General features: G+C 49.0%; 1 protein-coding gene across 1 annotated transcript; it reads right to left on the bottom strand.

Moving 5' to 3' along the window:
* Positions 1-26,387: 26,387 nt before the first annotated feature.
* On the bottom strand, positions 26,388-58,980 carry rem1 (RAS (RAD and GEM)-like GTP-binding 1). Its single transcript, XM_038803710.1, has 5 exons — positions 58,853-58,980; positions 48,154-48,533; positions 37,223-37,299; positions 34,869-35,073; positions 26,388-27,524 (listed from the first exon to the last, which is right to left on the bottom strand). The coding sequence occupies exons 2-5, from the start codon at positions 48,521-48,523 to the stop codon at positions 27,247-27,249; spliced, it is 930 nt and encodes a 309-aa protein (XP_038659638.1). The 5' UTR covers positions 48,524-48,533; positions 58,853-58,980; the 3' UTR covers positions 26,388-27,246.
* Positions 58,981-71,927: the final 12,947 nt, after the last annotated feature.

Below are 71,927 nucleotides of genomic sequence, written 5' to 3'. Positions count from 1 at the left end.
TGCACTGTCAGAGGGTCAGTACTGAGGGAGTGCTGCACTGTCAGAGGGTCAGTACTGAGGGAGTGCTGCACTGTCAGAGGGTCAGTGCTGAGGGAGTGCTGCACTGTCAGAGGGTCAGTACTGAGGGAGTGCTGCACTGTCAGAGGGTCAGTACTGAGGGAGTGCTGTACTGTCAGAGTGTCAGTACTGAGGGAGTTCTGCACTGTCAGAGGGTCAGTACTGAGGGAGCGCCGCACTGTCAGAGGGTCAGTACTGAGGGAGCGCTGCACTGTCAGAGGGTCAGTACTGAGGGAGTGCAGCACTATCAGAGATGCAGACAGTCTCTTCAAACGAGAAGTTCAACCGAGGGCTCCGTCATCCCTCTCATGCGGTCAGAAAAGATCCCTTGACAGCATCTCAAGATCAGCAGGGAAGTTCAACCTCGGGCCCAATATTTATTCCTCATCTGATCACATTAATACCCCAGGACTAGGGGTAGGGGAAGTGGGACCAGCTAAACAATTGGATGGCTGGTAGCTCTACGGTTCCAGCAGCGCCACTGTGAACAGTGGCCACTGCTGGGACTGCATCCATTCCAGGAAATGAAATGAAATGAAAGAGCCAGGAGCTAGATGTGAGTTGAACCCTCGGGGGATCGTGGGGCTGATGTATCGCCTGGGCAAGGCTGACAGGCTCTGGCAAGGGGGGGGGGGTGGGGGGGGTGAGGGTGGTGAGATGTGTAGGGGGTTGGGTATGACAATCACCTGACAGGGAGGTAAGAGTGTTACCAACTAAGCCACATTGGGAGTATGGATGGTATTATGCGGGCTCAGCTCCCTGCCTCGGCCCAGGCCTGAGGGAAGGTGGTGGTGAGAGCTAACCAACAGCTGCCAATGTCTGCAAAATCCATCCCTAGTGACCATCTCAGAGGGGACCAAAAATGAGGGGTCCCATCAAAATAAAGCGGGGTTGGTTTAGCTCAGTTGGCCGGACAGCTGGTTTGTGATGCAGAGTGAGGCCAGCAGCACGGGTTCAATTCCCGGACCGGCTGAGGTCATTCATGAGGGCCCCGCCTTCTCAACCTTGCCCCTCACCTGAGGTGTGCTGACCCTCAGGTTAAATCACCACCGGTCAGCTCTCCCCCTCAAAGGGGAAAGCAGCCTCTGGTCATCTGGGACTCTGGCGACTTTACATTTGGGGGAGGCGATGGTGTAGTGGTATTGTCACTGGACTGGTAAACCAGAGACCCAGAGTAATGCTTTGGGGACCAGGGCAGCATGGTAGCACAGTGGTTAGCATTGTGGCTTCACAGCTCCAGGGTCGCAGGTTCGATTCCCGGCTTGGGTCACTGTCTGTGCGGAGTCTGCACGTTCTCCCCGTGTCTGCGTGGGTTTCCTCCGGGTGCTCCGGTTTCCTCCCACAATCCAAAGACGTGCAGGTTCAGTGGTTTGGCCACGCTAACTTACCCCTTAGTGTCCAAATGCATTCAGGAGGGGTTATGGGGATAGGGTGGAGGTGGGGGCTTAAGTGGGTCGGTGCAGACTTGATGGGCTGAATGGCTTCCTTCTGCACTGCATGTTCTATGCAATCAAATCCCACCACTGCAGATAGTGAAATTTAAATTCAATGAAAATCTGGAAGTACAAATGTAATGATCACCATGAAACCATTGTTGAGTGTCGTAAAAGCTCATCCGGTTCACTAATGTCCTTTAGGGAAGCAAACCTGCCGCCCTTACCTGGTCTGGCCTACATGTGACTCCAGACCCACAGCAATGTGGTTGACTCTTAACTGCCCCTCAACGGCAATTAGGGATGGGCAATAAATGCTGGCCCAGCCAGCGACACCCACGTCCCATGAACAAATAAATATAATAGTAAATTCACTGGAAATTTCAAAAGAAACTTTGCCCAGAGAGTGATTAGCATGTGGGGCTCACTACTAGGAGATGAGATGTGCATTTCCGGGCGAGCTAAACCTGAAGGACGAAGGCATTGTAATTGGTGGTAGTCCCTCGATTGGAGGGCAACTGCAACTCAGGGTTTCTGCCATGGGTCTTCATGTGACTGAACAGGGCGATTCCACATCCAGAGACCTTCAGACACACTGGCCAGAACTTCCCACGAGGTGGCAGGATCTTTCCTGCTATGATTCTACAATACCCTGCTGCCTCTCTACTTCATCATGAAGATGTTGGGACTCAAAGTCATGATGGATAAGCTGTTGCCATTTTGAAGTATTGCTATCAGGCTCCACCCAGTCATTAATGTCAATGCTGCCGTTCTTCAAGGAGAGGCTCAGAGTCTGTTCGAACCATTTCCTTTGTCCTAACTGGCACTTTGCCCGTTTGTGAGCTGAGAAAAAAAAAAGACCTAGTTGAGGAGATGCTGTTCAGTGGCACAGGGTACCCTCCATCAAAGTTGATTTTGCAAGGGCAGCACGGTGGCGCAGTGGGTTAGCACCGCTGCCTCACGGTGTCGAGGTCCCAGGTTCGATCCCGGCTCTGGGTCACTGTCCGTGTGGAGTTTGCACATTCTCCCCGTGTCTGCGTGGGTTTCACCCCCACTACCCAAAGATGTGCAAGGTAGGTGGATTGGCCAGGCTAAATTGCCCCGTAATTGGCAAAAAATGAATTGGGTACTCTAAATTTATAAAAGAAATTTGGGGCAGCAGGGTAGCATGGTGGTTAGCATAAATGCTTCACAGCTCCAGGGTCCCAGGTTCGATTCCCGGCTGGGTCACTGTCTGTGTGGAGTCTGCACGTCCTCCCCCTGTGTGCGTGGGTTTCCTCCGGGTGCTCCGGTTTCCTCCCACAGTCCAAAGATGTGTGGGTTAGGTGGATTGGCCATGCTAAATTGCCCGTAGTGTGCTAATAAAAGTAAGGTTAAGGGGGGGTTGTTGGGTTACGGGTATAGGGTGGATACGTGGGTTTGAGTAGGGTGATCATGGCTCGGCACAACATTGAGGGCCGAAGGGCCTGTGGTGTGCTGTACTGTTCTATGTTCTAAAAGTTGATTTGACAGCTTTGGCTGAATGCTAGTGAAGTTAACTTCAGGAAGGGTGCTAGTGTTTGTTTGACGGTCCTCCCATCGAATTTTGTGGATGTGGTGGAGATGTGGATGTGAATTCGCTGATGGAATTTCTCTCATGTTTATATATGTTGCTGATACACAGTCCAGGTCTCACTGCGGTACAGGAGCACGATGGGCCGAATGGTCTCGTTCTGGCCTTAAACAATTCTCTGATTCTGTGAAGTAGGGGTGGAGGATGATCTTGAGGAGCCGAAGCACCAGCAGCTGCTCTGCACAATAGGGTGTGTGTTGGCTTGCGGTGGTCTTTATGGTCAAACACTTGTTGCCATAGTTTGTAGAAGGATGAGCTGACTCAGCCAATCTGGTTTTGGATCTCCTTATCAATGGTGGCCCAAGGCTGCCAAGATATGGGAAGTGCTGAACATACTCCCTATTGGAGGTGGAATATTTGACTGATCAGGTCTGGGATAATATATAAGTTTTGATTTAGCAAATTTCAAGGACAGGCCAAGTTTCTTGCATTCAGAGTTAAAGAGAATGAGAGTGGCTTACAAATCTGGTGCAGAGTGGGCAATGACATTAAGGTCACCTGCAAACTGTAGATGATGTATACATACGGTGGCTAGTTTAGTATTGGTGCGGAGGCAACTGAGGTTAAAGGGTTTTCCATCTAGATGGTATATAGTACTGACCAGATGGAATTGACCTTTGATAAGATGAATGGCCACTGTTAGGTATATTGTAAACACTATGGGAGCTACCATATAGCCTTACCTGACCCGATCCAGATTTTGAAAATGTCTGTTTCAGATCTCCCACTCAAGACAGTTCAAGTCATTTCATCAAGAAGCAGTTCAGGGTAGTGGGGTCAATTTCTAACGGGCATAGGTTTAAGGTGCGAGGGGCAGGGTTTAGAGGAGATGTACAAGGCAAGTTTTTTACACAGAGGGTAGTGGGTGCCTGGAACTCGCTGCCGGAGGAGGTGCTGGAAGCAGGGACGATAGTGATGTTTAAGGGGCATCTTGTCAAATACATGAATAGGATGGGAATAGGACCCCGGAAGTGTAGAAGATTTTAGTTTAGACGGGCAGCATGGTCGGCGCAGGCTTGGAGGGTCTGTGCTGTACTTTTCTTTGTTCTTTGTTCTAGTTGAAGAATTGTCATGAAGTATCTTGGACATTCAGATCTTTGGATTCGCAGTACCTTGCTATTTACTCAAACGCTTTGGTCAGGTTGATGAATGCAGTGAAGAGTTTCTTGTGTTTTATTCTTGGATGTGTCCAAATAGCATTGGAAGAATGGTAACGGAGAGAAGGCGGGAGAATGACACTCAGTGAATTGCTCGTTTGGAGAGTTGGCGCCGGCACGATGGGCCGACTGGCCTCCTTCTGTGAAGTCGGGGTGGAGGAAGATCTTTTTTTTTGAAATATTTTTATTCTCCTCCTTTTTCACAATTTTTCTCCCGAATCTACACCCACCAACAACAAACAATAATCAACAACAAATATATCAAACCCCATAACAATAACAACGATCCCATCCTCCCACCAACCCCCAAACATCAGCCTGCATAAACAAATGACAAAAAAGGAATCAGGGATTACCCATAGCCATCTTTAACATTCATAGCCCCCCTCCCCCCCCAACCCACCCACCCATCCCTCTCCCAACTAATGTTCGATGTTATCCAGTTCTTGAAAATGCATAACGAATAATGCCCATGACTTGTAGAACCCCTCCGAGCTTCCCCTCAGTTCGAACTTAACCTTCTCAAGGGTCAAGTATTCCAACAGGTCCCCTCGCCACGCCAGGGCACAGGGTGGAGAGGCCACTCTCCATCTCAGCAGGATCCGCCTTCAGCCGATCAATGGGGCAAACGCTATAATATCTGCCTAGGGGTGGAGGAAGATCTTGAGGAGCCTAAGCACCAGCAGAGACCAGTTGGACTGAATGGCCTGATTCAATACTGTGAATGTTTTGTTATCATCTGCAATGAGGAAAACAACAGGAAGATATTGAACCAAGAAAACTTTAAAAAGGGAATACACAGAGAAATACTGAGAATTTGTGATGTAGAGGGAAGCCATTTTTTCTGCGCTGGCTATCCTGCCTGGCCCAGATGAGACAGCAGGTTGACCTTAAAATCTGGTTTCCATTGTAGCACCCCTTCTTTGGGGGTTGGCTGCAGTCCCTGCTGTGGCCACCGCTCCCTGTGGTGCTGCTGGGACCGGGGAACTGATTCCATTTGATTGGCTGGCAGCTCTCAGAGGCGGGACCTCTGCCTCAAGTGGACCAATGGGTTATATGGCTTTGAGGTGAACCCACCAGCGACGGGGGGGGGGGGGGGGGGGGGGGCAGGTTCACCCTCAACTTTCACACCAGGGGACAGGGACCCCACCTCCCCTCGAGTTAATCTTTCAGATCTGAAAGGTTATTGATCGGAAACTTTCACTCAGTTTCGCTCACCACAGATGCTGCCAGAACTGCTGAGTATGTTAGCAGAAGTTTCCCTTTCGTTTTCAGACGTGGGGCAGCACGGTAGCACAATGGTTAGCACTATGGCTTCACAGAGCCAGGATCCCAGGTTCGATTCCTGGCTTGGGTCACTGTCTGTGCGGAGTCTGCACGCTCTCCCCGTGTCTGCGTGGGTTTCCTCCGGGTGCTCCGGTTTCCTCCCACAAGTCTCGAAAAACGTGCTATTAGGTCATTTGGACATTCTGAATTCTCCCTTAGTGGGTTGGTCATAGGGGCTGTTCTAGCACATTGGGCTAAATCGTTGGCTTTGAAAGCAGACCAAGGCAGGCCAGCAGTACGGTTCAGTTCCCGTACCGACCGCCCCAAACAGGCGCCAGAATGTGGCGACTAGGGGCTTTTCACAGTAACTTCAGTTGAAGCCTACTCGTGACAATAAGCGATTTTCATTTTTTTCATTTTCTCTGTGTACCCGAACAGGCGCCGGAGTGTGGCGACAAGGGGCATTTCACAATATCTTCACTGCAGTGTTAATGTAAGCCTACTTGTGACAATAAAGATCATTATTATTAGATTTACAGCAGGACTTCTGCAGTTTTTGCTTTTATACTGTCGCAGTGGATCCAATCTTTCCTGACAGCTTAAATAGTCCATTCCGGGGAACATCCGAATGAATTACCTCCAGTGCAATCACATCCTTCCTGTGGTGCAGGGACCAGAATTGTACACAGTATTCTAGTTAAGATCTAACTAGTGTTTTTTACTCCCCTAGCGTGACATCCCAGCACTTATACTCTGCCTTGCAAATAAAGGAAAAAGATTTAATTGCCAACATCAGTACTCGAGAGATTTCCTATTAACAGTGTTGTAGATATATTCATGTAATCCATCAAATGGCTGGACAGTTGTCTTGACACTTCTGGGGGGGGGGGGGGGTGGAGAAAGGTCTGGATTTGCTTGGAAACACAGGAGAGGGTCAGCGGTCTGATAATGACCGGATAATTTTACGTTGTTTGAGGAATAAATATGAAAAATGAAACAAAATGAAAAATGAAATGAAAATCACTTATTGTCACGAGTAGGCTTCAATGAAGTTACTGTGAAAAGCCCCTAGTCGCCACATTCCGGCGCCTGTCCGGGGAGGCTGGTACGGGAATCGAACCGTGCTGCTGGCCTGCTTGGTCTGCTTTAAAAGTTAGCGATTTAGCTCAGTGAGCTAAACCAGCCCCTCTTCATAAATATTGGCCATGCCATCACAGAAAACGCTCAGGCTCTTATTCAACATTGCGTTGTGCAGTCTTCTACTTCGACATCAGAATTTGGTGTGGGTCCGGCGTCAGGTTGATGGTCACAGGGGCTCAAAGTTGTTCTGTCGAGCCCAGTTAAGGTGACCCAGCCCTTTAAGAGTGACGTCTGATACAGTCTTTCAAGGGGAAAAATACTGATAGTGTGTGGCATCACGAGAAGCTGGTCACATGCATTACGGCAAGATATTTTCAGTAACATGGCCCCGCATTCTCTTTTCAGATTCTCTTCATGTGTTCAGTGTACTCATTGCTAAAAATAAACACAGATAACATGTGAAACACTTTTAAGACAACCACGGGGAATTCATAAAAACGCTGTGTTATTGACAATAATGGGCTTCATTTAGTTAGTCTTTTATTGAAGAGATTGTTTAACAAGTGTTCATATGAACAGAAGCATGTTCACAGTAACGTTAGCACAGTGGCTGTGTCACTGATAATGATAATCCAGAAGGTTTGCACTAATGGTGTCCCTTGCCGATGACGGGCGATGCCCATTGTCCTTCATGGCCTACAGCTGATTACCAGTTACCAGGATTATTGCTGACCATAGAACTACTGGATTGTCATAAATACCTGTCTGGTTCACTAATGTCCTTTAGGGAAGGAAATTTGCCCTCCTTACTTGGTCTGACCTACCTGTGACTCGAGACACAAAGTGAAGTGCTCATTCGGAGAGTTTTTAATATAATATACTAATAATATAATCTTTATTATTGTCACATGTAGGCTTACATTAACAATGCAATGAAGTTACTGTGAAATCCCCTCGTCGCCACACTCTGGCGTCTGTTCGGGTACACTGAGGGCGAATTCAGAATGTCCAATTTACCTAATGATGTACCATCAATTGGACGCGAGACATGATGAAGGCCCAAACTTAGGCTTTAATCAGCTAGATGTTAGCCCGGTGGTCGACTACAGTGTAAGGCCGACCGCCGGGAACTCTGGGTACTTATACCCCGCCTCGGAGGCGGGGTCTACTAGCCTCTCGACCAATTGGTGAGCAGTCACATGACTAGTCCCAGCCAATCAGCCGAGAGGCACATGACCAGCCAGAGCCAATGGGAAACCAGTGCTCTGCACCAATGGCAGTGCTCCCATTCATACCACCACACCTAACAGCACGTCTTTCGGGACTTGTGAAGGAAACAGGAGCGCCCGGAGGAAACCCACGCAGACATGGGGAGGTCTAAGTGCTGACACCGGGACTGAAAGGTGGGGTGTTCCACAGTCCCGATGGGGGCGTCAGTCCCGGGAACCATCCAGGACATGTTAGTGGGCCAGCACTCGCACCACATGGAACTAGTGCAATTCCCACTCTCAGCGGTGTCGGATTCACCGGGGTCGGGTTTTGGCGCTGGAGAGCCGGACAAGCTGAGACTGTATATAAGCTCCCCGCTCCCCACACGCCCTCATTCCAGCCAAGAAGATGGCAGCACGGAGAACGGCACCAAGCGTTCGCCAACACACAGCTAGAGATACTGCTGCATGCCCTGGAAGAGAAGCGGGACAGCTTGTTCCCCAGGGAAGGCGGCTGCCACCCGCCAACGTCAATTGGACCTGGGCGCAGGGGGCAGAGGCCGTGAGCGCGATGGGCCTCACTGCGAGGACAGGCCAGCAATGCAGCAAGAAGCTGCACCACCTCCTCAAGGCAGCCGGGGTGAATCACCACCTCTGCCACTGGCACCACTGCCTTCCCAACCCCCCCCCCCCCCCCCAGAGTGTGGCCCAGTCACAGCGGGCCATGGCTGCAGGCGCTGAGAGCATTAGACTGGCGCTGGCTGACCTGAACCAGTCCCAGAGCGACATGGAACAGTCACTGAGTGACGTGGCCCAGTCGCTGAGTGACGTGGCCCAGTCCCAGAACGACATGGCACAGTTACTGGGCGAGGTGGCATGCTGACTGAGTGATGTGGCCCAGTCGCTGAGTGACGTGGCCCAGTCCCAGAGCGACATGGAACAGTCACTGAGTGATGTGGCCCAGTCCCAGAGCGACATGGCACAGTTACTGGGCGAGGTGGCATGCTGACTGAGTGATGTGGCCCAGTCGCTGAGTGACGTGGCCCAGTCCCAGAGCGACATGGAACAGTCACTGAGTGATGTGGCCCAGTCCCAGAGCGACATGGCACAGTTACTGGGCGAGGTGGCATGGTGACTGAGTGATGTGGCCCAGTCGCTGAGTGACGTGGCCCAGTCACTGAGTGATGTGGCCCAGTCCCAGAGCGACATGGCACAGTTACTGGGCGAGGCGGCCCAGTCCCAGAGCGACATGGCACAGTTACTGGGCGAGGCGGCATGTTGACTGAGTGATGTGGCCCAGTCGCTGAGTGACGTGACACAGTGTTCCCTGGCTGCAAGCATGGAGACTCTTGTTGAGACGAGAGCGGGACTCCAGGACTGGGGCAGTGCCAGGTGATGGCACAGACCCCACCCCAAGGAGTAGCCTGGGGGTCATCAGACACCTTGAGGGAGGAGGAGGTGACGAGGCCCGGGTCGGTGGCACCTCGGGGGGTGGGGTGACCGGAACACTGTAGCGCCTCTGAATCCCTCCCACCTGTCTCTGGCACATCGGATAGGCAGCGGGTAGAACTGGACATCCCAGAAGTCTGCTAGGCCTGTCCAGCGCCAGGCTAATGCTCTCAGCGCCTGCAGCCATGGCCCACTGTGACTGGGCCACACTCTTGGGGGGATGGGGAGTAGGGACGGCAGTGGTGCCAGTGGGCCGGTCCATGGATGGTGAGACGCTGCAGCCTGCCTCCACGGCTGATGTACTGCCGGGGGGATGGGTGACGTAGAAGGAACTTTAGGGCATGTAAAATTAGAACGGTAAACACAACTAACGTTGGCACGGGTGCAGCACATAGTATAGTGTTAGGGGCTGGGGCACAGTTATTGTACCAGCACTGTCACCAATAAACACAAGTTCCAAACTGCCGAACTCTGTCTGAAGGTTCTGAGGGACGGGCTGGGTGTGCTAGATGGAGTGGGGATTGTATTGTAGGGGGTGTGGGAAGCGGGGTGTTAGACGTATTCGATGCTGTGGTATGAAGAGGCAAAAGTTCTGCTCCTTTTTCATCAAACCACTTTTATTTATTCCAACTGACTCTGCACAGAACTCTGCACATCACCTGATCCAGAGGCCACCTGAAGCCCCTTTACATATCAGTGTCAATCATTGAACACTTAACATAAATGAGACAATCATTGAACACTTAACATAAATGAGACAACTAATTGCAATATCTCTTAACCCATTACTTAACAGTCTCCCCTTCCTTGGAGAAAAAAAACCAATTAGGTGAAAACAAAATTTCAAGAAACTATAATTTCAAGAAGTTAAAACACACACGTGATTCCTCCCCTTTTTTTTTGAGTAGAAGAAAAACAACATTCACAGAAACAGGCGCCCTTCATTCACAATATCCAAAAGTTTCTGTGAACTAGCCCCTCTTTTCATAAAACAGTCTGATAGTTGATAGCTACTGTCAACCCATTTAATTTTTGTTATTTCCCCTCTGTCCAACATCTGCTTCAAACTGGCGATGTCTATCCGTAACCTCTTTTCATTGACACTTTTTGTAGAGTGCACATTTTCCCACAAGGATTTATTGTCAATATGACAGTCAATAGGTATATTACCCAAATCCCCAAATTTCTGTCAATATCTGACTTATATAAAAGGCCACATCCACCGCTTCCACTAAGCTTAACGTCTCAGCAGCCAAAGTGCTTTTGACCACTCTCCTTATTTTCTTTGTTTCCCACACAAGAGGGCAACATTTACCATTGTTCCCCAAAAGGAAAATTATAAAACCTCCTGCGCTTGAAACTCCATCACCTATATTTGCATAGGACGCATCACTATAAACTATGAGTTTCAAATGCCTAAGATAACTTAAAACCGGGAACTTCAAAACACACTCCTGCATTTTTAGTTTGGCCAACACTTAATTTGCTCTTATTAGGTCTTCCACTTTAGGATCATTCATTTTTGTACTCAACTCTAAGACATCAAAACTCACGTCCGGTCTAGTCTGCCTACCTAACCAGTTCAGTTGCCCAATTAAACTTCTCAGTTGCTCTTTTTCTATCTTCGAAACCATTGCGTCTTTTTGGGAAACCCGGCCACGACTAATTGCTATTGGGCTGAAGCTTTCCAAATAAGATTGCTGACATAAAGTTACCCCTAACTTAGTCTGTCCGATTTCCAGTCCAATATATTTAAATGCACCGGAAGCCTGACTTCCAACCCTGAATTCTTTTCTCAAACCAGAGATTACAATAGCTTCAAAATCACTAGTCCCACCCCACAAAAAATCATCGGCATGCACCATAAAGATGCCAGCAAGATTTCCTTTATAGTGCCAGTAAAACATTGCAGGATCTGCTTTCAACTGGAAACAGCCTAACTTTAACAAGACTGACCTTCCGAAAAGTACCACACTCTAGATGCATCATTTAATCCATATACACATTTGTTCAACTTCCACAGTACCCCTTCTGTGTTAGCTGCTTCTTTAGGAGGACGGAGAAAAATGTCTCTCTGGAGCTGATGTCCCTGCAAAAAGGCAGCTTTTATATCTATAGATTTGCAGTCCCATGCCTTTGTGGCTAATAGAGCCAAGAAGATCTTTAAAATAACCTTTCCTGCTGTAGGTGAATCTATCCTTAAGTCCTGATCTAAGTTTTCTTCAAATCTCCTTGCCACAAGCCTGGCCTTTGCCTTACAAGTTCCATCTGGAAGAACCCTTTCTGTACAAATCCATCTGTGGGATAGAGCTTTTTGTCCCCTATCCGGTACTTCAGTGTATACCCCAAATTCACTCCAACTATGCATTTCTTGCTGTTTAGCATCTCTGATAACTTTTTCATCTAATTTATTTGAAGCCACCTAAATCTCAAGTGCATGTGGGCTTCTACTTCTATTAGTATTCGTAGTCTTAATCCTGTTCCGAGATCTTGATAAACTACGTCCCCTCTCCTGCCTGGTATCTCGTTCTGTACTGCTACTGCTTGATCTTTCTCTTCTGTAGCGGGATGTCCTTTCAATAGTTCTTGACCTTTTCCTGCGAACCTGTTCACTATCTGATGTACTATCTGAACTGGCACTGCGTTTCTGTGCCCTCCATTTTTGAACTTTGTTTTCCCAATCCATTGTCTTAACTTCCTCCCCTGAATGCTGTACATTCAACCAATGTTTATACTTTCCAGTGGCCTTCCCTGCTCTACTAATAACAGTTGCATCCTTCCATTGACTAGACCCTTCAGGCAAGTATGTCACTTTTGTACCAACCTTTGGCAATTGCCCTTTCGGAAAAATGGCCTGATCTAATTTATCAGAAGTGTTGTGTTCCTCTACAGAAACCCTTTCTATATCAGTTAACTGGTCCTCATAGTTCTGTAACACATGCGTACCAGATGACTCTGGTTCCTCGTCATGTCTGTCTGCTCTGTCTAAATTTGAAAATTTGTAATCGGTACCCATTATCCTTGATGAATGTACCCTAACAGTTTGATTACCATGTTGCAAAATAAATGTTTTGCCATCTATGCCTATGATCTTCCCTGGGCCTTTCCATTCATTAAAATTGTCTCTCTTATAGTATACCATGTCTCCTTGCTGAAAAACGGCATCTGACGGCCGTACATTATGTCTTAAAGCTCTGCGAATTCTTTCAGAGACTTCTGCTTCCAAAAAAGTTTTTCTACTGCTTTGTAACGCGTTTAAATGTTCAGCAAAACCTGCTAATTGTTGTCCCTTCCCAAGCTGGAGGCTGGTCATCCAAAATGGAGGGAATTTTAGGATTTCTACCAAACACTAATTGATAAGGACTATAGCCCCCAACCATCTGCAATGAATTATTTGCATGTACCGCCCATGATAAAGCTGAATTTAGTGTGCAGTTTGGTCGATCTCCCAAAATTTTCCGAAGCATGTCATCGATAACAGCATGATTTCTTTCGCAGACACCATTCCTAAATGTGCTTTCTGCAGCCGTGTTCATAACTCTGATATACACATATCCCTAAACTCATCATTAGCAAATTCTCCCCCATTGTCCGTAAAGAATTTTGCTGGTGGACCCATTCCTGTCCCGATCCATTTTTCCACAATTTGATCCAAAATTACTCTCTTTTCTTTACTTCGTACAATCGTTGATTGACTAAATCTGGTTGCTAAATCTACAAAATGCAAAATAAATATATTATTTGCTTTATCCCAGATCTTAAGGTCCATGGCCACAATGTCATTAAAATCCCTGGCCAAAGGTAGGGTTACTATCGGTCGTGCTGGTGTCCTTCTGTACTTCCTGCAAACTTCACAGCGATCACTAACCTGTTCTATCAGTTTAGTATAGTCGTCGTCCCTTACCCCTGCATCCTTTAATAAATGTTTCAGCCTCCTGAGGAGACGGATGTGCAAATTGCCTCTGCAGTTTTACTACAACAAGCTTTTTATCAGCTAAAGTCCCATTATCAACTGCCATTAACACATCCTTAACCACTCTACTTGAAATATTATTTGTCAATAATGGAATACAATAGTGTCCCGACTGTGTAAATTGTAAAATCCAAAAACTGTTGCCTTATCCTGTTCCATATCCAGCTTCATGTGTGCTTTCTTCATCGACGGTCTGCTCAGAAGCAAAGGTATCTCACTTGATACAACATCCATGCTAATGAAATGATTCACTCCAGCAATATTGCAAGGGATCACCACTCTTTTCAGCGACTTCAGAGTATTATCATCCCCAAACCTGAAACTTGTGGAACTTTTAAATTCCTTAACCTTGTTACGATTTTCAGCATCCAAGGAGTCCAGATAACATATTAACCAGTCAATCCCACACACAGTAAATGTGCAGCCACTGTCCAATACGGCACAGTTGAAGGATTCTGCAACCAACACCCTCATTACCGGCGTAAAACAGCTTGTTAATAGGGCAATGCCTTCTTTCTGGTCACTATCTTTTTCCTCTTCTGACTCTTCCGTGTCATGTGTCGCTTCAAATACTCTATCATAACGAGTTGAACAGTTGAAAGCATAATGGTATTGAGAGTCACATCGAAAACATCGATTTATCATGCCCCGTGCATTTCTGGGGTTCATCCTCCTATTGTAGGTTCTAACTGGGTTTCTGTCTTCATCATTTCCTTGTCTCGGGCTCCTTTTATAGTCTTGAGGCCTGTTCGTAGCAATACGATTTCGCCATCCTGTTAGTAGTGTATCTTCCATATTCTGCCTTATTGCAGGCTGATCTATTTGGGTCATCAGAGCCATTGGAATCGAATGTTTCCCCAGAATTCTTTTTAAAGCTGTTGTCATCTGTTTGAATAAGGTATCGTTATCTGTAAACTGAACTCCTGTCAAAACCAGGAGCCTATCCATGTTGCTCACTCGAGCACAGTCAAGTAATTTAAAGGCCAACACAGACTGTGGAAAATCCAGCCTGTGTTTCTGCAGCCTTTTATATAGTCTGCCAAATTCCATTATATAGTCTTCCATAGATAAATCCTCCATTTCCCCGGAACTTATCAAAACCCGACCATGCTTCATACGCACTTAACAAGTCATCTTTCTTATAAATCTTATCCATATAAAGTAATAAAGTCGCCAGACCTTCTTCTGAGTCTAACTCTTCCAATTCCAGCTCAGAAAGGATTTTGTTTCGGATTTTACTGCCATATGGTAAAGAAAGAGCCAATGCCATACCTTGCTTTCTCTTTCCTAAAGCAGTCACCTTAGTCCAGATAACTACCGCACTTTTCCATTGGTCGTATGATTCCCTTTCAGAAAATAAGGGAGGATAATCATAACCAGCCATCTCTGTCCTGGGTTCAGCCATATATCCCTTTTTTTTCACTCCTTGGTTTGATCTGGAAAAATTGTATCTTTCAACCCTTCACATTTACACAGCAACCATTCTCTGCTACCAATTGTTAGACGTATTCGATGCTGTGGTATGAAGAGGCAAAAGTTCTGCTCCTTTTTCATCAAACCACTTTTATTTGTTCCAACTGACTCTGCACAGAACTCTGCACATCACCCGATCCAGAGGCCACCTGAAGTCCCTTTACATATCAGTGTCAATCATTGAACACTTAACAACTAATTGCAATGTCTCTTAACCCATTGCTTAACTGGGGGGGGGGGGGGGGGGTTGTGGTTGTGGGGTGGTGGTTAGGGTTGTGGGGAGTGGGGTGGGAGTTGCCGGCTGGTGGGGTGGCATGTGGGTGTTGGAGGATGGCACGGGCCAAGGCCCCCAGGTATCAGGGGTAACCCAGTGGCTGCTCTCGGGGGCGGTAGTGGCCTGGGCCAGAGATGCGGAGCCACTGTGCGGTAGGGCCTGCCCGGTGAGATGTACCCACCCGCATATTCCCAACCCCCTCCTCATCCTAGCCCACCCCTGATCGTTCCCACCGACAGTCTGCCTTCCATACCACTCACTTGGCCACAGCCCCTGCCACCCATCCCTGCCTGCGATACACTCTGTCCTGCACCCCTGTCCTGCACCCCCCTGAGGGATCTACTATGGGTGCCCTCCTTGGGGGGAGGGGGGGGGAGGGGGCTGCATGATACCATGCCAGCAGGGCGACACCTGGTATTGGGAGGTCACCATGTGCCACCCATATGGACGTGCCCGGAATGTGTGCCCCATCCCCTGGGTGTTCGGATGTTGGCTGCTGCGTGTGTGGTATTGCCTCCCGCAGTGTTCAAGCACAGTGTCCAGGTGTTAAGGTATGATTGGGTTGCTAGGCAATGACTCCCACATGCTACATGACCCGCCCACCCACGGGAATCCACTTGGGATGTGTGAAGTGCTCACTCAACCACAATTACCAATTTGCTATTAGCGATAGTCTTCAGCCGCACAGCCAGAGGCCTCGGCAGTCTGTGGGGGTTAGGGGTTGTTGGTGGGGCAGACGGGCAGGGACATGGATTACCCCCAGAACTGGTACACATGGTGGTGCCGCAAGCGGGTTCCCCATGGTTGCCTTCCCAACACCTCCCCTTCCCATGGTGGCCCACCTCTGAGGAAAGTCCCATATTCCCAGCCGAGGGTCTCCCACCACCCCACCGAGCACCGGGGTGGCAAGTCCAACTCCCCCCGGGCTCTTTGCCTGAGAGGAGAGATGGTTACTCACCTCCTCGGCACCCCACAAAAGCCCTTCTGCCAAGTTCACGTTTTTCAAAAGGAGTTCTAATCGGCTCCCGCGTGACCACCCTCTGGGGGGAACGCTGAATGATGGGAAGCCATTGGCTATGGTGTCGCTCTCGTTAATTGTACGGAAATGAGGCAGCACGGTGGCACAGTGGTTAGCATTGCTGCCTATGGCGCTGAGGACCCGGGTTTGAATCTCGGCCCTGGGTCACTGTCTGTGTGGAGTTTGCACATTCTCCCCGTGTCTGCGTGGGTTTGACCCTCACAATCCAAAGATCTGCAGGTTAGGTGGATTGGCCACGCTGAATTGCCCCTTAATTGGAAAAAAAAATATTGGATACTCTAAAGTTAAAAACAAAATTGTACAGCTTAAGTGGCGATAATTTGTTTCTTGCCACGCTACGGCAGGATCCTGATTGCTCCTCAGGGAGCGGGCCGGCCGAATGGCAAACTGTTTGGCGCCTGGTGCAGTTCTCGTTTTTGGCCTCTCCCACTATTCACCGGCCTCATTTGGCTGGAGCGAGAGCATAACGAGGGCTGGAGAATCATGGAGAATTACTGGGCAGCAGGGTAGCATGGTGGTTAGCATAAACGCTTCACAGCTCCAGGGTCCCAGGTTCGATTCCCGGCTGGGTCACTGTCTGTGTGGAGTCTGCACGTCCTCCCCCTGTGTGCATGGGGTTCCTCCGGGTGCTCCGGTTTCCTCCCACAGTCCAAAGATGGGCGGGTTAGGTGGATTGGCCATGCTAAATTGCCCGTAGTGTCCTAATAAAAGTAAGGTTAAGGGGGGGTTGTTGGGTTACGGGTATAGGGTGGATACGTGGGTTTGAGTAGGGTGATCATGGCTCGGCACAACATTGAGGGCCGAAGGGCCTGTTCTGTGCTGTACTGTTCTATGTCCTCAGTGTTGGAATAAAGCCTGATTTGTGTCGATATCATGTGATGCAATACAAACCAAGTTACAACATATTTAATAAAAATGCTTTTATTGAAAAAAAGTTAAATCTACAATATATGAAGTTCTATATTACAGAAGTAAATTCAAAATTCAGGGATTTCTTCCTGCGACAGTTGTATAAAGCGAATAGAAAATGCTGTACATTAGTATATTGTTACTCAATAACCAGGAGCTGTGATCTAATTGGGATTAGATCAGGGGGCTTGCCATTGAGACTATCAAGGGACTGTGAAGATAATTGAATGAGCTATTCGACAATAAACAGATGGAGGACTATGGAGACAAACAGGATTGATCCATTAAAAAAGGAATGGACTTGTTCAGCCTAGAAGTCACCGATGAATTACTCTGTAACTCCCAGGAATCTAACAATCCCACAAGGTCCTAAATCACAACTCGATATTCCGTTTGATCGCAAATCACTCAGTGCTAAATCGTGATATCAAAAGAGTTGGTTGTCAGAAACACACCCTCACATGATAAAGAAGAGAAGTATTCATTGGAAGAATTCTGCTTGGCCACTCTTGCCTTTGAGCTCACCTGCAGTTTAGTCACCCAAAACTCCACCACTAGCTTCCAGCCACATTGTCTTCACGTTTATGTGCCGCTTTAGACCTACCATATTGAACAAGCTATTGGTCACCTGTTCTAATATCTCTTTAGGATATTCATGAGGTGTTCAGATTCAAAGCTTCTTTGATAATCGCTCCTGCACGGTGCCTTGGGATGTTTCACTACGTTACTATGTAAATGCAAGTTGTTGTTGCAAGTATGGAAGGATTTCATTTGTTTCAGAGCTGTGAGGCAGATTTATGCTGGGAACCGCTTCCCTAAAAACCCTTCAGTGAAGCCATGGATTAGAGAGTAAATCCGGCCAATGGAGGATTGACATTAAAGCTCGAGAGCAGCTTGGTAAGTCACAAGCTGTCTGGGGACAAAGAACTTGCCTTTAAGTAGCGCCTTTCATGCCTCCAGTATGTCCCAATGACCAATAAAGTACTTTTAAAAGTGTAATGCAGCACTGTTGTAATGTAGAAAACATGTCACACATATATTTGTGCACAAACAACAATGTGAGAGGGTCCACATAATTAGGTTTTAGTCAGTGTTAGGTGAGAGACACATCTGAGCCATGACTGACACCAATGAAAGTCATCTTGGAGAGAATCTCTACAGTTGCTCAGGTATCAGTGCGAACAGGATAAATTGAGCAAGGGGACCAGACCCTAACACAAAATGTAACATGCTTATGGCGTTGCTTTTGGGTAAGACCAAGGCAAGACCACGAAGAGAGCTGTACATAGACTGTACATTGACAACACTCTCCTCCTTCAGGGGATTGGCAAGCATGGACTTTCATTGGATTAGTCCATGATTATGTTTGGCAAAGTACTCCAGTAGTTCTGCTGTTGCCTTCTGCAGTCTCGGTGAGCAGGAAGCTCTCCCGCCCTTACCATCTGACTTCAGGGATATTGGAAGGAAGTTACAGGCTGATAATCAACCTGTTTGGCTACATTATGAGCATGTCTTCCATGGCCATCATGTCCCACAGTGGGACTTGAACCTAGTGCTTCTGGGCCCAGAGGTAGGGAATGCTAGCATTGTGCCTCTTGACGACACTCTAGGGTAGCGAAATCTCAAGATTCACAGCTCTTTGAAAGAAGAAATTTCTCCTGATCACAGTCCTGAATGACTAATGCCTTATCCTGAGAGCATGATCCTTAGATCTAGACTTTCCAGCTCGGGGAAACAGCCTCTCAGGATCTCAGGCTCTCTCAGAATCTTGGGCGGGATTGTCCCCTACCTGGAGGGGTGGGGGGTCCCGGCGCCGAGGAGTGGCGTGAACCATTCCGGCGTCTGGCTGCCCCAAAGGTGTGGAATCCTCCGCACCTTCAGGGGCTAGGCCGGCCCGGGAGTGATTTGCGCCATGCCAGCCAGCGGGGAAGGGGATTGGCGCCATTCCAACCAGCGCCGAAGGGCCTCCACTGGCCGGTGTGAATTGGCGCATGTGCGGGAGCGCCATCGTGTGCTGGCGTCATCCCAGCGCATGCGCAGGAGGCGGATCTTCTCCGCTCCAGCCATCGCGGAGGACCACAGCAGCCGAAGCGGAGGAATAGAATGCCCCCTCGGCACAGGCCCGCCCGCGGATCGGTGGGTCCTGATCGCGGGCCAGGCCACCGTGGGGGCACAGCCCAGGGCCAGATCCCCCTGCGCACCCCTGGGGACCCCGGAGGCCCACCCGCCACCAGGTCCCGCAGTTAAGTACCTACTCTAATTTATGCTGGTGGGACCGGCCGAAAACGAGTGGCCACTCGGCCCATCGCGGGCCGGAGAATCGCTGGGGGGGCCGCTGCGAGCGGCCGCCGACTGGCGCGGCGCAATTCCCGCCCCCACCAAATCCCTGGCGCTGGCGAATTCAGCAGCCGGCGGGGGCGGGATTCACGTCGCCCCCCGGCGATTCGCCCACCCGGCGGGGGGGGGGGGTCGGAGAAATCCGCCCCTTGTGTTTCAATATGAGATTACAGAAATCTCATTCTGCTAAACTGCAGAGAATATCAGCCACTTCTACACAATCTCTTCTCATGGATCAACTCTAATAAATATTCACTGAACAAGCTCGAAGGCATGTACATTTTTCCTTTGTTAACAACCCAGTTTTGCTAAATTAATGCCAGGCATCATTCACGAGAACTTATGCAATGAAAGGTTGCTCTGATTACTATTTTCCAATGACGTGTTTCACCAGTTACAGATTCAGCCCCTGCTGCTATAATGGCATGTGAATGTTTCCAGTTTAAACTTCAAAGTAAGTTGGAAAACAGGTGAAAAGTAGCTGCCGAATGTTTTCGCAGTTCAGCAGAAAAGAAAACATTAGAATTTCACTTTGGGGCCTCGCATGCCAGTGATGGGCAACCTCGACTGATGAGTGGGCGGCATGAGTGACCCGTCTTCATCACAAAGGGCCTCAAGACTGAAATCAGGGCTTGTTCCCAACCATGGCCCCATGAATGAGATTAAATAGTTAATACATGCCGAATATTTCATAACGAGTTATAGAAAATATTTAATCATTTATATATTAATAGAGCTGTCATCAACTTCAAATGGTAAAAGCAAAAGAAATATTTACACTTTGGACACTTTGCACGGCTCTGACAGTCAATGTTGTGAACAATCAACACGAACTTCACTCATCCTCGCTTTACGTGCGAATCACTTCAGTTGGAAGAAAGCTACGTGGATGGAAACCAGCAGAATGTGGCAATCCTGCGTGTGGGCAATGGCCAACCAAATGTCTCATGGGCCGCACCCAGAACCCTGATGGACCACATGTGGTCCCCTGGGCCCCAGGTTACCCAATACTGCTCTACACAGTAACAATCAGAGAAATGGTTGGAATATCAGATGATGATCGTGTTAGAGAAATCTTTGAGGGCAGGAAGAATCAGAGAGTGATACAGCGCAGGAGGCTGTTTGACCCATCATGTCTGTACTGGATCTGTGAAGGTACTGAGTGCTGGGAGATAGCCAGTTGGTGTACTGTGGGGTCGGCGTTGACGGGTTAGGTTTCCAGCACGGCCGACGCCATGTTTTCTGGCTCGTGCAGTGCAGGTCGCCAGCCCTGTGCATGCACGGGACCCGGCGATTCTCCAGCCATTTTCCGCGCTATCCACGGGCGTTTCACGTGGCTTCGGTGCTCGACCCTCACCAGTACCGGAATCGGTGACAGGTTGGGGCCGATTTTCCCATCGTGAAACTCCCGCGGATTCTTGGCGGCACTTAGCCTCAGGAACGGAGAATTCCGCCCATGGTGTACTGCACCAAGTAATGTTTCATCAACCGGATCAGATGCTCACATCGAGACACACACCCCTGTTGGATGTTTTATGGCAGCCATGAGGTAACATTTCCTTTGCATCCCTGGGGGCATGAAGTGATTTGACCCAAGTTGAGACATCCTGTTGCAGTGTCTGGACAGGCTGTGCTTCAAGCACTCTTAATCTGGCAAAGCAGCACCAAAAAGGCTTCTGGAACATTTATCTTATCAATGCGGCAGTGCAACATAACCAGCACTGGCAGGCACTATATCAGCGAGTCCCCTCAATTTGTTCCAACTTTGAGTTTGCCTCTGAACCTGCCTTCTAGAACTTCGCCTATAAGAAACCTCAGCTTACTGAGAATCCTTCGTTTCACCAGACTTTCCCTTCACCTTTAAAGCATCCCCTCTATCCAAGAAACCACAGGCCCACCACTAAAGGGACTGTCATAATTATAAATTGCAACCACATTGTTTTGCCTACATTTTTAGGGGTCAGTTAGCTGGGCGGCCAGTTCATGATGTGGAGCGACAGCAACAGCGCGGGTTCAATTTCCGTACTGGCTGAGGTTAATCATGAAGGCCCCGCCTTCTCAACCTTGCCCCTCGCCTGAAGTGTGCTGACCCTCAGGTTAAATGACCATCAGCTCTCAAAGGGGAGAGCAGCCTGTGGTCCTCTGAGACTGTGGCCACATTTATATCCAATCTTTGTGAAAAATGAAAATCGCTTATTGTCACGAGTAGGCTTCAATTAAGTTACTGTGAAAAGCCCCTAGTCGGCACATTCCGGCACCTGTCCGGGGAGGCTGGTACGGGAATCGAACCGTGCTGCTGGCCTGCTTTAAAAGCCAGCGATTTAGCCCAGTGAGCTAAACCAGCCCAGTGCATGATTGCATGCGAGAGATGAGTGCATGAGACGGCACATTTGAAAACTCTGGGGCAAGTGCACGATAACAAATAGCTTCCTTTATTTTTAAACTCACAAACAGCTTGATGCTGGAAATTATTTCATTGGGGTTCTCACTCTGAGTGAGACACAAAGCTCATACACGAGCAGTGAAAGGAAACGCATAAATTCTGATATTCGGTATGTCGGAAGATCCGGGAGTGCAGGTGGGGAGAGAGGATGATGTGTTGGCCTTGGCCTCCTTGATAACCCGGAGGCAGATCTTGTTGTGTTGATGGGACTCGGAGCCGCCGAAAGCGGGGCTGTGGGTGAGTGACCTGGAAGAATTCTTGCGGTTGGAGAAGGTCAAGTTCACTTTGCGGGGGTCGGAGGAGGGGTTCACCCGGAGGTGGAAACAAGTCATTGATTTCTTCCAGGAGGATTGAGGGATCAACAAGGGAGGGGGGATTGGGGGCGGCGGGGGGAAGGGGGTAAAAATTGGGAAGGCGGGATGTGGTGGTGTGTTGGTATCGGGGGAGGTAGGGGATTTGTTCTTGTTTGTTTAGGTTGATGCATTGCTGTTCTAATATTTTGTGTATATGTGTAAAACGCCTTGAATAAAAATATTTAAAAGAAAGGGAAAGACTTGGGCCGTGATTTGCGCCACACCGCTCTGACGCGCCAATCGGGGGCTGTTGAAAGCGGCCCCAGCGGCGATTCTCCGAGTTAATCATATGCTTTAATCATAGAATTTACAGTGCAGAAGGAGGCCATTTGGCCCATCAAGTCTGCACCGGCTCTTGGAAACAGCACCCCACTTAAGCCCACACCTCCGCCCCATCCCCATTACCCAGCAACCTCACCCAAGACTAAGGGCAATTTTGGACACTAAGGGCAATTTAGCACGGCAAATCCACCCAACCTGCACATCTTTGGACGAGTTCCGGCAAGTCCTGGCAGTGTGGGTTACGTATGGTCTCTCAGAGTTCTGGCTGTGGGTGTCGCCCTGGTGGGGTCTTTGACAAGTTTTTCACCCCGCCTTGTCCTTCCTAATGTAGAGATGTTGGTCCCAATCCTATCAGGGAGGGGTTCAGAAAGGGAAACCGTGCGCGGGAGCGCTGAAAACAAATGATACATCCAGAAAGAGTACTGGAAATGTTCGGACGCATTTTAACAGTCATGCCTCTTTCAATAAATGTCCTTCGATCCCCTTCTAGAGCCTGGCTGTCTTCAGTTACGAAGCTATCGGAAGCAGATAATGGCAAGGGCTGCAGTGAGGGATCGATAGGGAGTCGTCCATAATGGTCACAAGAACACAAGATAGGAGTAAGCCATTTAGCCCTTTAAGCTCTTTGCTAAGAACACAGCTGACCTAATTCTGGCCTTAAGTTCACTTTTCTATCTCCCCCACCCCCGCTTGACTTACTTATCAGTGTAAAATCTACCTAACACAGTCTTGAATATATTCAATGATGCCGTCTCCACTGCTTTCATTCTTGTCAATGAAAGACACTTCTCTTGAACATTCCATGATTAAAGCTCAAAATGGCTAATATTTCAGTTAAGCTTTATCTAAGAGGATAATTTTAGGGGCGGAATTGAGAAAACGATGACATTTAGCTCAGAACATTAGATAATTCTGGGAAGGGAAGTTTGGGCTTGACGGGATTGTCGGTCTCTGAGTTTGGAGGCTGTGATGGGACGATCTCTGGAGGAGATGAGATTGCTGACTGTCTGGAAAATGATGTTTGGGTGTTCAGTGGTGGGGGCCATGAATCAGTGGGGGCAGGGAGAGGCGTCAAAGTTCCCGTACCAGCCTCCCCGAACAGGCGCCGGAATGTGGCGACTAGGGGCTTTTCACAGTAACTTCATTGAAGCCTACTCGTGACGATAAGCGATTTTCATTCATTTTCATTTCAAAGAGTTGGTATCCTGCCTCGCAAGGTGGAGGTCAGTTCACCAAACAACAACAGGGCTGCCCTTGCCAGTACTGGCAATGTCAGCGTTGAAATTGAGAGAATGGAGTTCCGCAGGTTTAGCAGGAGACAGGTAAGAATGAGTGAAGAGAACAGAGTAATTGAGACATCTGATACCACGACAGGAATGCAGTAGTTTCTGGGACTAGTAATTCAGAGATCAGGGTGTGATTTACCAGCCTCGTTGCGACAAGGCCGTTGAATCGCGCAGGAGGACTATCGCGAGATACGTGATGCTCGAAACGTCTCCTGAAATTCAACCAAACCTCATGCGATGTCACGATATAGATCTCGCCCGCGCCATTAGACTGATTTAAGTATGGTCTGCTGTATTCCCTGTGCTCCCGGGAACCAACGGCCTCCCAGTGAGGCTGCGACTGGGCGCCATTTAGTACTGGTCCACACAAACGTGGACCTGGCATAACAGAACCTGGGGGTAAATTCCAGGCCATTGGGGGGCCAATGGGTGATCGGGGACAGGGCAGAGTGGCACCCTGGCTCTCCCTCTGGCACCCAGACAACCTGGCACTGCCAGGGTGTCCAGGTGGCTTTACCAGGCTTGCAGAGGCACTTCTAGGATGCCAGTGCTGGAGTGCCCAGGTGCCAGGGTGGCACTGACAAGGGTCAGGGCCTGAGGGGGGCCGTGCCCATGAAAGGATGCGTCGGGTATGAAGGGGGGGGGGGGAGGGGTTTGAAGGGTGGGTATGAAGGGGGCCTAATAAAGGTTGTGGGTAAGGGGAGGGGTCCTGAAAGGGGAGTTCTGGATGCCTGAAAAGGGGGGCCCTCAGCGACCCCATTGAGGCATGTCCTCACATGGGGTGTGTGGGGTAATGCCCACGTGTGCGGGAGTTGACAGTGCCCATGGGCAGCACGGTAGCATTGTGGTTAGCATAACTGCTTCACAGCTAGAGGGTCCCAGGTTCGATTCCCGGCTTGGGTCACTGTCTGTGCGGAGTCTGCACGTTCTCCCCGTGTGTGCGTGGGTTTCCTCCGGGTGCTCCGGTTTCCTCCCACAGTCCAAAGACATGCAGGTTAGGTGGATTGGCCATGATAAATTGCCCCTTGGTGTCCAAAATTGCCCTTAGTGTTGGGTGGGGTTACTGGGTTATGGGAATAGGGTGGAGGTGTGGACCTTGGGTAGGGTGCTCTTTCCAAGAGCCGGTGCAGACTCGATGGGCCGAATGCCCTTCCTCTGCACTGTAAATTCTAGAAATGGGTGGGGAGTGTGGGGGTCCCTCAAGCTCACTTAGAGATCGCACCACCCTTTCAAAATGGTTGACCGATATCTGAGGAGTTGGTCTTACCGGTGGGGTCAGCTCCCCATTGCTGAAAACATATCTTTTTTTTTTAAATTTAGATTAGCCAATTATTTTTTCCAATTAAGGAGCAATTTAGCGTGGCCAATCCACCTACTCTGCACACTTTTGGGTTGTGGGGGTGAAACCCACGCAGACACGGGGAGAACGTGCAAACTCCACACGGACAGTGACCCAGAGCCGGGATCGAACCTGGGACCTCAGCGCCGTGAGGCGGTTGTGCTAACCACTAGGCCACCGTGCTGCCCGCTGAAAACATATCTAAGCGTGGGCTAGACCTGCGATAAATGTGCCAAGGCCCAAAAAAGTTATTTAGTGTGGGTAATACCAGTGTGGATCTCAGCCAAAAGGCCGGAGGGAAACATCCTGCCAAACAGGCCGGAAATGACATGTTTTGGTTGAATTCCACCCCTGGACTATTGATCTGGTGCCATGAGTTCAAATGCTCAGCAGCTAGGGTATTAAAATTTAATTAATTAAATAAATCTGGAATAAAAAACAATGATTACCAAATTGTTGTAAAAACACCCCTGGTTCACTAGTGCCCTTTGGGGAAGTAAATCCTTCCTTGACATCTCCTGGTTTACATGTGACTCCGAACCCACAGCAATATGGTTGACTCTTAACTGCCCTCTGAAATGGGCGAGCGAACCACTCAGGCATATTCAAGATGGCTGCTCACTGCCATCTTCTCAAGAACAGTTAGGGATGGGAAATAAATTCTGGCATTGACAGTGATGCCTGCATCTTGTGAATGAACGAAGTAACTTACAATGAAAATACTGTATTGAGAGGGCAAGAGGCCAGATATTCAGGAAGGTACTTGTGAAGAATTCCTTACAGGCCACGACAGAGGAGGTGCAGAGAGGATGTTTTTCCTGGCCGTGAGGTCAAGAACCAGAGGGCACGGTCTTGGAATACGAGGTCGGCCATTTCGGACTGAGATCAGGAAAAACCTCTTTCTCTTCTTTGGAATCTTGGAGTTCTCTACCTCTTCAGTGACGGAACACTTTACTTCCAAGTGATGGATATTTCAGAGGGCATTGAAGAGTCTGGAGACACATATAGGCCAGATCAGGTGAGGAAAGCCCTAGAGGACCCTTCGTGAACCAGATGGGGTTTTGAACCAGATGGGTTTTTACCACATTGGACGTTAGACTTTTAATTCCACAGTGGAATTCGAAATCAGGCCCCCAGAGCATTACCCCAGTCTCTGGATTATTAGTCCAGTGTCAATGCCACTACGTCACTGCCTCCCATTTAGTTCCATATGCGGTGGGCCAATTCATTTGAGGTTCATTTACCACATGACAAGACCGTGCTTCATGACTGTCCCTCAGGGAGCTGAAATCCTTCCCTGCGATTACAACCATGAGATAAGTAGCAATAATGGCTGCAATTCTCCGGACGTTGGGATTCTCTTTTCCTGCCGGCACCCCCCCCCCCCCCCCCCCCCCCCCCCCACACACACCCGTGGTTTCCCGGGTAGTGTGAGGTGGCTTCAATGGGAAATCCCATTGAAGAGCGGAGGGAAGCGAGTAGAATCCCGTTGCTCCGCGAGCAACACGCGGCTGGGGGAATTTGGAGAATCCCGCCCAATATTTCCATGACTTAAATGTGATCGATCATTGATCTAAACTTTATAAGAAACCGGGGAAGCACAGAGCTGTCACTCCCAAAAATCTGACCTAACTTAGATAGTCTGAGGCAAAAGAAATCTTAGAATATCCCCAAAGAACCTCTGACCAATCCCACAAAGTAAACGACATAAATCTGACCGTATGTAAACGCCACAGACATAAAGATACTTGGGTTTTAGTCTCTGGTACCAAGTGCGAAGGCATTCATCCAGCAATTAATAGTAGGGCTTAGGTCTCATTTGTCTTCAAGTTTCAGACTGAGTAGTAGTGGGCAGAAGGTCAGCAAAATATTCGACTGAAGGAATGAACCAAGAAAGTACCTTCTGCAGCTGAAAAATGGAGGAGGTCAAAGCCTCATCTGTCCACGCAATAATCGGCAGAATTCTTTCCACAAATGAAAATATACCATTTTTCCGGGGTTCGTGTCACATACGTGACGTTGGTGAACCTTTCTCCTTTTTAACGCGGAGCAGGTTCATGAATATGTTGCATAAACCCATCCTGGTGGTCACATGTCTCAAAGGTTCACCCATCTCTCGCAAATCACGTTTTCTTAATTGGGGTTGAGCCATTTGTTCACATGGGGTACTGATGAGAGATGCCAGATTAGGAACTCTGTCCTGGTATAAACAGTCAGTAGTGGTCCCTGTCCCGTCCCCCCCACCTGTTGCCCGATTTCCGAGGACACTTGTCTATTTACAAAACCGAGAGGTCGTGACAGGATTTTGACCTTGCCCGTAAGGCCATCTTCTTGCTGTTTCTTGCCACAAACTTGTCCAGAAACCGACGGGCTTTTTTGGTGATGCTTTCCTTCCTCTTGTGGCTGGCCATCCTCCTCTCGTTGGTTTCCTTGCTGTCCTTCCTCAGCCGTATCTGCCGCACGATGCCTTCAAAAAGCTCCTTCACGTTGTGATGCAGAGCGGCTGAGGTCTCGATGAACTTGCAGTCGAAGACCACAGCACACGCCCGGCCCTCTGAAACAGAACACAGAGATGTGGGATCGGACGAGCAGCCATTGGTTTATATTTTCAAAGACAGGCCGCATTGTGCACAATATTCAAGGCTGTATACCAGTCAGTGAGTGTAGTGGGACACCGCTCCTATCTCACCGCTGCCTCTCTCCACTCTCTCTAGCTTGTCAGACTGCTTGTAAGGCACCCAGTACTGGATCAGCAGAAATTTCCTCCAATATAATATTGGGGCGATTTAAGCCGTTTGCTCCCCACTCCAAACTCTGTTCTCTCCTCACTGACTCCAGCTCTCTCCCTTGCAATAGTTTGAGGGGAAACCAGTCCGCTAGCACCCTTGGTGTCACATGTGACCCTGAGGTGAGATCCCGACCACATATTTGTGCTATCACGAAGACCACCTATTTCCACCTCCATAACATCGCCCAACTTCACACCTGTCTCAGCCCAGCAGCTGTTGAAACCTTTATCCATGCCTCCAGAGTTGACCATTCCAATGCATTCCTGGCTGGTGCCCCACTTGGTATCCTCCCTACACTTGAAGGTATCTAAAACACTGCTTCCTTTGTCTTCACTCCCACCAAGTCCCATTCATTCCTATGTTCACTGACCGACATTGGCTCCTGTTGGTCACATGTTGCTCTATGCTGCTCTTGCTCATGTATTTGCTTTGTTTGGCCCCTTGTTCCGCACTGTAACCAATCACTGTTTGTCGATGTAACATTTGTCAATGTTCTCTGTCGATTATTCTTTTTGTCTACTATGTACGTGCTGTGTACGTTCCCTCGGCCGCAGAAAATTACTTTTCACTGTATTTTGGCACATGTGACAATAAATCAAATCAATCCCGGACAAGTAAAGTTTTCGGGCGTGATTTAACGCACAAAAAACAGTTACGTTTTGGGTGTGTATAGCGGGGCCTTTCTTGGTTCCACCTAGGCCGCACTAAGCTCACGAGAGGCCTCTTGCGAGATTTAACAGCCTTGCCACGTCAGTGAGTCGGGCGCGACGAGGCCATTCGATCGCGCCCTTGATTTTAAAATTCTTCTCCTCGTTTTCAAGTCCCTCCTTTGCCTTGCCCCTCCCTGCCTCTCTAATCCTCTTCAGCCCCACAGTGGTACTAGATATTTCCCCTCCTCTAATCCCGATTTTAATTGCTCCATCATTGGTGGCTGTGCCTTCGTCTGCCTGGGCCCTGAGCCCTGGAATATCCTCTCTATATCTCTCTGCCTCGCAACCTTCCTGTCTTGCTTTAAGACACTCTGTAAAACCTACTTCTTTGACCAAATCTTTGGTCATCAGACCTAATATCTCCTTATGTGGCTGGGGATCAATGTTTTATAATGCGCCTGTGAATCACCTGGAGATTCACCTGTTTAATGGTTTTATAGCACTTTATAAATAGAAGTTTATGTTGTGATATGTAAGACACATTACCCAGCAAGGGGGGGGCATAGAACATAGAATATACAGTGCAGAAGGAGGCCATTCGGCCCTTCGACTCTGCACCGACCCACTTAAGCCCTCACTTCCACCTTATCCCCATAACCCAGTAACCCCTCCTAACCTTTTTGGTCAATAAGGGCAATTTATCATGGCCAATCCACCTAACCTGCACATCTTTGGACTGTGGGAGGAAACCGGAGCACCCGGAGGAAACTCACGCAGACACGGGGAGAACGTGCAGACTCCGCGCAGACAGTGACCCAGCAGGGAATCGAACCTGGGACCCTGGTGCTGTGAAGCCACAGTGCTAACCACTTGTGCTACCAAGCTGCCTGCAGCAAGGTGGCGCAGTGGTTAGCACCGCTGTCTCACGGTGCCCGGGTTCGATCCTGGCCTCGAGTCACTGTCCGTGTGGAGTTTACACATTCTCCCCTTGCCTGCGTGGGTCTCACCCCCACAATCCAAAAAGATGTGCAGGGTAGGTGGATTGGCCACGCTAAATTGCCCCTTCATTTGAAAGAAAAGAATTGGGTACTCTAAATTTAAAAAAAGACACATCTTCCAGAAATGAAATGTCATTCAGACCCTGTTGACTGCTGTCATCGCTGGTATTTGACTAAAGGCAGCTTGGGTGGAGTATTCTAAAAGGCACTGGACAGATTTCTGATTCAGCGGGGCAGTGAGGGGATGATGTGAGATGTAAACTGTTCCAAGGTAGGAGAAATGTGAAAATGAGTCTTTCTGAATGAAGTGCTTCAGTGTTCCTATTTTCTGTAATATAGTGAACATGTAGAGTGTCTGGTAATCTGGTAATAGTCAGCGATAAAATCCAAACATTCTGATAATATCAAAAATCCCTAACAGCAAAAAAGCTGCCATTTACCATCCAACAAGGGCCATGTTCAATCTGCGAAAGTCTAAGAGGGACGATGGACAATCATCTGCCCAGTTTAGATCTCACAGTATATTGATTTCCAATGAAAATAATAGTCTTACATTAATGTACAAAGGCATTTTTTACCACAATGAGCCCAATTAAGTTTAAAAAAAGTAATAATTAATAATTAGGTCTCATCTTTTGTTACAGTGAGTGATCTGTTATCAATCAGGTAGACTCATAAACTGGCACAGTTTCACCACCTCTAAGATTTATTGCCAATCCTCAATTGCTCTTGAGAAGGTGGGGGTGAGCTATCTTCTTGGACTACTGCAGCAGTCCATGTGGTGTAGGTACACCCACCGTGCTGTTAGTGAGAGAGATCCAGGATTCTGATAGAGAAGGAACGGCGATATAGTTCCAGGAAAGGTTGGTGAGGGTCTTGGAGAGAAATCTGAAGGTGGTGGTGTTCCTGTGTGGCTGCTGCCATTTTCCTCGAGGTAGTAGAAGTTGTGGGTTTGGAATTTTCTGTCGAATGAGGCTGTCAAGTTGGTGCAGTATGTGTAGTATATATACACCGCTGCCATCGTGTGTTTTGGTGGTGAAGGGAGTGAATGTTTAAGTTGATGGATGGGGTGCTGATCATGTGGGCTGCTTTGTCCTGGTGTCAGGCTTCTTAAATGTAATTGTGGAACTGCACTTTCCAACCAAGTGCAGAGTATTCCATCACAATCACAATTTGAGCCTTTTAAGGACTGAAGTACTTATAAAGCGTTGAGCACGTGAGTGGATTCAAATGTATTAAATTGACTTTATCAACAAGTCTTTTTTAAACATAGCAAAGTGTATAATAGATACTTTGAAGTTTATTTTATTTCATCCCACCAAGGCTCCTGAGCTCTGCCCAACCTGGATGAGCTGACAAGGAGGGTGTAAGGGAAAAGGTTGGTGGGGGGGGGGGTTATGAGCAGGAGTTGGCTATAAAAGGCTATGGGGATGGGAGATTGCAAGTTTGATATGAACTGCCACTATGTCTAAGTTGGCGTAGAGGCTATGAAGGGACTTGGGGTGGGTAGAGGGTATAGGTTTGTACGGAGGGAATGAGAAACTGTGGGAGCCAGTTTACATGAAGTAGCATGAGTTGGCGTACATAGGGTGTCAATTCCCGTACCAGCCTCCCCGAACAGGCGCCGGAATGTGGCGACTAGGGCTTTTCACAGTAACTTCATTGAAGCCTAGTTGGGACAATAAGCGATTTTCATTTCATTTCATTTTTCGTCAGGGCATGGGGAACCTACAGGTGGTAATGGGGTGGGGCCTGGGCGCTTTTTTTGGTTTTAATTTTTTTTATATAACTGGGGCAAGTCCCAGTGCACCGAGACGGACCTTTTAACCAGAGCACTGCCGCACCCTAAAATCTCTTTTCAGTGGTGGTGGGTCCAAATTCAGTTCACACCTGGCTCCTTGAATGAGGACCTGGCCATTCAGGGCACTGTCTCCCGAGTTGGGTTTGTAGAGCCGGGAATTTTCCCGATGCTTTGCTCCTTGCTTGGGTGTGAAATTTCAGGCCGAGAGTGTCAGCTGCCTGCATTAAAAGAATCAAGTTGGCTTGACAAAGACTAACAAGTTGCCTATTTCACCGGAATTAATTGAGCTCAGATTTCCTGCCTCCAGAAGCATGGGTGTAAAATCTACTGTGCATTATCCTTGTACCTAGAAGTAAAAGTTGTGGAATTACAGTGCTGACTCTGTGCATATGCCAGTGGCCGTAGTTTGGGCCCAGTGCACATGTGAAAAAATGAAAAATGAAAATCGCTTATTGTCACGAGTAGGCTTCAATGAAGTTACTGTGAAAAGCCCCTAGTCGCCACATTCCGGCGCCTGTTCGGGGAGGCTGGTACGGGAATTGAACCATGCTGCTGGCCTGCCTTGGTCTGCTTTAAAAGCCAGCGTTTTAGCCCAGTGTGCTAAACCAGCCACTTATGGTTCTTGACACCTTTCCAGCTGGCTGCATGAGTTGCAGTGAAAGACAACTTTTGAAGTCCTGAATCCAAGCGAAATGCACCCCCCTCCGCAATGTGAGGCATTGTTGCCTCACAGCTCCAGGGTCCCAGGTTCGATTCCCGGCTTGGGTCACAACAATCCTGGCAGCAATATCATTTCCATGCACAAATAAATTAATAAAGGGTGGTATTTTCCAACCATGCCCGCCAGCAGGGTTTTCTGGTCCCACCGATGGCGAGCACCTCCCCCCCGCCACGGCTGGGTTCCCTGGCGGCAGAGAGCGTGAGCAACAGGAAACCCCACTGACAGCGGGCGGGATTGGAAAATCCGGCTGCCAGCCAATGATGGGCTGCCTCCGCCGCTGACTAACGTGCCGCGGCAAGACTGGGAAATCCTACCCGTAGGTTCAGAATAAGAAGGAAGAGAACTAAAGGCAGGAATGCTTGGGCGGCCTGACCTCTCCTTCTCTTCCCCCATGCGGGCGGCACGGCAGCACAGTGGTTAGCACTGTTGCCTCACAGCTCCAGGGTCCCAGGTTCGATTCCCGGCTTGGGTCACTGTCTGTGCGGAGTCTGAACGTTCTCCCCGTGTCTGCGTGGGTTTCCTCCGGGTGCTCCGGTTTCCTCCCACAGTCCAAAGATGTGCGGGTCAGGTGGATTGGCCGTGCTAAATTGCCCTTAGTGTCCAAAAAGGTTAGGTTGGGTTATGGGGATAGTGTGGAGGTGTGGGCTCAGGTAGGGTGCTCTTTCCAAGGGCCAGTGCATAATCAATGGGCCGAATGGCCTCCTTCTGCACTGTAAATTTGATGATCAATACTCCACTCCCACAGATTTGAAAACGTTAATCACATGCTTAATGTGTAATGCCTCTGGAGTTTTTTGGTCCTTGGGAAGTGGGGGGTGGGCAATGGGTTCTGAGTTGCAGATGAAATTACGGGGAGACGGTGCAGTAATAACGCCGGTGGATTGGTACTACAAATGTATAGGCTTATGCTCTGAGGATGTGGGTTTCAATTCCTCTCGCTAGCAGCTGGTGGAATTTAAATTTAATTGATAAAATCTGGAACTAAAAATTAGTCTTGGTAATGATGACCATGAAAATATTGGCGACCGTTGTAAAAGAAAAACCCCATCCGATTCATGAACAAATCTGCTGGCATACAGGTGATTCCCGGCCCGCGGTAATGCGGTCAGTTCCTAGCTGCCTTCTGAAATTGCCTCGTGAGCCATTCAGTTCAAAGGGCAAATAGGGATGGGGAACAATTCCGGGCCTTGGCAACGATGTCCACATTCCATGAAAGATTAAAGAAAATAAGCACATCAGATTGGTTGGTTATAAAATTAAATCTCTGACATGGGCAGTACATCTTCTTGACTCAATCGGCTTTTTGTTATCTGCAAGACTGAGAGCCATTTGAGGAAAAGATTAGAGTTTAGAATTCTTTGTTCAAATTCCTGGTTTATGAAGTCAAAAGATGAGCAATCACATTGTTTGCGGCCCAAAGCTTGAAGCCTCCCAGCTAGAATCTACTTTTAATCTAACCGGACATCCCAGTTACTTTACGAATGAAAACGTTCAGCAGTTTGGGCAAGATAAGCTCCAATTGTGGCATATAGCTACTACAGGATCACGTCCAAGCAGATATGTACTCTTGTGTAGCGTGAGAAAAGTCCTAAATGAATAAACCGATAATTAAAACTGTTTAGCTGGGAACAAGAGGTCCACAAACCGAAGAGCGATATAACGAATTTCAAATCCTAATTATTTTATTTACTTTTAAAATTTAGAGTACCCAATTCTTCCTTTCCAATTTAGCGTGGCCAATCCACCTACCGTGCACACCTTTGGGTTGTGGGGGTCAGACCCACCCAGACACGGGGAGAATGCACAAACTCCACACGGACAGTGACCCGGGGCCGGGATCGAATCTGGGACTGTGGCGCTGTGAGGCAGCAGTGCTAACCACTGCGCCACCGTACCGCTCTACAAATCCTATTTATTGATCCAGAAACTCTATAATAACTCGACATAATAGATATTAAACCAATCAATTTGCGAAAATAGGTTAAGTGCAACATTTCCTCTTTAATTGGATTGTGCAGGTGATTTATTTAAGTGTCTACGGCAGGCCTGGTACTGGTCTGGCTGGGATCGGACCCAGGCCCTCAGCGCTGTGAGGCAGCAGTGCTAACCACTGCGCCACCGTACTGCCCTGCTAGCACCTTTTCATGTCCCCTTTTTGCTCTCCTGATTTCCTTTCTAAGTATGTAGTTAATTAAAACTTTGCAATGGAATCGAGATGCCTGGGCCCTAACCTTTGGAATCCCCTCCCTAAGTCTCTTGAAAGTCTCTCTCTCCTCCTTGTAGAAGCTCCTTAAAGGTTATCGCTTTGAGAAAGCTTTTGTTCATCTGTGCCAATATGAACATGTATGTGTCGCTCAGTGTCAAATTCTGTTGGATGAGCTTCCTAATGCTTGAGACATTTTGACTATGTTAAAGGGGCTATATAAATGCAAGTTGGTGCTGTAAATGGAAATTGAATTCCATCAAATGGGAGTGAGTAAGAATGGAAGGGATCCCATTAGAACCTCATCCGTCTGGAACAAATGGAAAGTAGCTACACAATCGCAATTGAATAGTTTAAACAAATTATGCTTGGACCGTGCATGTAACTGGAGTTTTTTTTTAATAAATTTAGCGTACCCAATTATTTTTTTCAATTAAGGGGCAATTTTAGCGTAGCCAATCCACCTACCCTGCACATCTTTGGGTTGTGGGGGCGAAACCCACGCAGACACGGGGAGAATGTGCAAACTCCTCACGGACAGTGACCCAGGGCCGGGATTCGAACCCGGGTCCTCAGCGCCGTAGGCAGCAATGCTAACCACTGTGCCACCGTGCCGCCCAGCATGTAACTGGAGTTGACTGGATGGGTTGAGCTGAGGTGGGACTGCGCAGCGTACACCTCTTCGGTGCTGGTCGCGGTTCAGCGTCTGAACTGACAAAGTGGATGTACAAATTACCCTCAATTGAGACCTCTCGACTTCGAACCAAGTCACTCTTGTTCCCCACTAAGATGATCGGGATGTTTTCTGCTTGTCTCATTCTCCGAAGCTGAATGCGAAGTTCTGACGCACTTTCGAAGCTGGCACGGTCAGTGATGGAGTAGACGATAATGTAGGCATTTCCTACCTGCATACAGTAATCCTGAACCCATGGCTCATCACCCTGGGGAGGGAAAGGATCAGGCGGTAAATCTTCGCTCAACAATTTGTGATGCCAATTTACCCAATTCCTTTTTCAAACGTCATTGTACTTGCATCAGCTACCTTTCCAAGAATTGTACTCCTGATCTCAACAGCACACTGTTTACACCAAATATCACTTCCACACTCTTTCTGGTTCTTTCGCCAATTGCCTTAAATCTACATCCTCTGATGACCGACCCTTCCACCAGCGGAAACAGTTTTGCCCTATCTACTTGATCAAAACCTCTATCTTGTACGTGCGAGGCACGGGCTCCATCGCATTGCGACATGATTAGACCACCTCCCTTTCACCAATAAAGAATCAGTGGCATAGTGGTATTGTCACTGGACTAGTAATCCAGAGACCCAGGGTAAGCCCTGGGTCCCGGGTTGAAATCCCACCAGGACAGATGGTGACATTTGAATTCAATAACAATCTGGAATTTTAAAAAATGTTGAGTGAGGACCATGAAAACATTGTGGATGCCATGGATTCGGGATATCTGCTGTTCAAAATGGGCAAGGTACAGACAGTACCCCAACCAGCCCGTGCCTCCCCTGATATTGGTATTCTTGCGATTGGCCTGATGAGTACAAAATGAAAAGCTTCGACAAAATGTCTTTGTTCAGCAATACTCAAAATCTCCTGATGCTAATGTTTTACTCCAAAAAACAGGGCACGATGGGGCCCAATTTTTCCTCTTCCGTGTCTCCAGTAAAACAGTACAGACAGGAACCAATGGGAACATAGTAACAAATGGGCTAATAACGGGACAGAAAAGGAGCGACCTCACCCGAGTTAACACATCAGTGGGAAGTGGAAGCGGAGAGGGAATATATTTACTAGGTACAAGGAGGAAAAAGTAAGAAAGTTACTTCAATTGCTCAGTCCTGGTGAGCAACGACTGTTTAAATGCTTAAAAATAGCATTTAACAAGGGTATTGTAAAGCAAACAATTGCCTCAGTCAGAGAGTGATTGATGGAGAAACAAAGTTGTGTGAAGCACACTCTTTTTTTTCAAATGAATTTAGATTACCCAATTATTTTTTCCAATTAAGGGGCAATTTAGCGTGGCCAATCCACCTACCCTACACATCTTTGGGTAGTGGGGTGAAACCCACCCAGACACGGGGAGAATGTGCAAACTCCACACAGACAGTGACCCAGAGCTGGGATCGAACCTGGGACCTCAGCGCCTTGAGGCAGCTGTGCTACCCGCTGCGCCACCGTGCTGCCCTTTGTGAAGCAAACTCAATTTGAGGAGGAGAAAATCACCTCGGGTATTTTAAGCACACCTGGAATGTAATGGAATACTCTCCACTTGCCTGGATGAGCGCAATAGTAATAATCTGTATTGTCACAAGTAGACTTACATCAACACTGCAATTAAGTTACTGTGAAAATCCCCCAGTCGCCACATTCTGGCACCTGTTTGGGTACACAGAGGGAGAATTTAGAATATCCAATTCACCTAACAGCATGTCTTTCGGGATTTGTGGGAGGAAACTGGAGCACCCGGAGGAAACCCATGCAGACACGGGGAGAAAGTGCAGACTCCGCACAGACAGTGACCCAGCGGGGACCTGAACCTGGGATCCTGGCGCTGTAAAGCAACAGTGCTAACCACTGTGCTACCGTGCCTCCCATGTGGGAGTGTAGCTCCCATTGCTCGATACTATCCAGGACGAAGCAAGAGGTTTGATCAGCCCCCTACCCACCACCTCAAGCATCTACTCCCTCTGCCAACAACACACCGTGACAGGCGTGTGTACTATCTACAAGAAGCACAGCAGCAGCTCACCAAGAATTCTTTGACAGCACCTTCCAAACCCTTTACCACTTAGAAAGGCAATCGTCAGCAGATACCTGGGAACACCATCACCTGGACTTTCTCCTCACACATCCTTCTGACTTGGAACTGTATCACCATTCCTTCACTCTCGCTGAGTCAACATCCTGGAACTCCCTCCCTAACAGCGCTGTGGGTGTACCTACACCTCAGAGACTGCAGTGGCTCAAGAAGCCAGTTCACAACCACCTTATCAAGGGCATTTAGGGACGGGCAATAAATGCTGGCCTAGCCAGCGATGACCACCTCCTGTAAATAAAAAAATGCAAACAATCTTACCTCAGTTCCCCACGTATCCATTACTAATAAGGTTGTGTCTTCTCCATCAACAGCTAAAGTTCGCTCGTAGATGTCCTCTGAAACAAAGGAGCAACACAGAATAATGAGGGATGTGAGGGACATTGTGGAAAAGAAATGTAATTTGTCCCTTTGGGTGAAAGAGGCAGTGAAACCTACGGTCCTGAATCAACTCAGTACCAAAGCTGGTCAACCGCACAGCCTGAGTGCTTCAAAGATGTTCCTTAACATTGGCACACGTCCGATGCCACAAGCCCGATGCCCCACAGCCGTGACCACTTGGTTTCAGGACCAGGATGCTGAGGTGCGGAGAAATGGTAGACGGAGCTGGTTCCTCCCCAGAACAGAGAGAGTAAATTAATGTTGGGCTGTCACTGTCAAGAGTGTGGGTCTGGGACAGTCGGTGGCGGTTAAATAGTGAAACCTGGAGGAAAATATTCAATGGGATTTGGCAACTCTAACTTAGATCCAGCCATGGTATTGCTAGTTGGGAAAATCTCTCAGTGTTTTGGAATTTAGAGTGTCACTCTGTGGCTGTCTCTTTTTGTGTTGTGGGAGTGAGACCCACGCAGACACGGGGGGAATGTGCAAACTGCACACGGACAGTGACCCGGGGCCGGGATCGAACCCGGGTCCTCAGCGCCACAGGCAGCAGCGCTAACCACTGCACCACCGTGCTGCCCACAGGTCTTACTATTGTAATCCAGTTGTTGTCTACACAAAGTTTTGTTTCCTTGGAAATGTATTAACTTTACGAAAGACAGATAATCGTGTGAAATTAACAATGGAGCAGCATTTACATATTTGCATCTTATTTTCACTATTAAACCTTCTTATTTTAAATGAATCAAACTGGTGGACAGATGGATTCTACACACCAGCAGCACACAAAATATCACAGTTTCCAAATTGGAACTCTTTATAAATGCAAGTTGATGGTGGTGTCAGTGGGCATCAATGGATTGGATTTGTTTATTGTCATGTGTACCGAGGTACAGTGAAAAGTATTTTTCTGCGAGCAGCTCAACAGATCATTAAGTACATGGGAAGAAAAGGGAATAAAAGAAAATACATAATAGGGCAACACAAGATATACAATGTAACTACATAAGGACTGGCATCAGATGAAGCATACAGGGTGTAGTGTTAATGACGTCAGTCTATAAGAGGGTCATTTAGGATTCTGGTGACAGTGGGGAAGCAGCTGTTTTTGAGTCTGTTCGTGCGTGTTCTGAGACTTCTTAATCTCCTGCCCGATTAAGAAGTTGGAAGAGTGAGTAAGCCGGGTGGGAGGGATCTTTGATTATGCTGCTTGCTTTCCCCAGGCAGCGGGAGGTGTCGATGGAGTCAATGGATGGGAGGCAGGTTCGTGTGATGGACTGGGCGGTGTTCACGACTCTCTGAAGTTTCTTGCGGTCCTGGGCCGAGAGCAGTTGCCATACCAGGCTGTGATGCAGCCCGATAGGATGCTTTCTATGGTGCATCTGTAAAAGTTGGTAAGGGTTAATGTGGACATGCCAAATTTCCTTAGTTTCCTGAGGAAGTATAGGCGCTGTTGTGCTTTCTTGGTGGTAGCGTCGACGTGGGTGGACCAGGGCAGATTTTTGGAGATGTGCACCCCTAGGAATTTGAAACTGCTCACCATCTCCACCTCGGCCCCGTTGATGCTGACAGGGGTGTGTACAGTACTTTACTTCCTGAAGTCAATGACCGGCTCTTTAGTTTTGCTGGCATTGAGGGAGAAATTGTTGTCGCTGCACCACTCCACTAGGTTCTCTATCTCCCTCCTGTATTCTGACTCATCGTTATTCGAGATCCGGCCCACTATGGTCATATCGTCAGCAAACTTGCAGATGGAGTTGGAACCAAGTTTTGCCACGCAGTCGTGTGTATACAGGGAGTAGAGTAGGGGGCTAAGTACGCAGCCTTGCGAGGCAAAACCATCCCTCATGTGCAAGTTCTTTCAGAGACACCACATGGGAGGCAGGAGTGGGTGGTGGACAACTCCCTTGGAGCGAGATTTTGGAGCAGAATGCAAAGGGCTCTAATTTGCATCTTACAATGTTTTAGTTGACCCGAGGGAGAAAATAAACTTCCATTTGTAGAACTAACACAGGACCTGCCGATGAACTCAGAAATATTTCAAACGGTGCTAAATATACACCCAAGTTATCCCAAAACAGCAACCACGTTAAGCATCAGTTCTTAGCCCAAGACATGCAAGGCCGAATGATTGAATGAGGTCAAGTCCCAGTTCATGACCAATTTAACAGCACCTTCTCTCACAGGACTGGACTTTGGCAATTGAGGCGGGTAAGCTCAAGTCAGGAAATTATCAGATTTGTTGGATAAAATGGGCGTGGGTGGTCGAGGTGGGCTGGTTGGAAGGCCTGACTGGGTTCTCTGGGACTTTGTATCAGAGACCGTCAGACCCACGAACCCACATTCCTCACACCCCTTCATCCTCCATCCACCCTCTCCCTAAGGCTCCTCAAACCCTTCAGGTCAACTCAACGTCAAACTGGATCTGTCAGGCATCCACATTGGGTCCTCTGCCCGCCATTTTATAATCCTGGCAGAGCCTTCCAGCCCACAGTGTCAGAACGTGACTGTGCCTTCAACGATTAGAGCGATTCCCTCAAAGAAACGACGCATATCAAACTTGCAAAAAACGTTCTGCTCTGCCCTGTGGATTTACGCCCACTGATATCAACAACAACTTGAGTTTCTCTAGCACCTTTAACCTGGTAAAGCCACCCAAGCCACTGCACAGAGCGATTGCAAAAGTTGACAACCAACCATACAAGACAATATTTTTGGACAGGTGACCAAAAGCTTTGTCAAAGTGGCGGGTTATAAAGAGCACCTTAAAGGGAGGCGGGAGGGGACGCCAAGAGGTGTCGGGAGAGAGGAAAGTCCAGACTTTGAGCCAAACTGATTTCACACCGAATGCTCAAACCTTCCTGGATTCAAACCAATGGCTAATGTCTGCCCTATCACAACTTCAAAGTCCCTTCGGAGTTTTATTACTTCCCGATTGTGGTCTGGATTGCACTGACTGACAGGATATGGAAGCAGATTCGATACTAACTCTGCAAAGAGAACTGAGAAATACTTGAAGCAAAAAAAACAGGACTGTGGGGAACAATCAGGAGAGTGTGACTAATTGGATACCTCCTTCAAAAGTACAGCATTAGCGCAATGGGACAAATGGCCTTCTTCTGCGCTGTCCCATTCTATCGTTCGATGGCTCTATCAGCTAAGCTACAAGACAGAATATTCGGACGTTTGAATTGTCTTGTTACGTTAGAACGAGTCGTCCTTTTCTAATTCTACCTCTCTCTGCCTTATAGAATACCCTCAAAAGGGAATAATCAGCCATGGCCATGATTTAACTGAAACAAATGGAATTTTGCACGGGGTGTTTCTCGACGGTTGCGTTGGCAAGATCATGGCCCGTATTTAACGGCACTTAGTGCCGGAAATGGGCCCCCACGAGCTTCTTGCCATTATCGGCTGTCTCGCCGTCTGATTCGCCCGACTCATGCCTCAGCGTCTCGCCACTAACAAGCTGCTTTTAAACACTCCTCAGCACTCACTGCTAGTCAACACCAACGCATGGCAGCGTGCAGACCTGCTCGTCACTTTGGGGGTGCCAACCTGGCCAGGCTTCTCGACCTTGTGGATGAGCGACAGAGCATCCTGTTCCTCCGAGGGGGGGTTGGTGGGCAAACAGCAGGGCCACCAATACCGCCTAGGAGACAGTGACAGCGACTGTCAGTGCGGGCAGCGTGACCAGGAACACCAGCGTTGAAAGAAAACCAACGACCGTCACCGAGCTGCAAGGGTAAGTTACTCCTGGCATCAGTTCTGCCTGCCCCCCTCAAATTCCCAACCTCCCCCCCCCCACCCCCTCCCCCCCAACAAATCACTGGCTGAATCCTCGCTCCCTCCCCATATTGATCTCCGTGCTTATTCCTCAGAACCCCCAGCGGCTGCTGACGTCACCCCGGCGCATGCGCAGGGGAGGGGGCCTCTTCCGCCTCTGCCATGGTGAAGGCCATGGCGAAGGCGGATGAAAAAGAGTGCCCCTACGGCACAGCGCCGCCCGCCGATCGGTGGGCCCCGATCACGGACCAGGCCACCATGGGGGCACCCCCCCGGTGTCAGATCACCCCGGGCACACCCCCAGGACCCCGGTGCCCGCCCCGCCACCAATCCCGCCGGCAAGAGAGGTGGTTTAATCCACGCCGGCAGGAGAGGCTTGTCAGCGGCGGGACTTCGGCCCGTTGCGGGCCAGAGAATCGCCGCGTGGGGCCTGCTGACTGGCACGGCGCAATTCCTGCCCCCGCCGAATCTCGGCTGGCGGAGAATTCGGGACATGGCGGGGGCGGGATTGAGTCCGGCCCCGGGCGATTCTCCAACCCCCCCGGAGGGTCGGAGAATTCCGTCCCTGGTATCCACAAGATACCACTTGAGAATATTTTGTTTATTAAACGGTCAACAGTAACAAAGATTTGAAAATCAACTATGTAACATTCCACATATCACACTAACCATTAAACAACAAGGAAACATCATCATAATAATAATAATAGCTTATTGTCACAAGTAGGCTTCGATTAAGTTACTGTGAAAAGACCGTTCCATATTGGTATCAATGCAAAGTTATATCAGTTCATTATCACAAAAAAAAACAATCACCTGGTATCGCCCCTCACAGGTTCCTCAACAGAAATGGAGGATAAGCCTAGAATGTTATAATGTCCAGAACTTTGTCGTAGAAATGATCTGTCCATCAATGTGTGACGTGTTCCACATTCAGCGCCATTCTCCGCCCAGTAGCAGCAGCTGTGCAGGCCCCTCCCACACGGCCCAATCTCACCGCAACCAAATCCTGGCATCCGCATATTCCACTGGCGCTCAGGGTGCAGTTGAACATCCTTGATTCCAGCGTGTTTAACCCGCGGTGACGTGCCAGTTACATGCAGCATTCACCACACCAGCAACAAAAGTATCAGCAATCTGCAAAAGCATTTCTTCAACGGTGTTAGCAGGTGGCTCATTTGGATCAATGTCGCACAACAGGTCCCGCAGCGTCTTTTTGCTTCAAACTGGATTGCCTTCTGGACTCAGATGTTCCCCTGAGCTCGGTCATCCAGGACTCAGGTATATTAGAAAAAAATGTCTTTCTTTCCGGCTACAGAAAAGGAAGGAAACAGCAACAGCAGCCCCCAGGCATCAGCAGCCACCAGCAGGAGCAAGCAGCAAACACACCCTGCAGCTGCGAAGTGCTCTCACAATCAACAAAGCCAAATCCTCATTAGCAATGGCCTTGAGCTGTGAACCTGCAGGCTGCTCACTTTCAAGGGTAGTTAAAGTGACCTTCAGCATAGAACCAAGAACAGGACTCTGTCCAGGAAGTGTTTGCTAGGATTTGCTGTGTGTGTGTCCCTATTTCTCTCTCTCACTCTGTCCCTCTGTGTGTGTGTCCCTATCTCTCTCTCTGACAGATTGGGATATCCCATATACCAGGATTTGGTTCCGGTGAGATTGGGCCGTGTCGGACAGGCAACAGCTGTAGGTGCCCGTTATGGGCATCCACAATATGTAAAGATGGCTTGAAGACCTCACAGACAAAAAGCCCCTCAATGCCCCCCCCCCCCCCCCCCCGGGCCTAGGAACAACCCCCAACCTGGAACGCCTCAACCCCCGGCCACCCACCCCAAGCAGTGGCACAGCAGCTCCAGTGCCTTTGAGCTGCAGGTCCAGAAATGGAGATGGCTCCTCACCTCCTCAGTTCCCCTCAGCAGCCACTGTGCCAGCTTCACGTTTTTAAAAAGGAGTACTAAACAACAACCGTGTAATTTCTCACTGGGGAGCTGGTTAATTCCCGGGAGGCCGTTACATTGGGGGTTAATTACATGCTTGACATATTTGGGCGTGATCCGGAACTCGCTATCGAGAGCAAGCCGGTTAGATGGCAAACTGATTTGCGCCTCGATTTTGGCCCTTCCCACTATTTAACTGGCACTTCCAGAGCAACATGGTGATTAAATCGCGCCCCATGTGTTTGTAAATCTATTGATACCGCCAGAGTTTTACTTTATGATTGATTCATTAGGAACCACATCTCTAAAGCCTTTACTTTCCAAAAAGCAGAATGATTTGCATTTAACACAAAGAAGTACATGGTTAGAATTCTAAATTTCCCTGTGGACTAACCAATGGTAAGTAAGGCTTGTTAATACAGAATGCATCCTCTGTTAAGCTAATGCATTCAAACATTTTCCATAACTCTGGCCTGAAATCAGGCTGGAAAAGGGGCCCTGCAGTTATTAATTGCCTTGTTGGTCCCAGTTTTAGTTTTCCTGGAGTTTCAAGTTCAAAGCAAACCCTGACCTTTTGTACCAAGAAAAGCTACAGCAGATTTCAGAATGCAGTCAAGCGGAGCTCTCCCACCGTGTGGTTCCTCCAGCTTTTATCTCAACTTTTAAAGCAAATTCTCCCTCTCCTCTCCCTGCGCCCCAACCATTTCTGGCTACGCCTTCCGCTGTTAATGTTCCTGCACTCGGGACTTCCTTTCCTTAAGCCTCTTGGCCTCCTCCTAAATCCTTCTTAAAATCCATTGGACACTTGTTCAATCCTCCCTCTCATTGGCTAGCTGTCCATTATTTACTTGTGTCACCATGAATCATAGGATTCTGACAGTGCAGATGGAGTCCGTTCGGCCCATCGGGTCTGCAATGACCCTCTGAAAGAGCACCCAACTTAGGCCCACTCCCCCAGCCCATCCCGGTAACCCCAGCTAACCTGGGCACCTTTAGACACTAAGCGGCAATTCAGCATGGCCAATCCACCTCACCTGCACACCTTTGGATTGTGGGTGGAAAGCGGATCATCTTGAAAACATACAATGTTTGGGCATCAGCTCCTTTCCGCGGTCGCGAATTTCACAGTCTCACCGCTCTCTGGGTGAAGAAGTTTCTCCCCATCTCTGTCCTAAAGGGTTTGCCCGTACCCTCAGCCGGTGACCCCTGGCTCTGGACACCCTCACCATCAGGAACACCCTTTCTCCCTGTCTAGCCCTGTTGGCATTTTACAGGTTTATATAAAATTGTTCTGTGATACTCCCCTCATTCTTCTGAACTCCAGAGATTTTAATCCTAACCGATTCAACCTCCCTCATACGTCACTGACACGTCTGTGATGGTTCCCACTGAATGAGCTTTCTGACCAAGGGGAAGAATCACACAGCTATAGAAGGATTAACAGTAGTGGTGAATCCGAGTAGGAGGATTGTAAATAGTTTAATAAAGGTGTTGAAGTTATCTCCACGTCTGAACCTTCCTTTGTCAGAGTGAACATCAAGGAAGCAGCTTATGCTACGCCAAGAGCATAAGACAGGGCCCAACCCTGTCCTTACCCATATTCAAGTGTGTATATTTTGAATAATTTACATACAAATGTACACACATTGAGCAGGATCTGTGATCTCCCAATGGCTCGACTCACACAGATAACTGGCCAAGGCTGTGCTTATATATATATTCCAGTTATTACTATCTTTGGGAATGCTGAAGGTCGGATTTTTCCCACATATTTCAAATTTTCTACCCGAGACAGTCATGAGCTGTGTACCCATCTTGTTTCAAGGTTCATGCCTCGCCTGCTTCCTCCACTCCCTCACTGGCATTCTCTGTGCGACACTTGGCACTGACGATGGTTAGGTGGACTGGCCATGATGAATTGCTATTAGTGTCCAAAAGGTTGGGTGGGGGTCACTGGGGTAGGGAGGAGGCGTGGGCTTAAGTAGGGTCCTCTTTCCAAGGGCCTGTGCAGACTCGATGGGCCGAATGGCCTTCTTCTGCACTGTAGATTCTATGACTCTAAGTGAAAACATCTTTGTTACGTCCACAAAAGCAAAATACTGTGGATGCTGGAAATCTTGAATGAGAACAGAAAATGCTGGAAATGCAGGAAAGGTCAGGCAGCATCGATGGAGAGAGAAGTTGCCTGGCATTGATGCAGATATAGGACGGATGGTGAAACAATGTGTGAATAAAATGCCAGAAGCTGGAGCTCCCTGGGAATGGCCGGGTGGACCATGGGTGAGGTTCACGTGGATTATGTTGGCATGGGCATTATGTATCTTTTGCTCGTGGACGGCCATTGAAAATGGATGGAGACATTTGAAATGAAGTCCACACCTTCATACGCCACAGCTGAGAAACTGCGCCCATGTTTCAACACCCACGGCGTGCCAGATGTACTTGTCTCAGGCAATGGGACGGCATTTACAAGTGCGGAATTGCAGCAGTTCATGATGTTTAATGAGATAAAACATATTCGGAGCACGCTATATATCCTTTTGTCCAATGGGTTGGCCAAACGCACCGTTCAGAAATTCGAGGCTGGTCTGAAGAAGCAATCACCTGCGACACTAGGAACCGAGATACCAAGGTGGCACGGTTCCTGTTAGCCTACAGAACCACCCTGCATACCACCACTGGCAAAGCTCCTGCTGAGTTGCTGATGGGTCAATGCTTGAGAACCAGGCTGAGCCTGCTAGTTCCAAATTTAGCGGAGAGGGTGGAGACTAGGCAGAGTTGTCAGAAAAAGAACCATGATTCGGCAAATGTGGAAACAGCATTTGAGATAGACGATCTAGCTTTTGTGAAGGATTTTGGAAGTGCATCAAGTTGGGTCCCGGGAGTCGTGGTGGTCAAGACTGTCCTATGAAGTGAAAGTGCAGCACAAGTTTTTGAAGAAACATAATTTGGGAGGAGGGAGCCCTCCCAAGGGCCGGTGCTACTGCCTGATCCAGTTTTCCAGGAAGTAGTGTTGTTGTTTGCCCAAGGAGTGAAGCGGCTGATCAACCAGAGGCAGGTCAAAGTGCTGCTCCCTGTGAATCTGAGGAAGCAGTGGGAAGTAACGTACTGCTCCCGAGTCCCAGTGAAGCAGGTCCAAATGAAACTGCCTCTTCAGCGGAACCTCAACCAGTTGAACGGGGTCATTCCCAGAGAAAGAGAAAGTCCCCTGGCAGACTGGGTTTCTGATAAATGGTGTTAAAAATTGTTATTTATTGTTTCGAATTAATGTTTTGAAAATTGTGGAAGTTCTCAGTGCACTGTGTAATAATGGTCTTAAAGGGGGCAGGATGTAATGGCTCGCCCCTTTAAGGGGGGGGGGGGAATCGGAAGGGACATGTGACCCGATCGACCAATAAGGAATGAGCGCAGGGACCTTGGTGCAGAGTGCGGGTTTTTTCAGCCAGTGCTGGGAATGAAGACTCGGTTTTGGTGCTCTGTATATAGCCCGTGTGTTAATAATAATAAAATATTAATCTTTATTGTCATAAGTAGGCTTACACTAACACTGCAATGAAGTTGCTGTAAAAATCCCCGAGTCGCCACAGTCCGGCGCCTGTTTGGGTACACAGAGGGAGAATTCAGAATTTCCAATTCACCTAACCTGCACATCTTTCAGGACTTGTTGAAGCCAACCGGAGCACCCGGAGGAAACCCACACAGACACGGGCGAACATGCGGACTCCGCACAGACAGTGACCTAAGCCAGGAATCGAACCTGGGACCTTGGCACTGTGAAAGCAATAGTGCTAACCACTGTGCTACCGCATTGCCCATAATATTAACAAATGTTATATTAATGTTAATTAACCCTTTGTTATTCGTTAGCCAACTGCTGGTCACCAATCATTGCATTTACTACATCTACCTTCCCCTATTAGTTAGCTTCACTTTTATAATTCCAAATTTCTTGTTGCACTTTTACACCCCTTTCTGTCTGTGACAACCTCTCTTTGTTCTCCTGTGCACTCCTGTTCATGTTCCTTCAACCTGCAATTGAATATCTCCAGTTCAGGGAGCTGCCTTTCAGGAAGGATGTGTTCCCTGTGGAGTACGAATACCCACAGATTCATCAGAATGTTGCCAGAGTCTGAAAGGATTAAATTGAGAGGGCAGTTTGCAGGGTCCAGGAATGTTCTCTTCAAATGGTGAAAAGACTTAACTGGGTAGAATATGTGCTGAGAATCTATTTCCTCTGGTGGGAGGAGGGGCGGGGTTGGAGTCTTGGTCAAAGGACCTTTCCTTAAAATTAGAGCCAGGTTTTTCAGGGATTTAATTTAATTTCATAATCTTTATTAGTGTCACAAGTAGGCTTACATCAACACTGCAATGAAGTTACTGTGAAAATCCCCTTGTCGCCACATTCCGGTGCCTGTTCGGGTACACGGAGGGAGAATTCAGAATGTCCAACTCATCTAACGAGAACATCTTTCGGGACTTGTGGGAGGAAACCGGAGCACCCGGAGGCAACCCACGCAGACACGGGGAGAACGTGCAGACTCTGCACAGACAGTGACCCAAGCCAGGAATCGAACCTGGAACCCTGGAGCAGTGAAGCAACAGTGCTAACCACTGTGCTACTGTGCCACCCATGATCTCCATCACACAAGAGGTGGAGGAAATATGGAACTCCCTCCGCTAGCAAAGCCATTGAGGCCGAGATCAATTCAAATTTTCATACAGGTTTGTTCAGCAGACCTGGCCACATCTGTGTGGAGAGAAATAGTTAAAATAGGTAATCAACCTGAAATGTTTATTTGTTTCTCATTGCACAGATGAAAGCCAGCTGAATATTTCCCGCATTTTCTGCTTTAATTTAAAATTTCCTGCTTCTGTAGTTTTTGGCTTTTGTATTGATAGTTTTTTTTTGTTGGGAAAGATATTGAGGTGTGGAACACAGATGGGCCTGTGGCGTTAATGCAGGTAAGCTTTGATCCAATAGAATGGAAAATGATTTGAGGGGCTTAGCGGACTTCTTCTGTCCCTTTGTGCATTTGAAGGGCTGAATGGCCCACCCTTGGCCCCTCATGCTCCCATTCTTACCTCCTGAGTGCTCGCCATGTGCATCTTGGATCCCTGCGAAGATATTGGTCAGGCTGGACTTTCCCACTCCGGAATCCCCAAGCAGCAGCACCCGGAAGAGTCCGCCTCCGGAGTCGCTGGAGCCGTCCGATTCGGGCGAGTCCGATGACCAGCTGCCATGCTCCCTCTCCCCGGGCTGGCACGAAACCGAATGGCCAAAGTTGGGTCTGTGTTGCCCCTGGGCGGGGTAGGCCAGCAGTTCACTCTCGGTGGTCAGGCTGCGGACAGGTCTGACGTGAGGATGTGGGTGATGGTGAGTCGAGGGCACGGGAGAGCTGGCACGTCTCTGCAGGGGGGCATGGCCATCACGCCTCTGGGTGTTTAGAGTCATATCCGCAGGGCTGGAGAAATAAAGACAGGGGAAGAAAATAGGAGAGCTGATCAGCGGCGTCAATGCTTAACTGTCGACTCACATGGAGGATTCCCACCATTGAACCCTGTCATGTTCAAACCAACATCCAATGTTTAATCCAGTCATCTCTTTAACAGTAATAATAATCTTTATTAGTGTCACTGATGCATGTAGAAATGGTACAGAACTGATGCATGTAGAAATGGTACAGAACTGATGCATGTAGAAATGGTACAGCAGTTATCATGGGGGATTTTAATCTACATTTCGATTGGTTTAACCAGGTCGGTCAAGGCAACCTTGAGGAGGAGTTTATAGAATGTATCCGCGATAGTTTCCTAGAACAGTATGTAATGGAACCTACGAGGGAACAAGCGGTCCTAGATCTTGTCCTGTGTAATGAGACAGGATTGATTCATGATCTCATAGTTAGGGATCCTCTCGGAAGGAGCGATCACAATATGGTGGAATTTAAAATACAGATGGAGGGTGAGAAAGTAAAATCAAATACTAGTGTTTTGTGTTTAAACAAAGGAGATTACAATGGGATGAGAGAAGAACTAGCTAAGGTAGACGGGGAGCAAAGACTTTATGGTGGAACAGTTGAGGAACAGTGGAGAACCTTCCAAGCGATTTTTCACAGTGCTCAGCAAAGGTTTATACCAACAAAAAGGAAGGACGGTAGAAAGAGGGAAAATCGACCGTGGATATCTAAGGAAATAAGGGAGAGTATCAAATTGAAGGAAAAAGCATATAAAGTGGCAAAGATTGGTGGGAGACTAGAGGACTGGGAAATCTTTAGGGGGCAACAGAAAGCTACTAAAAAAGCTATAAAGAAGAGTAAGATAGAGTATGAGAGTAAACTTGCTCAGAATATAAAAACAGACAGTAAAAGTTTTTACAAATATATAAAACAAAAAAGAGTGGCTAAGGTAAATATTGGTCCTTTAGAGGATGAGAAGGGAGTTTTAATAATGGGAGATGAGGAAATGGCTGAGGAACTGAACAGATTTTTTGGGTTGGTCTTCACAGTGGAAGACACAAATAACATGCCAGCGACTGATAGAAATAAGGCTATGACAGGTGAGGACCTTGAGAGGATTGTTATCACTAAGGAGGTAGTGATGGGCAAGCTAATGGGGCTAAAGGTAGACAAGTCTCCTGGCCCTGATGGAATGCATCCTAGAGTGCTAAAAGAGATGGCTAGGGAAATTGCAGATGCACTAATGATGATTTACCAAAATTCACTAGACTCTGGGGTGGTCCCGGTGGATTGGAAATTAGCAAACGTGACACCACTGTTTAAAAAAGGAGGTAGGCAGAGAGCAGGAAATTATAGGCCAGTGAGCTTAACTTCGGTAGTAGGGAAGATGCTGGAATCTATCATCAAGGAAGAAATAGCGAGGCATCTGGATAGAAATTGTCCCATTGGGCAGGCGCAGCATGGGTTCATAAAGGCAGGTCGTGCCTAACTAATTTAGTGGAATTTTTTGAGGACATTACCAGTGCAGTAGATAACGGGGAGCCAATGGATGTGGTATATCTGGATTTCCAGAAAGCCTTTGACAAGGTGCCATACAAAAGGTTGCTGCATAAGATAAAGATGCATGGCATTAAGGGTAAAGTAGTAACATGGATAGAGGATTGGTTAATTAATAGAAAGCAAAGAGTGGGGATTAATGGGTGTTTCTCTGGTTGGCAATCAGTAGCTAGTGGTGTCCCTCAGGGATCCGTGTTGGGCCCACAATTGTTCACAATTTACATAGATGATTTGGAGTTGGGGACCAAGGGCAATGTGTCCAAGTTTGCAGATGACACTAAGATGAGTGGTAAAGCGAAAAGTGCAGAGGATACTGGAAGTCTGCAGAGGGATTTGGATAGGTTAAGTGAATGGGCTAGGGTCTGGCAGATGGAATACAATGTTGACAAATGTGAGGTTATCCATTTTGGTAGGAATAACAGCAAACGGGATTATTATTTAAACGATAAAATATTAAAGCATGCCGCTGTGCAGAGAGACCTGGGTGTGCTAGTGCATGAGTCACAGAAAGTTGGTTTACAGGTGCAACAGGTGATTAAGAAGGCAAATGGAATTTTGTCCTTCATTGCTAGAGGGATGGAGTTTAAGACTAGGGAGGTTATGTTGCAATTGTATAAGGTGTTAGTGAGGCCACACCTGGAGTATTGTGTTCAGTTTTGGTCTCCTTACTTGAGAAAGGATGTACTGGCATTGGAGGGTGTGCAGAGGAGATTCACTAGGTTAATCCCAGAGCTGAAGGGGTTGGATTATGAGGAGAGGTTGAGTAGACTGGGACTGTACTCGTTGGAATTTAGAACGATGAGGGGGGATCTTATAGAAACATTTAAAATTATGAAGGGAATAGATAGGATAGATGCTGGCAGGTTGTTTCCACTGGCAGGTGAAAGCAGAACTAGGGGGCATAGCCTCAAAATAAGGGGAAGTAGATTTAGGACTGAGTTTAGGAGGAACTTCTTCACCCAAAGGGTTGTGAATCTATGGAATTCCTTGCCCAGTGAAGCAGTTGAGGCTCCTTCATTAAATGTTTTTAAGGTAAAGATAGATAGTTTTTTGAAGAATAAAGGGATTAAGGGTTATGGTGTTCGGGCCGGAAAGTGGAGCTGAGTCCACAAAAGATAAGCCATGATCTCATTGAATTGCGGAGCAGGCTCGAGGGGCCAGATGGCCTACTCCTGCTCCTAGTTCTTATGTTCTTATGTTATGTTCTTACATGTAAGTAGGCTTACATTAACACTGCAATGAAGTTACTGTGAAAATCCCCTCGTCGCCACACTCCGGGTCCCTGGTGCTGTGAGGCAGGAGTGCTAACCGCTGTGCCACCATGCTGTCATACTCATCAACTATCTCACTCGCCGGTATTTTTAAGATGCTGGGATTGAGTCCATCAGGACCCAGCGACCCATCAGCACGCAGCTCCAACAATTTGCCCAGTACCACTTGCCTGGTGATTCTAATTTTCCAGAGTTCCTCTCTCCCTCCCACTTCCTGATTTACAGCTACTTCTGGGCTGTTACTTTTACCCTGTATGGTGAAGACCAATGCAAAATATCGCTTCAATTCATCTGCCGTCTCCTATTTCCCACCACTAATTTCTCACACTCACTTTTTGTAGGACCAATTCTCACTGAGTTAACTTCTTTCTTTTTCAAATATAATAATATTTTTTTATAAATTTAGAGTACCAAATTATTATTTTTTCACAATTAAGGGGCAATTTAGCGTGGCCATTCTACCTACCCTGCACATCTTTGGGTTGTGGGGGTGAAACCCACGCAGACACGGGGGGAATGTGCAGACTCCACACGGACAATGACCCAGAGCCGGAATCGAACCTGGGACCTCAGCGCTCAGTCCCAGTGCTAACCACTGTTCAAATATAATAATAATAATCTTTATTAGTGTCACAAGTAGGCTTAAATTAACATTGCAGTGAAGTTACTCTCAAAATCCCCTAGCCGTCACATTCCAGCGTCTGTTTGGGTACACTGAGGGAGAATTCAGGGGCTGGATTCTCCCCTACCCGGCGGGGCGGCGGGTCCTGGCGGGATGGAGTGGCGTAAACCACTCCGCATCGGGCCGCCCCAAAGATGCGGAATCCTCCGCACTATTAGGGCCTAGCCCTCACCTGTAGGGGCTAGGCCCACGCCGGAGTGGCTGTCGACCCGCCGGCCTGCGGGAAAGGCCTTTGGCGCCACACCAGCCGGGGCCGAAGGGACTCCGCCGGCCGGCGGAAGTCCGCGCATGTGCGGGAGCGTCAGCGACTGCAGACATCATCCCCACGCATGCGCAGGGAGAGGGTCACCTCCGCGTCGGCCATCGTGAAGGCTGATGCCCGACGCGGAAGGAAAAGAGTGCCCCCACGGCACAGGCCCGCCCGCGGATCAGTGGGCCCCGATCGCGGGCCAGGCCACTGTGGGAGCACCCCCCCGGGGCCAGATCGCCCCACGCCCCCCCCCCCAGGACCCCGGAGCCCGCCCGCGCCGCCAGTCCCGCCGGTAAGGGAGGTGGTTTGATTCACACTGGCGGGACCGGCATTACAGCAGCGGGGCTTCGGCCCATCGCTGGCCGGAGAATCGCCGGGGGGGGGGGGGGGGGGGGGGGGCTGCCGACCGGCGCGGCGCGATTCCCGCACCCGCCGAATATCCGGTGCCGGAGAATTCGGCGGCCGGCGGGGGCAGGATTCACACCAGCCCCCGGCGGGGGGGTCGTAGAATCCAGCCCCAGATTGTCCATTTCATAAGAACATAAGAACTAGGAGCAGGAGTAGGCCATCTGGCCCCTCGAGCCTGCTCCGCCATTCAATGAGATCATGGCTGATCTTTTGTGGACTCAGCTCCACTTTCCGGCCTGAACACCATAACCCTTAATCCCTTTATTCTTCAAAAAACTATCTATCTTTACCTTAAAAACATGTAATGAAGGAGCCTCAACTGCTTCACTGGGCAAGGAATTCCATAGATTCACAACCCTTTGTGTGAAGAAATTCCTCCTAAACTCAGTCCTAAATCTACTTCCCCTTATTTTGAGGCTATGCCCCCTAGTTCTGCTTTCACCCGCCAGTGGAAACAACCTGCCCGCATCTATCCTATCTATTCCCTTCATAATTTTATGTTTCTATAAGATCCCCCCTCATCCTTCTAAATTCCAACGAGTACAGTCCCAGTCTACTCAACCTCTCCTCGTAATCCAACCCCTTCAGCTCTGGGATTAACCTAGTGAATCTCCTCTGCACACCCTCCAGTGCCAGTACGTCCTTTCTCAGGTAAGGAGACCAAAACTGAACAAACCTAATAAGCACTTCTTTCGGGACTTGTGGGTGGAAAATGGAGCACCCGGAGGTAACCCACGCAGACACGGGGAGAACGTGCAGACTCCACAGAGAGTGACCCAAGCCGGGAATCGAACCTTGGACTCTGGCACTGTGAAGCGACAGTGCTAATCACTGTGCTACCGTGTTACCCTTTTTCACTTCATTTTCCCCATCTCTTTTCAGAAAGACATTGACAGAAATTTACAGATGAGAAATTCACCTGCTACTACCCTGTTAGTGCAATGATACAATGAGATAGGAGTTGTTGACTAACCACAGCTATCAATCTCCAAGCAATGAGCCAACAGGAAATCCATATCACGTTTCAGATTACTCATATACTGTAATTTATTTTATCCTTTTGTGCAAGGCCAGCATTGGTTGCCTCTCTAATTGTGCTCGAAATGCTTCACTCGGGCATTTCACAGGGCACTTGAGGCACACATCTGCCAGGACGGGACTTCCTTCCCTAAACAACATTATTGGACCAGATGGGATTTTATGACGATCGATGATAGTTGTCATGGTCACCAATACTAAGACTAGCTTTCAATTCCAGGTTTTATTAATTAAATTCAAATTCCCACCAGCTGCCGTGGTGGGATTTGAACCCGTGCCCCCCTCTGGGCTGTTGCATTACTAGTTCACTGACATTACCACTGCGCCACTGTCTCCCGCCAAGTTGCTGAAGCACATCTTCATTGCACACGCAGCCTGTTCTGTTCCAGACAGTCTAGAATAGGACGGCCAGCCCTATCATCCCCACTCCAAGTGTCAGCAGACCAGAGAAACACGTGCATTTGTCTAGCACCTTTCAGGTCCACAGGATTGGCCAAAGTATTTTACAGCCAATGAGGTAATTTTTGGAAGTATAGTCACTGTTGTAAGTTCGGAAACATGGCAGCCAATTTATGCAGAGCAGGTTTCCGCGCAATGTGATCATGGCCAGATGATCTGTTTCAGAACATAGAACATAGAACGATACAGCGCAGTACAGGCCCTCCGGCCCTCGATGTTGCACCGACATGGAAAAAAAAACTAAACTAAAATCTAACCTACACTATGCCCTTATCATCCATATGCTTATCCAATAAACTTTTAAATGCCCTCACTGTTGGCGAGTTCACTACTGTTGCAGGTAGGGCATTCCACGGCCTCACCACTCTTTGCGTAAAAAACCCACCTCTGACCTCTGTCCTATATCTATTACCCCTCAATTTAAGGCTATGTCCCCTCGTGCTAGCCATCCCCATCCGCGGGAGAAGGCTCTCGCTGTCCACCCTATCTAACCCTCTGATCATTTTGTATGCCTCTATTAAGTCACCTCTTAACCTTCTTCATTTTGTTTTAGTTTTTCAAACTGAGGGGCAATTTAGCGTGGCCAATCCGCCTACCCTGCACATCTTTTTGGGTTGTGGGGATGAGACCCACGCAGACACGGGGAGAATGTACAAACTCCACAATGATCCGGAGCTGGGATCGATCCCTGGTCCTTGGCACCGTGAGGAAGCAGTGCTAAGCAGTGCCCGTTGATCTGTTTTTGATGATGTTATCTGAGGGGTAGATTTTGGCCAGGACAGGGGGGGCAAACTTTGCTGCTGTTCTTCGAAATAGTGACGCCTCTTATCCAAAGACTGACACCTCCGAGAGTGCAGCACTACCTCAGTACTGCACTGTAGTGTCAGATGGGATAACACATTCTGGAGTGGGACTTGAACCCAAAGCCTTCTGACTCAGGAGAGAGGGGGCTACTGCCAAATGTAAGAAGGCCATCCAGCCAAGAGAGTTGGATCATCCCATGTTTTCATATTAAACCAGTGACTAAAACATTCCTGATGTGGAGATGCCTGCGTTGGACTGGGGTGAGCACAGTAAGAAGTCCCACAACACCAGGTTAAAATCCAAAATGTTTGTTTCAAACACTAGCTTTCGGAGCACTGCTCCTTCCTCAGGTGAGCCAAGCCGGGAATCGAACCTGGGGCCCTGGAGCTGTGAGGCAAGTGTGCTAACCACTGTGCTGCCGTGCTCCCTTGTCATAAGAATTCACCTGAGGAAGGATTCACCTGAGGAAGGAGCAGTGCTCCAAAAGCTAGTGTTTGAAGCAAACTTGTTGGACTTTAACCTGGTGTAAGACTTCTTACTGTAAAAGAGACCTATCATCATCTTCACTCCTCCAGCAAAAGTGGCTTGACTAATAGAAAGAGGACAGCGCTTTGGATCCATGGAACTGGGGGGTTAACCAATCTACCTTTGGGGTTAAGTGCCTCAAACTCAGCATAAAAGGCTGGTCTGATATGGCTGCAGTTCTCTCCAATCCCAACTAATCCAGCCAGGTTCAAATGAGGTGATGAGCATTGAGGTAATTGAAAGGCAATTCAACAACATGCATTTTACTGCTAATAAGCTTCACGGGAATATAACTGAACAAAATGTGACGCGGAACCAAAGACTTGGTGACAGGGGTAGATTTTAAGGAGATTCCTTAAGGAGCTGAGAGAGAGGGAGAGGTTTAGGGAGGGAATTCCGGAGTTTAGGGCCCAGACATCAGAGGGCGCGGTCACTAACGCTGGAGTGTTAAACGTAAGGATGCGCAAGAGGCCAAAACCGGAGGAGCACAATGCACTTGGTGGGTTTGCAGCAGTATACAAACGTAGGGAGGGAGCGAGATCCTGTCGGGATTTTAACACAAGGATGAGAATTTTAAAACTGCCGCACTACTGGACCAAGAGCTAATCAATGTAGGTCCACGAGCAGAGGGAAGATGGGTGAACAAGTTCTTCATCTAGAAAAAAAACTTTCTCCTTTGTGTTCTAGTTGAAGGTTTATATATTCCGGGTAGGCACGCTACAGCCTTCAGGCCTGAACATCGAATTCAACAACTTCAGATGATCAGCTCTACCCCACCTCGACCCATTTGTTTTCATTTCATTTTAACTGTCTTTTACCATTTATTTCTTTCTTAATATATATTTAATTCCCCTCCTCAATCTTATCCACCTTTCCTGCACCTTTAAAGGCTCCTCTTTGCTTCCCCCTTCCCCTCCCCCCAATATCTACAGTTCACCCTCTGATGTTAGTTTCGTTGCTGTTTGACCTCTCACACCTTTTGCCCTCTCTGGGGACTGCCATTAGCACTCTTTCCCTTGGTTTCTGTGGCCATTAGCACCCAGTTCCCCTGGGTTTCTGCGGCTTTGACTTATCTTTCATTCTCACTCCACAGTATAAATATTTCCCACTTTCTCGGTCTGTTCGTTTTGACAGAGTCATCGTGCTTGAAACGTTAGCTCTTTTCTCTCTACAGATCCTGCCAACCTGCTGAGATTTTCCAGCATTTTCTCTTTCGTTTCAGATTCCAGTAATTTGCTTTTATATATTCTGTACACTGTTATTTGTTCGATTCTCACAGTCCAAGTTAAATAGGCTGATTAAACCCCGATTGATGGCAATCTTATCTTCAGTGATGAATGTTGCTGCGAGAGACTCTCTTCACACTTCTGAAACCATTCTGGCTTTTCCTACCCAACTTTCTTAGGACAGGGGAGCACGGTAGCACAGTGGTTAGCACATTTGCCTCACAGCTCCAGGGTCCCAGGTTCGATTCCCGGCTTGGGTCACTGTCTGTGTGGAGTCTGCATGTGCTCCCCATGTCTGCGCGGTTTTCGTTCGGGTGCTCTGGTTTCCTCCCACAGTTCAAAGATGTGCCGGTTAGATGTATTGAAATGAAATGAAAATCGCTTATTGTCACAAGTAGGCTTCAATGAAGTTACTGTGAAAAGCCCCTAGTCGCCACATTCTGGCGCCTGTCCGGGGAGGCTGGTACGGGAATCGAACCGTGCTGCTGGCCTGCTTTAAAAGCCAGTGATTTAGCCAAGTGAGCTAAACCAGCCCCTTTGGCCATGCTAAATTGCCCTTAGTGTCCAAAAAGGTTAGGTGGGGTTACTGGATTACAGGGATAGGGTGGAGGCGTGGGCTTGCGTGGGGTGCTCTTTCCAAGGGCTGCTTCAGACTCGATGGGCTGAATGATCTCCTTCTGCACTGTAAATTCTATGATCTATGACAGTGACTAGACTTTAAGACATATTGAATTGGCTGTTCTTTGCTGCTCACTGACTGAACGATAATGATTGTACACCTTCCCACTTCACCATCACTTATCATTTATTATGCAACTTACTTTCAAGATTGCTGTTCAATATGTATTAGCTTCATTGGAACATATTTGCCATTCTCTACATGCTTAATTTGGGTTATTCTCCTTTCCTGCTGATAATTTTCTTTGAATTGGGCCACCAGCAAATTTTCTGTTATGAGAAGCACCAGCTCTAATATTGCTTGTAAATTAAATGATGGGGGGCTCAAAGATCTTTAGAGTCAAAAAACTATCCCCACTACCTTAAGGAACAGGTTTTCCCATTTATTACCAATGCCTGCTTCCAGTCGCCAACCCAAGTAGCAATCTTGGTTCCAACTTCCGCACCACAAATGCCATTATTTTCAGATGTTAAAAGTCTCACATGTGGAACTTCACTGAAAGTCTTCCAAAAATGGGAGTGAATTGCATCTCACTGGAAGCCCCTCGTCCACCCATTGAGTTAGGTCTCAGAACAGCAACCGGGGCATTATTTGGGATTCATTTCTAAAAAAATAAGCCAACCCTGTTTGCACCATTTCACCCCCCCACCCCGTTTAACCAACACGGTCCACTTAAGCCAAAAGACAGTGGATTGCGTTTTTTTCTTGCTTCACTTTTCGCATTGCTGAACTATTAAATAAAAATGCCTCGCAAGACCGAGTGGCAATATTTTAATAATTCATTTCCCTACTAACAAGCCGGATGTGTTATATGTTACTCCCAGAACTGGCGATTCTCGAGTGTCATTTTGAAACTGATTCACGGTGACTTACTTCATCCAGTTTCACATCCAGTACAGAAAATACAGGAGCAGGAATGCCCTGACCGTTATTGATATATTGTCAATCGCCACAACAAATACTACAGCGTCATTGCAATGCACATTAATCATCAGGGGGGAAAAAGCTGTGGAAATCGTTTTTAAAAGTTTCACTTTTGGAAACTCGACCATTGTCCACCAGGGACTGGCTCCGCTGCTACTAAAATCGTTCAGGAATGTGGGAAGAACGTGTTTAAAAATTCGCTCCAGCGTACACAGAGTGTGAGAGAGAATGTAAAGTTTCACTGCCCACATGCCTTTTGATTGTGCTGATGTGAAACACTGAGCAAGGTAAGGGCAAGAGGTGGGGGGGAAAGTTAGTCGGTGCTATTAAAAGTTTTGTACATCACATTCAAGATTCCAACTTTTCCCCACATGCACCCCGGCGATTATAGTCCTTACATGTTTCAGGTATTTATAAGGATAACGTTTGCGGCTGCCACCATTTGCACAGAATGGGCAAAAAGCTGCATGCGGTGTTTGCAAAGTTTAGAAGTCGCACTTACAGCTCAGGGCTTCAATCCGTTTCTTTTCTGGCTGTAGTCTCTTTGGTTTGCATTCCACGCTGCCTCAGCACATCCCTGCTCCCTCATACTTGTGTGTGTGTGTGTGAGATATCCCAGCCAGGCTGGCCCCCTTTATAAACTACCACCCATGACATCAGGAGTCAATGAGCGTCAGTTCCTCGGCAGTGTGTGTGTGGGTGTGTGCTGTCTGCTGCCCACCTCATCCTCCAGAGGCCACTGTCGCCTTTCCTCCCAATTCACTGAGTGTTGACCAGAACAAACGGTGGGTGGGGGGCGGGGGGATCTATTAGTTTGCAGGTCTCCTGTGCAAAGTCTCTCTGGGGGCAGCAGGGTAGCACAAGTGGATAGCATTGTGGCTTCACAGCGTCAGGGTCCCAGGTTCGATTCCCCGCTGGTTCACTGTCTGTGCGGAGTCTACACGTTCTCCCCGTGTCTGTGTGGGTTTCCTCTGATTAGGAGGGGTTACTGGGTTATGGGGATGGGGTGGAAGTGAGGTCTTAAGTGGGTTGGTGCAGACTCAATGGGCCGAATGGCCTCCTTCTGCACAGTATGTTTTGGGTGGAACCAACAATTTCATAGAATTCTAGAATTTACAGTGCAGAAGGAGGCCATTCGACCCAGCCCCAGCCCTTGGAAAGAACACCGCACCCAAGCCCACACCTTCACTCGTAACCCAGTAACCCCGCCTAACCTTTTTTGGACACTAAGGGGCAATTTAGCACGGCCAATTACATAGAACATGGAACATAGAACAGTACAGCACAGAACAGGCCCTTCGGCCCTCGATGTTGTGCTGAGCAATGATCACCCTACTCAAACCCACGTATCCACCCTAACCTGGACTGTGGGAGGAAATCAGAGCACCCGGAGGAAACCCACGCAGACGCGGGGAGAACGTGCAGACTCCACACAGACAGTGACCCAAGCGGAGAATCGAACCTGGGATCCTGGAGCTGTGGAGCAACAGTGCTAACCACTGTGCTACTGAGCCATGAGGGGTGAATAATAGGTGGGTGAAGGCTGAGTTTTAGCACCACACGGACTGCAGCGGTTCAAGAACGTGTCTCAGCAACGCCTTCTCAAGCGCAATTAGGGATGGGCAATAACAGTGGCCTAGCCAAGCACAGGGCCGGCCCAAGGTACCGGCAACTCGGGCAGTCGCCCGGGGCGCCATGTGCTCGGGGGCGGCAGAGACTCGGGTCCCGCGCATGCGCAATTGGGCCGGTGCCAACCAGCGCATGCGCGGTGGCCGCCCTACTCGCGCGGTGGCCGCCCTCCCCAAGGGCGGCCCCCCCCTCCGGCCGACCCCCCGCCCCCCGGCCCCCCTCGGCCCAGCCCCCCCCCCGCGGCCCCGCCCCCCCTCGGCCCAGCCCCGCCCCCACCCCCGCCCCCTCGGCCCCCCCCCCCCTCAGCCCCTGCCCCCCCTCGGCCCAGCCCCGCCCCCCACCCCCGCCCCCTCGGCCCCCCCCCCCTCAGCCCCGGCCCCCGGCCCCGGCCCCCCGAAGGGCGCTGAAGTTCAGCTTGCCCGGGGCGCCAGCAACCCTAGGGCCGGCGCTGGCCAACCATGCCCCATCCCATAAATGGATAAGAAGAGTAGACCACCATTCAGCACCACTGGGATCGTCGCTGGTGTTTTTCAGCTTCGCTCTGATTTGCTGCAACCCTTTTTTCCTTTTTAATTTCTTTCTTGGTGAAAAGAGCAACTTAAATGAAAAAAATATTGTTTCATGAGATGTGGGCTTGGCATTTACTGCCCATCTCTAATTTCCCTCGAGAAGGTGGTGGTGAGCTGTCTTCTTGAACCGCTGTCGTCCATGAGGTGTAGGTACACCCACTGTGCTGTTGGGGAGGGCGTTCCTAGATGTTGCCCCAGTGACAGTGAAGGAACGGCGATATATTTCCGAGTCAGGGTGGTGTGTGGCTTGGAGGGGAATTTTCAGGTAGTGGGGTTTCCATGCGCCTGCTACTCTTGTTCTTCTAGGGCAGATTTAATGTAATAAAACATCTCAAGGCACTTCACAAGTGCATCAGAAAGCAGTATTAGGTACCAAGTCACGTCGCGTGCTATTAGGTCAGATTGCCAAAAGCTTGGCTAAAGGGATGAAAGAGAGAGGTTTAGGGAGAAAAGAGGTTTCGGGAGGGAATCCCAGAGCTTAGGGCCCAGGCAGTTGAAAGCACAGTCCCCGGCGGTGGGGTGCGCAGGGAGCAAGAATGTAGGGATGCCAGAGGATAATGGGGCTGGAGGAGATTAGAGATAGGGCCCAGGATTCCCTGCTGCGAGTCCGCCCCACTGTTGCTAAACAAGTAAAGACGGGTAATTTGGGATTCAGCCAAATCTCCCGTTCTCTGCAGCGGGAACGGGAGAATGCCGCTGTCTTGAACAGATGGAGAATCCCGCACGGGGAGCAGAATGAGGCCAGGGAGGGAATTTCAAAACAAAGACGAGAATTTTAAAATTGAGGCATCGCCTGACTGGGAGCCACTTCAGGCCAGCGAGCACAGGGGCGATGGGGGGGGGGGGGGGGGGGGGGGGGGGGATGGGCCAAGACTGGTCCCCAAGGAGGGGGGGAAAAAGCCCACAAATCTTGGTCAGCACCAGTTGTAGGAGAGACAGTTGACATTTCCACCGTGAATCACTGTGGTTCAATAGCTAACACTTAAATCTGTGCATCAAAGATCCTGATTCCAAATCCCTCACCAGGGACTTGAACCACGCAATCGAGGTCAATGCGCCCAATGCAATATTAAGGGAGTGCCGCACGGTTGGAAGTGCCGTCTCTTGAATGAGATGTTAAATTGGGGCCCTGTCAGCTCTCTCAGGAAAATGTTACCATGAAGAAGATTAGGGGGAGGGGGGACAATATTTATCCCTCAGCTACATCGCTAAAACAGGTTATCTGGTCATTAGCACAATGCTGCCAGTTGGCTTTTCCTGTGTACAAATTGACTGCCCAGTTTGCTACATTGCAACGGTGACTGCACTTCAAGTATATGTCATTGGCTGTAAAAACTGCTCTGGGTCATGGACAGTGGGTGTGGAGGGTGGCTATAGAAATGCATCAGGTGCCTGCCTGTGGTGATTGGCCTGTCAGCACACCAATTGGGTCTTGGGGTGAGGAATCGCCCCAGGCGATGGTGTCCTCTTGGGCAAGAGACATGGAAGGAGGAAGCTGCACCCATGTGGCTGCTCGACCCTTCTTACCAATAAATCCTTTCTTGTGTCCGCTAATGAAGTCTGTGAAGGTACACCTGCCCCAACTGCAGAGACAAACTTTGCTACTTTTCCAGGAAGGTCTCCTCATTGCGTCAACAAAACTGAACAAGTAATTTTGAGGGTTGGTACAAAAGTTCTCAATCAATCTATTTAATGCAGCAACCATTTTAAGGGGTTGCGATGGGGGCCTGACCTTAGGTAGGGTACCCTTTCAGAGGGTCGGTGCAGACTCGATGGGCCAAATGGCCTCTTTCTGCACTGTAGGGATTCTATTCTATGATAAGCCTCATTCGGGTTAGCCAATTCCTGTCTTTGCCCACCATGGCAATTTTTTTTTTTAAAGGGGCAATTTAGCATGGCCAATCCACCTACTCTGCACATTTTTGGGTTGTGGGGGCGAAACCCACGCAGACACGGGGAGAATGTGCAAACTCCACACGGACAGTGACCCAGAGCCGGGATTGAACCTGGGACCTCAGCGCCGTGAGGCGGTTGTGCTAACCAGCTAACCACCTAGCCAGGCGGGTGGAATATAGATTGTACACCCTGCCCAGTATTGCTGTCCTGTGAACTCTGTGTCCCCAATTCCGCCAACACTTCCTGACTTGTGGCATGGTGGCAGAATGGTTAGCACTGCTGCTTCACAGCGCCAGGGACCCAGGGTTCAATTCCGGCCTCGGGTCACTGTCTGTGCGGAGTCTGCACGTTCTCCCCGTATCTGTGTGGGTTTCCTCCCACAGTACAAACATGTGCAGGTTAGGTGGGATTACAGGAATAAGGCTGGGGAATGGGCCTGGGTAGGGGGCTCTTTCAGAGGTGCAGACTTGATGGGCTGAATGGCCTCCTTCTGCACTGTAGGGATCCTATGGGATTGTGGTTCAGGTTAACGTTGCCAGCTTCAGTTTGTTTTAATTGAAGTCGCTGCATGTTCTTTGCCGAAGCAAGCACAATGGTTTTTACTGATGTCGCGTTGTTAACATATATTTTTAAAAATCATAAGGTGAAGGATGTGAGAAGAAAGGTTTTTAATAAAACACCTTTTTAACTTCTTTGACCAGGTTTCTAGTCACCTCGCCGAATATCTTCCTTTCTGGCTCACTGTCGGGGTCTGAACATTCCTGTGAGGCACTGTGGGATGTTTTATTATGTTGAAGGCAAGACATTGTTGTTCATAACCTCAGCACATTCCAAAGTCTTTCACAGCCAACAAAACTTGCGTGGCAGCAGGGTAGCACAGTGGTTCGCAATGTTGCTTCACAGCTCCAGGGTCCCAGGTTCGATTCCTGGCTTGGGTCACTGCCTGTGCGGAGTCTGCACATCCTCCCCGTGTCTGCGTGGGTTTCCTCCGGGTGCTCCGGTTTCCATCCACAGCCCAAAGATGTGTGGGTTAGGTGGATTTGCCGCACTAAAATTGCCCTTAGTGTCCAAAAAGGTTAGGTGGGGTTACTGGGTAATGGGGTGTAGGTACGGGCTTAAGTAATGTGCTCTTTCCAAGGACTGGTGCAGACTCGATGGGCTGAATGGCTTCCTTCTGAACTGTAAATTCTGTGATTCTAAAATATTTTTCTGAAGTTTTGGCACTGTTGTAATGTAGGCCTTTCACTTGTAAGGGGATTAAAGGAAAGACTTGAGCACAAAATCTGGCTGCCACTTCAGTGCGTGACAGAGGGAGGTGCCACACTGTTGGAGGTCCCAACACCCTGGATAAGGCGTTAAACCGAGGCCCCACCTGCCCTCTCAGGTGAACGTCAACGCGGCTGTTAAAGTAGTTATGGGGAATCGGGGATGGGCGGTTGGGGGGGAGGGGGAAGGTGGAATATGTACACCAATATCACATGCTGTAACCCCCAAGCTTTTACTCAGCTGACTCAAAGAACAAAGAACAATACAGCACAGGAACAGGCCCTTCGGCCCTCCAAGCCTGTACTGGTCATGATACCACCCTTGGTCAAAACCCTCAGCCCTTCCTTGTGCTGGAGAAGTCAATTTTCCTTCTTAACCCAGTAACCTCACCTAATCCAACCTCTAACCTTTTTGGACACTAAGGGGCAATTTAGCGTGGCCAATCCACCTCACCTGCACATCTTTGGACTGTGGGAGGAAACTGGAGCACCTGGAGGAAACCCAGCCAGACTTGGGAAGAAAGTGCAAACTCCACGCAGACGGTCACCCGAGGCCGGAATTGAATCCGGGTCCCAGGAGCTGTGAGGCAGCAGTGCTAACCGCTGTGCCACCGTGCCGTCCATTTATCATGTCAGGTTATGACAGGCATCGCAGGAAGATGTGCCAGGGCTACTGAGGTGGAATTGTAACTGAGATGCAATGGGGGGGGGGGGGGGGGGATTATTCGCAGGAGTGCAGCTAGACGACACAACAACAACTTTGCATTTCTGTACTGCCTTTAATGCAGCAAAAATGTCCCAAACAGCTTCGCAATTTGACACACAATTCACACAAAGCAATATCAGGGCCGGTGCCCAAAATCCTGATCAAAAGAATAGTTTATGAAAGCAGGTAGAGGTGGACAGAGGGAGGACATCGCAGAGCTTAGGACCATGTCAACTGGAAACAAGTGGCTGGATTCTCCCATTTTGAGGCTATGTCCCAGGAAGGGTCTGGTTTTCCGACAAAAAAATTTGATCCCCCCCCCCACCGATGCTCCGACCGGTGAGGGGCTAGCAGCCGCTCCATGTAAAACTCATGGCCTTCCCGATATAAAGGACTGGAGAATTGTCGGGTCCGTTGCCGCGTACGTGCACGGTGACGACTTGCAGCGGTCGCGCCGTACAACATGGCGCCGGCCGCGCACGGACCCGACCTGCCAGACAGTGCCCCCCCTAGACACCCCCTCGCCATCCCCGGACCACCTTCCACCAGTCCCCCCCCCCCCCCCCCCCCAGCCCCCGCTGAAGACCCCTCCGACCAGCAGCACGGCTCCCCCCTGGACAGTGGCGGCATTGGACACAGTCTGCAGCTGCCACACCGGGCTCACGGAAACTGAGAGCACACGTGCCCCGCGCTGTCGGCAACTTGGCCCATCGGGGGCGGAGCATCGGTGGAGGGCCTTCAGGTAACGCCCGGAGGCCGTCTCAACGGCGCGCGGCGTACTCCTCGAAGACGGCGTTTTGGAGGGGGCGGAGCACCTGAAAACAGGCCCCGCCCCCAATTTGATTGTAAACAGGGATTACGATCAAATTGGGCAAACACAGGGGCTGGTTTAGCACATTGGGCTAAATCGCTGGCTTTTGAAGCAGGCCAGCAGCACGGTTCAATTCCCGTACCAGCCTCCCCGAACAGGCGCCGGAATGTGGCGACTAGGGGCTTTTCACAGTAACTTCATTGAAGCCTACTTGTGACAACAAGCGATTTTCATTTCATTTCATTTTCATTTCACGATATCAGCGTCGGACAACAGAGAATCCTACCCATGGCTGCCAATGGTGGTGTGATTAAAACCTGTGCCGGGCAAGAGATCAGAGGCGGAGGAGCACAGGAATCTCGGAAGTTTGATAGTCAGAGTTTGATAAGGAAGTCAGAGAGATAGGGCGAGGCCGTGGTGGGATTTGAAAACAGGGATGAGAATCTTTGCAGCATTAAGATCTGCAACAGTAGACTGTGAATCACAGTCAGTGAAACCGAAGTTAAATCCTGCGGCTTCAAGTTGCCTCCAGTGATAAAGCTAGACTTAAACTCACAACCTGCCAACTCTGCTCGCTTGGCCAATGTAGGAAAATATGACAGCAGAACAGAACCCACCATATCATTTACCAAATGGACATTCATACCACATGTTACAAACGGCCGGCTGCGAAGCCTGAGAGGTATCATCGAACCATAGAGTTCCTGCAACGCAGAAGGAGGCCATTCGGCCCAATCGAGTCTGCACTGATCCTCCAAAAGAGCACCCTGCCCAGGCCCAACCCCCTCCCCCCCTACCCCCACCCCCCCCATCCCCCCCCACCCCCCCTATCCCCCTGCCCCCCCCCGAATCCCACCTAACCTTTGGGACACTAAGGGGCAATTTACCACAGCCAATCCACCTAACCTGCACATCTCTGAACTGTGGGAGTAAACCGGAGCACTCGGAGGAAACCCACGCAGACACGGGGAGAACGTGCAGACCCCACACAGTCGCCCAAGGGCGGAATTGAACCCAGGTCCTTGGTGCTGTGAGGCAGCAGTGCTAACCACTGTGCCACCGTGCTGCCCGCCATGGAAAGTACCTCATGGAGCTACATCGCAGGCTCACCTGGCAACTCGAAGAATGCAGTATAACTGCAGTCCAAGGTATAAAGGCAGAGAACTGTTTCCTCATGAGTTTCATCCTTGTAAATTCCGAGAATTCAACTGAAATCACTTGAGGGTTGGTGGCGCCCTCTGGTGAGTGTGTAGGAATAACAGGCACAAATCTGCCAGTGTGTCCCCAATACCACCACACATGGAGCTTTCTGCTTCTCAAAAACCTTGAAATGATTTTTTCAGGTTTTAATGTTCAACCTCGCCTCTCGCTAAGGCAGAAAGCAAAGTTAAATCTCGGGGAGAATCAAAATCACTCCTAATTTAGTAATTCCGGGTAATTATTGAAACTTCTTCTCGTACAACAACTTGCATTTACAGAACACCCTTGTCGCGTAAATTATTGGCAACGTGCTCCGCAGGAGAGTTATCATAGATAATTTGACAAGTAAAAAAGGTATTGGGACAGATGACCAAAGGGTTGGTCATTGAGGTGGGCTTAATTTAAGGAGCGTCTAAAAAGGGGGAGCGAGAGGTAGAGAGAGACGGAGAGATTTTGGGAGGGGGATCCAGAGCTGACTGCCAAATGTATCTGAAACCACAGCCACCAATGGTGGAGAAATTCATCTCGGAGATGCCCAAGGGGTCAGGATTGGAGATGAGCGAAGATCTGGAAGGGTTGGGGTCAGTGATAGGAAGGGGATCTATTTGAATACAAGGATGAGAAATTTAAATCGGAGCCGTTGCTAGCCATTGTGGATCGGAGGGCACAGGGATCATAGATCATAGAATTTACAGTACAGAATGAGGCCATTCGGTCTATCGAGTCTGCACCGGCCCTTGGAAAGAGCACCCTACCCAAGGTCCACACCTCCACCCAATCCCCATAACCCAGTAACCCCACCCAACACTAAGGGCAATTTTGGACACTAAGGACAATTTAGCATGGCCAATCCACCTAACCTGCACGTCTTTGGACTGTGGGAGGAAACCGGAGCACCCGGAGGAAACCCACGCAGACACGGGGAGAACGTGCAGACTCCGCACAGACAGTGACCCAAGCCGGGAATCGAACCTGGGACCCTGGAGCTGTGAACCAATTGTGCTAACCCCTATGCTATGGGTGAATGGGATTTGCTGCAAATCGATTACAACAATCAGGATTTTGGGTGAGCGCAAGTTGCGGAAGGATGGAAAATGGGAGGTAGGCTAGGAGAGGACCCGAACAGGTCGGCCAAAAGCAGGGTTAAGGGTTTCAGAAGCAGTTGGCCTCGGCATATGTATTATGTAAACCGTTTATTCTACAACCCTCTAAATGGCGCTTCCACTTTGATGAATTAGACACACATCAGCAGATGTGCCCGAGACTAATTAGACGTCAGACATGCGAGCGGACTTTTATGATCGTTAATAATCTGAATTTTAATGCCATTGCGTCGGCATAGAAGGGAAGTTTGCTGAAATAAAACACTTGGCGGTCCAGTTCGTCATCCAGCTCCTTTTGTGGCAACCTTTTTGTTCATGACGTTTTGTGAACGTATACATTCTGTCGCCCTGCCAATGGATGTGAATCCTGCTCAGATTTCGACTGGCCAGATGTACACGGGGATTTGTAGAGAGCTCCCTTCACATTCGAATTTGTTACTATAACCATCAAAAGACTTTTTGCAAATGATGAGGCTTGTCCATAAATGGTAAACAACATCTTGCCTTTCATGTCACGCCTTTAACAGGCTGAAACATTCCAGTGCATCGCAGAAATATTATCAATCAAAATATTACACTGAGTTACGTGAGGAGAGGTTGCTCAGTTTGTGTTCCACCAGGGCCACTCGACCCCTGACTTCACTGCATCCCAGAGGCGTGAATGTTAGATGCCATTGTCAGCCGAAGCGTGAATGTTTCCCGGTCTCGCTGCAGATGGACATGGGCCGCTTCACTATCCGAGGAGTCACAGATTCTGCTGAACGTTATGCAGTAGTCAGCAAACATCCCCACTGCTGACCTTATCGTGGAGGAAAGGCCATTGGTAAAGCAGCTGAAGATGGTTGGGCCTAGGACACTACCCTGCGGAACCCACTGCCTTGGACCAAGCACAGCCAAAAGAGCTGAACTGCAGAGGTGAGGTGAGTGTGACTGCCCTTGACCCTAAGGTAGCATTTGATCGAGTATGGCATCAAGGAGCCCCTGCGAAACTGGAATCAATGGGAATCAGGGAGAAAACTCTCCGCTGGTTGGAGTCATACCTGGCACAAAGGAAGATGGCTGTGCTTGTTGGAGGTCAATCATCTCAGTCCCAGGACATCACTGTAGGGGTTCCTCAGGGGGACTACCAGCAGCAGCCATGATCTGATCGGTCGCACACGAGGTGGTACCTACCTGGCAGTGTTGGTTTTGGTTCTTTTAATGGGGGATTTTGTTGGCTAAGGTGTGAGGAGAGTGGAGTGTGATTGTTTCTCCCCTGGACCTGGGTATTAAACCCAATTAAAGTTGGTAAGAGACCTGGCCCAGCAGTTGGAGGAGATTCGAGGCGCAGCACAAGTTGGGAAGATGGCGGAGGGGGAAAGGTCGCCGTCAAGGGTTAAACTGCTGATGGTACAATGGATGAGCTTTATTAAGGAGGAATTCCGGCAGCAATGAAAGGAGATGCAAGGAGACTGGTCCAGCGCGATTGAGGGGACGGTAACACCTCTTTGCGGGACCCTGGATCGGGTGGAGGAGCACATGGAGGCGCAAGGAGCAATGATTCAGGAGGTGGAAAAGGTGGTGTCAGACCAGAGTGACCGGATTGTGTCGCTGGAGGCAGGGATGGCGATCCTGGGTGATGTCCGTAAGGTGCTGGGTTCCAGAGTGAATGGGTCTAGGTGGCAGAATCTGCGCTTCGTGTGCCTGCCGGTGGGATCGGAGGGAACGATTGCCACGGGCTACGTCGCGAAGATGTTTGCGAAGTTGTTAGAGGAGAGGGCCTCCGACAAGATCCCGGAGGTGGACCGTACCACAGGTCCTTGAGACAGAAGCCGAGGGTGGGGGAGGCGCCGATTGTGCATCTGCACAAATGCCAGGACAAAGAAAAGATCATGAGGTGGGATGATGAGAGACGGACAGGGTTTAATATGGCTAAGGCAGTGCTTTCTCGGCGCAAGGTTCGGGTTGGGGTGCTGTACCCGGCCAAGCTCTGGGTAACGCACGAGGGCCGTGAATATTATTTCTTGACTCCGGAGGAGGCGAATGACTTTGTTAAGGGGCACAGGTTGGGGGAGGGCTGAGTATACCGTCTGTATACTTTTGAGAAATTTGTCCTTTGCGTGCCTCTTGTACCTTTTTGCATCTTGTGTACATTGCGTACCTGTTGTGCCCTTTGTACAGTTCATGATTGGTTGTGTTGCGCGTACCTGGGTCCTTGGGGATACTTGATCATTTTGCAACAAAAACAGAAAATGCTGGACAATCTCAGTAGGTCTGACAGCCTCTGTGGTGACAGAAGGGAGCGAACGTTTCGAGTCTGGATGACTCTTTGTCAAAGCTGATAATTTTGTGTAGGGGGATTGCATGGGGAACTATTTTTTATTTTTCTGGATACGGGGCATTGAGAGAGGGGATAGAGAGGTGTGTTGAGGAGGGGACTTGGCAGGGCAAGCTGAACTGAGGGGATGGGTAGGTTGGAAGGAGTCGATGGGGTACTTTGTCTGGGCCTCCAGATGGGAGTCACCCTGCTAACAGGAGATGCAAGTGAGGGGTGGGGGGCTGCAGTGGTTAGCCTGAGTGGTGGGAAGGAGGGGAGGGGGGCAGGGAAGGTGTCAGGAGAGGGGTGAGGGGTAAGAAGGGGTTGGGGGAGGGGCTGGGCTGGCAACGCAGTTGGTATGTTAGTTGAGTTGGGGTGAGGCCGGAGAGGGTGGCCACCTTGGGTGGGCCTGATTTATTGAGGAAATGGAGGTTTATAGAACATAGAACATAGAACAGTACAGCACAGAGCAGGCCCTTCGGCCCTCGATGTTGTGCCGAGCAATGATCACCCTACTCAAACCCACGTATCCACCCTATACCCGTAACCCAACAACCCCCCCCCCCCCAACCTTACTTTTAAGGGCACTACGGGCAATTTAGCATGGCCAATCCACCTAACCTGCACATCTTTGGACTGTGGGAGGAAACTGGAGCACCCGGAGGAAACCCACGCACACAGGGGGAGGACGTGCAAACTCCACACAGACAGTGACCCAGCCGGGAACCGAACCTGGGACCCTGGAGCTGTGAAGCATTTATGCTAACCACCATGCTACCGTGCTGCCCCCTGTGCGGATTCAGAAAAGGTCTTAGTAGAGTGGGGGGGGTGGGGGCAGAAACCCCCGGTGAGGATTGTAACCTGGGATGTGCCTGGGCTAAATGGTCCAATTAAACGGTCCCCGGTGTTCGTCCACCTCACGAGTTTAAAGGTGGAGGTGATTTTCCTGCAGGTAACACATTTATGGATGAAGGATCAGATGCGGCTGCTGAAGGGTTGGGTGGGCAAACGTTCCACCCGGGGTTTGATACGAAGTCAAGGGGGTCGGATTTTGTTCAGCAAGAAGACCATGTTTGCGGTGGCCAGGGAGCTGTGGGACTTGGGTGTAAGTTTGTGATTGTGAGCAGGGAATTAGCAGGGGTACTAGGGGCTCTGGTGAATGTGTCTGTGCCCAACTGGGGTGACGTGGACTTTATGAAGAAGTTGCAAGGCTCTATCCTGGATTTGGATTCTCATCAATTGATCATGCGGAGGACTTAAATTGTGCACTGGAGCCGAGGCTGGATAGATCGCACCCTAAATCAATGCCAGGCTGGTGATGGTGAGCGAGTTGGGGGTATTTATGGATCGCAAGAGGTGGGTGGACCCGTGGAGGTTTACGCACTCGGGGGGGACAGGGAATATTCCTTCTTCTCCCATATACATCGGGTATACTCTCGTATCGATTTTTTTGCTGTGGCTAAGGCGGTTTTTACGGTGTTGTGGGGGCGGAATATGCGGGAATAATGGTCTCAGACTACGCGCCACACTATTCGGATGTTAGGTTTAGGTCAGGGAGAGTGCAGAGACCGGGGTGAAGACTGGATTGAGTGCTTTTGGCAGAAGAGAAGTTCTGTGATAAGGTGGCACTGGTGATTAAGAATTGCGTGGAGCTCAATCAAAACGGGGAGGTCCCTGCAACCAGGTTCTGGGAGGCACTGAAGGCGGTGGTTTGGGGGGAAATTAATTTGTTTAAGGACCACAGAGATAGAGTTGAGAGAGAGGAGAGGCAGAGGTTGTTGGAAGGGATTGTAGATGTGGATCGGAGGTACTTGATAGCCGTGACTGGGCTGGCAGAAAGGAAGAAGCTGCAGGGGCAGTTTGATCTTTTGACAATGAGGAAGGCGGTGGCTCAGCTACTCCGGCTAAGTGGGGGTAAGGTATGAGTATGGGGAGAAGGCCAGTCGCCTGCTAGGTCATCAGTTGCGGTGACAGGCAGCGACAAGATCAGGGTGGCAGGCACGGGGGAGGTGGGGACGGAGCCGGAAAAAAAAAATTGTGTTTGAGGCTTTTTATTGAGGGTTGTAATACCGAACCAAAGGGGGGAGGAGGCGGATATGGGT

This window comes from Scyliorhinus canicula, chromosome 7, assembly GCF_902713615.1.
Source record: "Scyliorhinus canicula chromosome 7, sScyCan1.1, whole genome shotgun sequence".
NCBI classification, from domain to species: Eukaryota; Metazoa; Chordata; class Chondrichthyes; order Carcharhiniformes; family Scyliorhinidae; genus Scyliorhinus; species Scyliorhinus canicula.
The sequence above is the reverse complement of the archived record's forward strand: the minus strand, read 5'-3'. Positions and strand labels throughout refer to the sequence as shown.

Excerpts from the sequence above, each read along its gene's own strand:
- rem1 (XM_038803710.1), bottom strand. The coding sequence starts at position 48,523 with ATGACTCTAAACACCCAGAGGCGTGATGGCCATGCCCCCCTGCAGAGA. Across the intron at positions 35,074-37,222 it reads TGGATACGTGGGGAACTGAG|GGTGATGAGCCATGGGTTCA; the intron begins GTAAGATTGTTT and ends TTCCCTCCCCAG. Across the intron at positions 27,525-34,868 it reads TCGAGAGGTCTCAATTGAGG|AGGGCCGGGCGTGTGCTGTG; the intron begins GTAATTTGTACA and ends GTTCTGTTTCAG.